This window comes from Marmota flaviventris, chromosome X, assembly GCF_047511675.1.
Source record: "Marmota flaviventris isolate mMarFla1 chromosome X, mMarFla1.hap1, whole genome shotgun sequence".
Classification (NCBI taxonomy): Eukaryota; Metazoa; Chordata; class Mammalia; order Rodentia; family Sciuridae; genus Marmota; species Marmota flaviventris.
Window position 1 is genome coordinate 41152890 of NC_092518.1, and position 52242 is coordinate 41205131.

At 47.1% G+C, this 52242-nt stretch overlaps 2 protein-coding genes across 7 annotated transcripts; one reads left to right on the forward strand and one right to left on the reverse strand.

The window, feature by feature from the left end:
- Window positions 1–20303: 20303 nt before the first annotated feature.
- LOC139703317 (protein FAM156A/FAM156B-like) lies at window positions 20304–32378 on the reverse strand. Of its 6 annotated transcripts, none has more exons than XM_071606613.1 (5): window positions 32236–32378; window positions 30552–30643; window positions 29377–29457; window positions 28979–29119; window positions 20304–21767 (listed from the first exon to the last, which is right to left on the reverse strand). In XM_071606613.1, exon 5 carries the CDS (start codon window positions 21645–21647, stop codon window positions 21003–21005), a length of 645 nt encoding a protein of 214 aa, XP_071462714.1. In that variant the 5' UTR covers window positions 21648–21767; window positions 28979–29119; window positions 29377–29457; window positions 30552–30643; window positions 32236–32378; the 3' UTR covers window positions 20304–21002. The 6 variants fall into 6 exon arrangements, with proteins under 6 accessions (XP_071462714.1, XP_071462713.1, XP_071462716.1 ...); XM_071606612.1 differs by having other exon boundaries at window positions 32173–32378; XM_071606615.1 differs by having other exon boundaries at window positions 28979–29116; window positions 30552–32378.
- LOC114083697 (uncharacterized) lies at window positions 31720–48226 on the forward strand. Its single transcript, XM_071606062.1, has 8 exons — window positions 31720–31953; window positions 32209–32696; window positions 34186–34234; window positions 36399–36599; window positions 36898–37021; window positions 39939–40023; window positions 40627–40707; window positions 47927–48226. Exons 1-4 carry the CDS (start codon window positions 31720–31722, stop codon window positions 36456–36458), a joined length of 831 nt encoding a protein of 276 aa, XP_071462163.1. The 3' UTR covers window positions 36459–36599; window positions 36898–37021; window positions 39939–40023; window positions 40627–40707; window positions 47927–48226.
- The last annotated feature ends 4016 nt before the right edge of the window (window positions 48227–52242 follow it).

A 52242-nucleotide genomic window follows, 5' to 3' on the forward strand; every position in this document is an offset into this window, starting at 1 on the left:
ATATATATATATATATATATATATATATTATATATATATAAATATATATATATATATATCATATATATATATATATACGTACGTATAATCTCTCACAGTTTCCTCATCCATTCATCTGTTGATGGGCATCTAGGTTAGTTCCATAGCCTAGCTATTGTGAATCGTGCTGCTGTAAACATGGATGTGGCTGTTTAACTCCTTCGGATATATACCAAAGAGTGGGATAACTGGGTCAAATGGTGGTTCCATTCCTAGTTTTTTGAAGAATCTCCATACTGCTTTCCAGAGTGGTTGCACTAATTTCCAGTCCCACCAACAATGTATTTTCCCCACATCCTCAACAATGTTTATTGTCACGCATATACTTGACAGTTGGTGTTCTGTTTGGAGTGAGGTGAAATCTCAGTGTAGTTTTAATTTGCATTTCTCTAATTGCTAGAGATGTTGAACATATATTTACTGACTGTGTGTATTTCTTCTTTAGTTCCTTGCCCATTTATTGATTGGGTTATTTGTCTTTTTTTGGTGTTAAGCTTTTGAGTTCATTGTATATCCTGGAAATCGACGCCTTATCTGAGGTGTGGGTGGCTAAGATATTCTCTTCACACTCTTGTTTCCTTTGCTGTGACGAAGCTTTTTAGTCTGATACCATCCCATTAATCCAATCATTGTTTTCTTAGCTGTTTCTTCTGCAGAGTGCTTGGATGAAACCCGGGGCCTCGCGCATGCTAACCAAGCACTCTACCACTGACCTACAGCGCCAGTCCTGTCTGTTGAGTTCTTAGAGCAACTGAGGATTTCAAACCACCCGGATATATTACAGGGCCCAGGCCTTCTGCCTGGAGTTTGTGGTGGGGGCTACCCAAACCAGGGCTATGCCTGGGCTCAAGGTGTGTCCAGAATCTCTGCAAACAACAAAACCCTCGTAGGAGACTTTCCTGGCATTTGCGCCGATGTGGACTTTATGGTTGGCCTTTTCCAGAGAGTCCCAGGGAAGTAATGGGCTGGTTGTGATCAAATGGAGCAGCATTCCCAGGTCTGTGGCTTAAGAGATCGTATGGGTGGCAGTGCCTACCATGAGACATGGGACACGGGTGTGGGGACACCTGTTGATTGCAGGGCTTGAGGGATAATCTGAGTGGAGGTGCTCCAGAAGTTGTGTCCTCTGGAGGCTCTGGGAATAGGCTGAGGGTTCCTACGTAGAGTTGGCCACATGAAGCATTAACATGCCATTAACACGCAGGACATAAGAATGTAACAAGTTGGATTGGTAAAAGGTCTGGGTGTAGATTTGGTCACCTGAAATCATGTGTAGAGTGACAAGTGTCCCAGGCAAAGGTCAGAAACCAAGAAGAATCGTGATTTTTCAGGTGTTCAAGAAAAAGGGACCAATAGTAGCCTGACGGGTAGGAGAAAGCTGGGGTGCAGATGTCACAGATGCTGAGAAAGCAGAGTGTACTGAAAAGAGGAACGTTGTCTGTGGCCAAGACAGAATGGGGCAGGCTGGTTTGGCAATGTGTAACTGGCTGGAGAGTTTAGCTGGAGATGTGAGGACACACTGAGGAAGACAGGGAGAAGTGACCAAAAAAGTATTTCATTGTAGTCTACACTTACAACAAGCTTGGCTTGTAAAGAGGCAAAGGCGCCGGGTACTAGAAGCTGAGGGCTGTGGGCTTTTCAGGGTGTGGTCCTTTCTGTTCCTCCAGAGCACCTGTGAAAAATAACATACCGCATGTGCCGCCAATCTGTGATCATCACGAGGACTAGTGAATGAATAGACAACAGAGACTGACGCAGTTGGGACGAGCCCCCAGGAGTGGTTCCTCGCACGCCAAGAATGGAGGCGCAGTGGTCTTAAGGTAGGAGGCTGGGGTTCAGGAAGGCTCCGTCTTCCCTCCTGCCCCCAATCTTTCTTCTGTGATGCACGGTGTTGAGGGCAGGGAGTACTACATCTTCTGTGGAAAGGTCTAATTGGATGGTGTCATGGGAGGGTCCAAGATTGAGTTAACCCAGAAGAGTGGCATCAGGGGCAAGGTTTGACCTATTTGAAAACAATACAGGTAGGAGGAATCTGGCTGGGCAGTGGGGGAGGGCACCAGGGATTGAATTTGGGGGCACTCATCCACTGAGCCACACCCCCAACCCTATTTGGTATTTTATTTAGAGACAGGGTCTCACTGAGTTGCTCAGTGCCTCACTTTTGCTGAGGTTGGCTTTGAACTTGAGATCCTCCTGTCCCATCCTCCCGAGCCACTGGGATTACAGGTGTGTGCCACCACACCTGGCCAAAGCCGTCTTTTAGAGTACCTTGGATTTGGGGCAAGAGGCGAGGGACAGGAGCACTTGGCTGGCTTGGAGATTCAGACCGAATGTCTGGGACAAAGATGCTTCTTATGTCCAGGAGGGTGGCAGCATAGGGAGCTGTGGGCAGCTTGGAGAGGTTGCCTTGTCTGTGGCAAGCCTCTGCAAACTCCGGCAGGATCATGAGCTGCCAGCTCAGAGGTGAGCAACTGACTGGGTCAGCCCAAAGGGGACAGAACTGAACTCCTTTGTGATTCTGGCCTCTGCGGTGCTAGGGTGTCAGTCTGAGTCCTCAGCTCACTAGAAGGGGTGCAGGGCCCAGTGCCAGGGTGGTAAATGGAGAGGACCAAATCCGGAGGTTCAGAGATCTTACAAGGGCCACCTGAGTCAGCCCACCATCAAATTACTGAGGTGTGTGCTCTCCAGTAGAGGAGGAGGGTCCAATCCAAGAGAGGATTTTGGCACCATTGGGACCTGAAGGCCTTTGCCAAGGAAACCCCGTCTTGCCCAACTCCTCAAACTGTGTGGTGGGTGCTGGGGTTTGGTGGAGTAGCAAGGTCCCCGAATCCGAAAGGGAACCGCCACAGGCTCACCCTGATGGGAGGAGACCAGAAGGGGCTGGACCACGACAAGGGGAGAACCAAGCCGTTTCTCCACAGGACCCCATTAGAAGTTCTCAGGATGAGCCACAAGAGCCCTGATCACCCCCTGGGGCCTGTGTCCTGGCTTGCCTTCGCCAGACTCTTGGGTCTCACAGCACTACCATCTCAGTAAGATGTGAGGTAGGCCACTGTTGTTGTAGAACCAAACAAGGCAAAAATTGAGTACCCCAATATTTTCTACATCATACAGCTCCATATAAAGTAAGGATGTTCTCTCTGATTTTCATGTAAGCTTCTACTATAGGATGGGTGTCCTGGAAAGAAAACACATCCAAAGGGCAAAGAAAGCCCACTTGCTGGAGTCGAGAGTTGAGAGATGCCCTTAAGTTAGAGAAATTCCCTGCTTCTCCCTGGGACAGAGGGCAGTGCTGGATACATGGGCGTGCAAGGTCTAGGAGAAATGAAGGATAGGTTATCTGACAAAATGATATGGTGGGCAAGAGATCCCGGGAGATATTTCTGGGTCAGTCTGGAAACTGAAATATCCACTGTTGCCTCTCAACCCTTGGGCAAAGCCCGGCATTACTGAACTTTAAAACAAACAGTAATAAGGAAAGAAGTACTCCTTTTAATAAGAAACACCGGCCTTCTGCATCTCCTCTGAAGGTCATTTTCTGGCGTGGAAGAATTTTCTGAGTCCAATCTCCAGGACACAGACCCTGGGAGGTAGGATCTGTGTTGCTAACGGACAGTGGAGCCTGGCATGTTTTGGGGAGTGCAATGACAGGCCTCCAGGAGGCCCTGATCACCTCAGGAAAGCTCACCAGATGCTCCCCTCTGTGTCTGTCTTCTGGCCCTCTCCGCTTTCCTTGCTGTTCTCTGGGTCTGACAATGGGGGTAAAATTTTCCTGGTTAAAGGAGAAGAGGCCAGGAGGCCCCATTCCCCCATTCAGGTGGAGATGGGGAGCCAGTGGAGATAGACGCTGGCTGGTCAGCTGTCCCGGTCAGCTCAACGAAATGGGTCTTGTCAAGGCAGACGCCACAAAATCACTGGTGTCCCCAGTGAATCTGTGGATTCATTTGTCCCCTATGGCTGATCTGATCTTCACCAGGAGTGTCTACCCTCTGTCCTGGACAGTAAAGGGAGACACCACCAGATTGATGTCTGGGTAAGTGTCTTCTGATGCTGTCACGGGGGTGGTCCATTTTGACTAAGTACTCAATCTGTTCCTGTGAAAATGCTCAGTCTCTCAGATTTCCACCCCACCTCCCTACTCCCTCCTTTCCAAGGTGACAAAGAGCCTGTATAGCTTTCCAGTATCTGCGCTGATGTAGGAAGTGGGCCTATGACATTCTTATGCTGCTCACCGTGTCCTCCGTCACTCCTGAGGGTCCTACTGGTGATGCTGACCTGCTGGCTCATGCCTGTGGCCAGGGTAACTTGCATTTGTATCTTTCTCCTCTTTGTCTGGACCTGGTGCTCCCTGGCTGACTAAGCCTCTGCTGGTGTTGCTGGCATTGCTGGCATCTGCAATTCCAGAGAACCCTCCGATTCTGGGTCTCATCCTCCATCCTGCCTCCCTCCAGGGTCGTCCACTTCACTGCCTCCACTACAGGGTCCCCTAGTCCCTAGATGGGTTAGGCTTCCTTCATGATAGCTCCCTGATTCTTCAGTCGGCTACTTTCCACATTCCCTTTCAGGAATGCAGCCCCACCCCCACCCGGGGTCTCACTGGCAGCACAGAGGAAACCAAGATGAGCTCTATACATGGAAGTTCCTCAACTCCAGCCATCCCTGTGCCCATGGAGGCTACTGGGTCATTCTGCAAAGTGACTCTTGCAGGTCCCAAATGCATGTGGGGTAAAGCCCTCTTAAAAAGCAAACAAACAAACAAACAAAAACACTTTTTTGTTTTTTTAGACATTGATGGACCTTTATTTTTTTCCACTTATTTATATGTGGTGCTGAGAATCGAACCCAGTGCCTCACACATGCTAGGCCAGCGCTCTACCACTGAGCCACAACCCCAGCTGAAACCCTCTTTTTCTTGGAGCCCCTGTCCTCTTCTCTAACACCCTTCCTCATCTGAGATGTCTGACTCTGCATGCCACTGCCTCTGAGGACCTTCTGCCCCATGGGACTGCAATGGAACACTTTCTTTGCCCTGTGTTCCATGTTGACGTAAGCCTGGCCCTGCCATATGTGGGTGAAAAGGGGCATCCTTGGGCATTACAGGAAAATATTTATCACCCTCCTCCATCAAGTGAACATATATAATAGATAAAGAACAGAATGGTCAAGTGTGCCAAAGATGCCTAAGACCTCAGCTGAGGCGTGCATAGAGAAGTGTCCCATGGGTTTGGCTACACGATTACTACTGGTGGCCTTGACAAGACCCATTTCGTTGAGCTGACCGGGACAGAAAAGCTCTGTCTGAGTTGAGGAGGGAATGGTCTCAGAAGTTTTGCATTAGCAGATAAAGTGCCAGTAGCTGCTGAAGGACATGTGGGTAGGACTGAGTTTTCTTTCCCCTTCCTTTGTGGCATGTTCCAGGACAGAAGGAGCACTGGATGGCTCAGGAAAGAGGTGTGATCATTTCAGGAGGCCTAGGATCCTGAACGCCAGGCGAGGCGCGGGCAAATTTGGCTTGGAAGGCCCTGAGAATTCCCACCCCAGCGCTTCTGCCTTCTCAAGGCATCTTTAGGAGAAATCATTCCAATGGAGGGAGGGTTGCTAGCATTGTGGAGGAGTATTATAGTAGTACCGGTGGAACTGGCCTGAAAGCAAGAAGCAATCCTCTCACGGTCGTGGATAGAGGTAAAGCAATATACAGAAGGTTTTAAGGTTTTTCTGATCACTGCTAAGGTGCTCAGACATAGGCACGGTCAGGCGCGCGATGCCCAGGGCATGACCGCGGGCGGGGAGACTTAGGAGAGGAAGAGGACGGAGAGGCTCCGGTGCTGGCCGGCTCAGCCTCGGGGGCGCTGAGGTCGCCAAGAAGAATCAGAGGGGCGAGGACTGAGGAAGTGTTCCGCGTGAGAAGCGTGTTCAAAGGCTAAGGTGGGTGGGACGAGAATGACCCGACCGGTGCGGGTCCGGACCGTTGGGCGGCGGGGGCGGTCAGGCAGCAGGGCCTGGACATCACCGACCCCGCCCCCCCATCTCTTGGAGAGGGAAGTCCAGGTGGATGGCTGCCGCGGCCTCAATGGGCTCCCACGCGCAGGCCCACAACCCGCCAATCCTAGGCCAGCCTCAGCTGCGTTCTTCCTGTTTTGCCGGAACTTCCTGCTGCTGTCGCTGTGGTTCCGAGGGCGGGACTAGCTACGGCCTCCTCTACCGGCATGGTTCTGTCGGCCCGCTTCGGCCGGTTCTAGCGCGTTCTATCACCCGGGCATTCATCCCTCTTGGCCCCCACAGCCTTTATCTCTAGGGCCCTGGGCAGAAAATCCGCGGGAAGAGTGGATTTTCCTCCGGCGTTGGCCGACCTCAGTTTCTGTGGCCTGTAGATGGCAGTGTTGCGCCGTCCGGCCTTTTGCGCGCTTCTCTCCCCCGCCCTGCGCGGTTGAAAAAAATGTGGCGGAGCCTTTTTCTAGGAAAGAAGCCTTTTCCTTTTCCCTACAAAGTCTGCACAGCCCTGGAGCTGGGGATTGAAATGCCGCCTTCTGGGACGGACTCCCGCTTAAACTCTAGGGCTTGTGGACAAAGCCCTCTGATTTTCAGATTGGCATTTCTGCTGTGAACCTTGTATTTCTTTTTCTGAAATAGGGGAATTCTTTTCCCCACCTATCCTGATTTTTTTTTTTTAGGGGAAAATTCATAATGTAAATAGAGAGTCTATCTAATATATATAAAACAAATCAGTAATCATAGGCTTAAATATTTATTCAATAAAAATAGAGAAAGAAAAATGCATAAATTTCCAATTCAAAAAAATCAGAGAAAGAACAATGTACATTACAAGCCAACATTAATGAGATACAAAAGTATTTATTTAAAAGAATCAACAAAACAAATGACCAGAAACTTAATTTTAAAAATAAAGCATAGGGCTGGGGATGTGGCTCAAAGGGTAGCGCGCTCGCCTGGCTTGCATGCAGCCTGGGTCTTTAAACATTATGTCTCCTTGAGGATCAAAGAACTAAATTTTAATTTTTAAGGGAATTATGAATTTCCTTTAGGTTTTCAAATGAGTTTGCTTTAAAGTTGTTTTAGTTTTTTTTTTTCCGGCTGACACAACATGTTTATTTGTATGTGGTGCTGAGGATCTAACCCAGGCTGCATGCAAGCCAGGCGAGCGCGCTACCCTTTGAGCCACATCCCCAGCCCTATGCTTTATTTTTAAAATTAAGTTTCTGGTCATTTGTTTTGTTGATTCTTTTAAATAAATACTTTTGTATCTCATTAATGTTGGCTTGTAATGTACATTGTTCTTTCTCTGATTTTTTTGAATTGGAAATTTATGCATTTTTCTTTCTCTATTTTTATTGAATAAATATTTAAGCCTATGATTACTGATTTGTTTTATATATATTAGATAGACTCTCTATTTACATTATGAATTTTCCCCTAAAAAAAAAAAAATCAGGATAGGTGGGGAAAAGAATTCCCCTATTTCAGAAAAAGAAATACAAGGTTCACAGCAGAAATGCCAATCTGAAAATCAGAGGGCTTTGTCCACAAGCCCTAGAGTTTAAGCGGGAGTCCGTCCCAGAAGGCGGCATTTCAATCCCCAGCTCCAGGGCTGTGCAGACTTTGTAGGGAAAAGGAAAAGGCTTCTTTCCTAGAAAAAGGCTCCGCCACATTTTTTTCAACCGCGCAGGGCGGGGGAGAGAAGCGCGCAAAAGGCCGGACGGCGCAACACTGCCATCTACAGGCCACAGAAACTGAGGTCGGCCAACGCCGGAGGAAAATCCACTCTTCCCGCGGATTTTCTGCCCAGGGCCCTAGAGATAAAGGCTGTGGGGGCCAAGAGGGATGAATGCCCGGGTGATAGAACGCGCTAGAACCGGCCGAAGCGGGCCGACAGAACCATGCCGGTAGAGGAGGCCGTAGCTAGTCCCGCCCTCGGAACCACAGCGACAGCAGCAGGAAGTTCCGGCAAAACAGGAAGAACGCAGCTGAGGCTGGCCTAGGATTGGCGGGTTGTGGGCCTGCGCGTGGGAGCCCATTGAGGCCGCGGCAGCCATCCACCTGGACTTCCCTCTCCAAGAGATGGGGGGGCGGGGTCGGTGATGTCCAGGCCCTGCTGCCTGACCGCCCCCGCCGCCCAACGGTCCGGACCCGCACCGGTCGGGTCATTCTCGTCCCACCCACCTTAGCCTTTGAACACGCTTCTCACGCGGAACACTTCCTCAGTCCTCGCCCCTCTGATTCTTCTTGGCGACCTCAGCGCCCCCGAGGCTGAGCCGGCCAGCACCGGAGCCTCTCCGTCCTCTTCCTCTCCTAAGTCTCCCCGCCCGCGGTCATGCCCTGGGCATCGCGCGCCTGACCGTGCCTATGTCTGAGCACCTTAGCAGTGATCAGAAAAACCTTAAAACCTTCTGTATATTGCTTTACCTCTATCCACGACCGTGAGAGGATTGCTTCTTGCTTTCAGGCCAGTTCCACCGGTACTACTATAATACTCCTCCACAATGCTAGCAACCCTCCCTCCATTGGAATGATTTCTCCTAAAGATGCCTTGAGAAGGCAGAAGCGCTGGGGTGGGAATTCTCAGGGCCTTCCAAGCCAAATTTGCCCGCGCCTCGCCTGGCGTTCAGGATCCTAGGCCTCCTGAAATGATCACACCTCTTTCCTGAGCCATCCAGTGCTCCTTCTGTCCTGGAACATGCCACAAAGGAAGGGGAAAGAAAACTCAGTCCTACCCACATGTCCTTCAGCAGCTACTGGCACTTTATCTGCTAATGCAAAACTTCTGAGACCATTCCCTCCTCAACTCAGACAGAGCTTTTCTGTCCCGGTCAGCTCAACGAAATGGGTCTTGTCAAGGCCACCAGTAGTAATCGTGTAGCCAAACCCATGGGACACTTCTCTATGCACGCCTCAGCTGAGGTCTTAGGCATCTTTGGCACACTTGACCATTCTGTTCTTTATCTATTATATATGTTCACTTGATGGAGGAGGGTGATAAATATTTTCCTGTAATGCCCAAGGATGCCCCTTTTCACCCACATATGGCAGGGCCAGGCTTACGTCAACATGGAACACAGGGCAAAGAAAGTGTTCCATTGCAGTCCCATGGGGCAGAAGGTCCTCAGAGGCAGTGGCATGCAGAGTCAGACATCTCAGATGAGGAAGGGTGTTAGAGAAGAGGACAGGGGCTCCAAGAAAAAGAGGGTTTCAGCTGGGGTTGTGGCTCAGTGGTAGAGCGCTGGCCTAGCATGTGTGAGGCACTGGGTTCGATTCTCAGCACCACATATAAATAAGTGGAAAAAATAAAGGTCCATCAATGTCTAAAAAAACAAAAAAGTGTTTTTGTTTGTTTGTTTGTTTGCTTTTTAAGAGGGCTTTACCCCACATGCATTTGGGACCTGCAAGAGTTCACTTTGCAGAATGACCCAGTAGCCTCCATGGGCACAGGGATGGCTGGAGTTGAGGAACTTCCATGTATAGAGCTCATCTTGGTTTCCTCTGTGCTGCCAGTGAGACCCCGGGGTGGGGGTGGGGCTGCATTCCCTGAAAGGGAATGTGGAAAGTAGCCGACTGAAGAATCAGGGGAGCTATCATGAAGGAAGCCTAACCCATCTAGGGACTAGGGGACCCTGTAGTGGAGGCAGTGAAGTGGACGACCCTGGAGGGAGGCAGGATGGAGGATGAGACCCAGAATCGGAGGGTTCTCTGGAATTGCAGATGCCAGCAATGCCAGCAACACCAGCAGAGGCTTAGTCAGCCAGGGAGCACCAGGTCCAGACAAAGAGGAGAAAGATACAAATGCAAGTTACCCTGGCCACAGGCATGAGCCAGCAGGTCAGCATCACCAGTAGGACCCTCAGGAGTGACGGAGGACACGGTGAGCAGCATAAGAATGTCATAGGCCCACTTCCTACATCAGCGCAGATACTGGAAAGCTATACAGGCTCTTTTGTCACCTTGGAAAGGAGGGAGTAGGGAGGTGGGGTGGAAATCTGAGAGACTGAGCATTTTCACAGGAACAGATTGAGTACTTAGTCAAATGGACCACCCCCGTGACAGCATCAGAAGACACTTACCCAGACATCAATCTGGTGGTGTCTCCCTTTACTGTCCAGGACAGAGGGTAGACACTCCTGGTGAAGATCAGATCAGCCATAGGGGACAAATGAATCCACAGATTCACTGGGGACACCAGTGATTTTGTGGCGTCTGCCTTGACAAGACCCATTTCGTTGAGCTGACCGGGACAGCTGACCAGCCAGCGTCTATCTCCACTGGCTCCCCATCTCCACCTGAATGGGGGAATGGGGCCTCCTGGCCTCTTCTCCTTTAACCCAGGAAAATTTTACCCCCATTGTCAGACCCAGAGAACAGCAAGGAAAGCGGAGAGGGCCAGAAGACAGACACAGAGGGGAGCATCTGGTGAGCTTTCCTGAGGTGATCAGGGCCTCCTGGAGGCCTGTCATTGCACTCCCCAAAACATGCCAGGCTCCACTGTCCGTTAGCAACACAGATCCTACCTCCCAGGGTCTGTGTCCTGGAGATTGGACTCAGAAAATTCTTCCACGCCAGGAAATGACCTTCAGAGGAGATGCAGAAGGCCGGTGTTTCTTATTAAAAGGAGTACTTCTTTCCTTATTACTGTTTGTTTTAAAGTTCAGTAATGCCGGGCTTTGCCCAAGGGTTGAGAGGCAACAGTGGATATTTCAGTTCCAGACTGACCCAGAAATATCTCCCGGGATCTCTTGCCCACCATATCATTTTGTCAGATAACCTATCCTTCATTTCTCCTAGACCTTGCACGCCCATGTATCCAGCACTGCCCTCTGTCCCAGGGGAGAAGCAGGGAATTTCTCTAACTTAAGGGCATCTCTCAACTCTCGACTCCAGCAAGTGGGCTTTCTTTGGCCCCTTTGGATGTGTTTTCTTTCCAGGACACCCATCCTATAGTAGAAGCTTACATGAAATCAGAGAGAACATCCTTACTTTATATGGAGCTGTATGATGTAGAAAATATTGGGGTACTCAATTTTTGCCTTGTTTGGTTCTACAACAACAGTGGCCTACCTCACATCTTACTGAGATGGTAGTGCTGTGAGACCCAAGAGTCTGGCGAAGGCAAGCCAGGACACAGGCCCCAGGGGGTGATCAGGGCTCTTGTGGCTCATCCTGAGAACTTCTAATGGGGTCCTGTGGAGAAACGGCTTGGTTCTCCCCTTGTCGTGGTCCAGCCCCTTCTGGTCTCCTCCCATCAGGGTGAGCCTGTGGCGGTTCCCTTTCGGATCGGGGACCTTGCTACTCCACCAAACCCCAGCACCCACCACACAGTTTGAGGAGTTGGGCAAGACGGGGTTTCCTTGGCAAAGGCCTTCAGGTCCCAATGGTGCCAAAATCCTCTCTTGGATTGGACCCTCCTCCTCTACTGGAGAGCACACACCTCAGTAATTTGATGGTGGGCTGACTCAGGTGGCCCTTGGTAAGATCTCTGAACCTCCGGATTTGGTCCTCTCCATTTACCACCCTGGCACTGGGCCCTGCACCCCTTCTAGTGAGCTGAGGACTCAGACTGACACCCTAGCACCGCAGAGGCCAGAATCACAAAGGAGTTCAGTTCTGTCCCCTTTGGGCTGACCCAGTCAGTTGCTCACCTCTGAGCTGGCAGCTCATGATCCTGCCGGAGTTTTGCAGAGGCTTGCCACAGACAAGGCAACCTCTCCAAGCTGCCCACAGCTCCCTATGCTGCCACCCTCCTGGACAAAGAAGCATCTTTGTCCCAGACATTCGGTCTGAATCTCCAAGCCAGCCAAGTGCTCCTGTCCCTCGCCTCTTGCCCCAAATCCAAGGTACTCTAAAAGACGGCTTTGGCCAGGTGTGGTGGCACACACCTGTAATCCCAGTGGCTCGGGAGGATGGGACAGGAGGATCTCAAGTTCAAAGCCAACCTCAGCAAAAGTGAGGCACTGAGCAACTCAGTGAGACCCTGTCTCTAAATAAAATACCAAATAGGGTTGGGGGTGTGGCTCAGTGGATGAGTGCCCCCAAATTCAATCCCTGGTGCCCTCCCCACTGCCCAGCCAGATTCCTCCTACCTGTATTGTTTTCAAATAGGTCAAACCTTGCCCCTGATGCCACTCTTCTGGGTTAACTCAATCTTGGACCCTCCCATGACACCATCCAATTAGACCTTTTCCACAGAAGATGTAGTACTCCCTGCCCTCAACACCGTGCATCACAGAAGAAAGATTGGGGGCAGGAGGGAAGACGGAGCCTTCCTGAACCCCAGCCTCTACCTTAAGACCACTGCGCCTCCATTCTTGGCGTGCGAGGAACCACTCCTGGGGCTCGTCCCAACTGCGTCAGTCTCTGTTGTCTATTCATTCACTAGTCCTCGTGATGATCACAGATTGGCGGCACATGCGGTATGTTATTTTTCACAGGTGCTCTGGAGGAACAGAAAGGACCACACCCTGAAAAGCCCACAGCCCTCAGCTTCTAGTACCCGGCGCCTTTGCCTCTTTACAAGCCAAGCTTGTTGTAAGTGTAGACTACAATGAAATACTTTTTGGTCACTTCTCCCTGTCTTCCTCAGTGTGTCCTCACATCTCCAGCTAAACTCTCCAGCCAGTTACACATTGCCAAACCAGCCTGCCCCATTCTGTCTTGGCCACAGACAACGTTCCTCTTTTCAGTACACTCTGCTTTCTCAGCATCTGTGACATCTGCACCCCAGCTTTCTCCTACCCGTCAGGCTACTATTGGTCCCTTTTTCTTGGAACACCTGAAAAATCACGATTCTTCTTGGTTTCTGACCTTTGCCTGGGACACTTGTCACTCTACACATGATTTCAGGTGACCAAATCTACACCCAGACCTTTTACCAATCCAACTTGTTACATTCTTATGTCCCTGCGTGTTAATGGCATGTTAATGGCTTCATGTGGCCAACTCTACGTAGGAACCCTCAGCCTATTCCCAGAGCCTCCAGAGGACACAACTTCTGGAGCACCTCCACTCAGATTATCCCTCAAGCCCTGCAATCAACAGGTGTCCCCACACCCGTGTCCCATGTCTCATGGTAGGCACTGCCACCCATACGATCTCTTAAGCCACAGACCTGGGAATGCTGCTCCATTTGATCACAACCAGCCCATTACTTCCCTGGGACTCTCTGGAAAAGGCCAACCATGAAGTCCACATCGGCGCAAATGCCAGGAAAGTCTCCTACGAGGGTTTTGTTGTTTGCAGAGATTCTGGACACACCTTGAGCCCAGGCATATGCCCTGGTTTGGGTAGCCCCCACCACAAACTCCAGGCAGAAGGCCTGGGCCCTGTAATATATCCGGGTGGTTGAAATCCTCAGTTGCTCTAAGAACTCAACAGACAGGACTGGCGCTGTAGGTCAGTGGTAGAGTGCTTGGTTAGCATGCGCGAGGCCCCGGGTTTCATCCAAGCACTCTGCAGAAGAAACAGCTAAGAAAACAATGATTGGATTAATGGGATGGTATCAGACTAAAAAGCTTCGTCACAGCAAAGGAAACAAGAGTGTGAAGAGAATATCTTAGCCACCCACACCTCAGATAAGGCGTCGATTTCCAGGATATACAATGAACTCAAAAAGCTTAACACCAAAAAAAGACAAATAACCCAATCAATAAATGGGCAAAGGAACTAAAAGAAGAAATACACACAGTCAGTAAATATATGTTCAACATCTCTAGCAATTAGAGAAATGCAAATTAAAACTACACTGAGATTTCACCTCACTCCAAACAGAACACCAACTGTCAAGTATATGCGTGACAATAAACATTGTTGAGGATGTGGGGAAAATACATTGTTGGTGGGACTGGAAATTAGTGCAACCACTCTGGAAAGCAGTATGGAGATTCTTCAAAAAACTAGGAATGGAACCACCATTTGACCCAGTTATCCCACTCTTTGGTATATATCCGAAGGAGTTAAACAGCCACATCCATGTTTACAGCAGCACGATTCACAATAGCTAGGCTATGGAACTAACCTAGATGCCCATCAACAGATGAATGGATGAGGAAACTGTGAGAGATTATACGTACGTATATATATATATATATATATATATATATATATATATATATAACATTATTAATATTAGATTATATATGTAATATTACCATATATATATATATATATATATATATATATATATATAACATTATATTACTCAGTCATAAAAGAAGAGTGACTTTTTATGACATTTGCCAGTAGACGGATGGATCTGGAGACTGTCATGCTAAGTGAAATAAGCCAATCCCCCAAAAAACAAAGGTTAAATGTTCTCTCTGATGTGTGGATGCCAATCTACAACAAAGGGTGGGAGGAATGGAAGAAGAGACATTCAGTGGTTTAGACAAAGGGGAATGAAGGGAAGGGAGTGGGGATGGGAATAGGAAGGACATCGGAATGAATCTGACATAACTTTCCTATGTACGTACGTGAATACCCTCAAGTGAATCTCACCATTGTGTACATCCACAAGACTGGGACCCTAATTAGAATAAGATATATCCCATGCTTGTATAAATATATATAATATCAATATAGATTCTACTGTCATGTATAACTAAAAAGGACAATTAAGAATTTTTAAAAAAAGAATCTGCAAGTAAAAAAATAAATTAAAAATTAAAGAATGGTTGGGGAGACACCTCTCCGTGTCTGTGTTTGAAATAAGGCATTGCTGCATCTGCATCTTATTGTTCATCATCAATTTTCCTGGCACTATTTGGACTGTTGCCTAAACACACGAATTAATTTGATTACAAGGTGTCATAGCGCGTCACAAATGCAACTCAACACACTTAGCAAGTATGCCTAAGAGCTGGTTCACCCGCATCAACTGACACAAATTGGAGCCATCTTCCGTTTTCAAATAACTGCTGTGCTGTATCTGATGAAGGTGCTGTACAACAGTTCACCAACTGTGAAAAGAACCCAAGCACAAGGGATCATCAGAAGAAATAAAGAATCTCATGTTTCATTAGCAAATGCAGGGTTTCTACATCAAAACTGCAACTGTAGAAATACAGAGATCTTCAAGGGTAGTGTACTGTTTGAAAACATGCATTTCCTGTGAAACATTTTCCCCATTCCTTAGCCTAAGAAATCTGTACAGCACAGCAGTGAATGATGAAAACCTGCTTTCCTTCATAAGGAGGGGCCTCTCATTTCTGATTTTGGTTTTCCTCCTATAAAGACGTGTCCTTTTCCACAGCTGCAGCCTAGGCTTTCCTCAGTGGAGCATAAGGTAACACTCATTGCGGGGGGAGGGGTGGTGCTGGTGGTGGTTCATCTCAGACTGACTAAATCAGGATCTCTGGGGACGGCGGCCCTGCATCTGTTCTTAAAATCACTCCACCAGAGATCTCATGCGCAGCTTGAGGCTGAGAATCCTAAACACACACTCCTCCTCCCCCTGTCTTGTTTTCAAATACAATCTTGAGCTTGAGGGTCTTGTTTGTTGTTCACTGATTTTTTTTTTCCCCAAAAGGTTGATTGGGTATCTTCCCTGTGGAGAGCTATGTTTGAGCCATTCATTTTATAGGCATATGTAGATAAATCTCAAGGAGTCAGGAGTGTGTTTATTCCACAAAGTCCCCTTTCCTACTTGATGGCTGAGGGGAGGAGGAGGGCCTCACAGGTGGTGAGGCCTCTGAATGCCGTTGTCTTGGAAACCGTGCTGCTGCTCACCTCCACAGGGTCCCTTGTTCAGGCAGGGGGCCCTGGAGTGAGACAACAGCCCTCCCCACTCTGATGTCTTCCTGGGAACAGAGGTTGAAGCTGAGAGCCGAGGTTGGTTACCAGGGAGACTGAAGCCGGATCCTTGAGATTCGTGAGTAAAAAATGACGTACATGGAATTTAGGACGCAGGATGGATTATGGGAACCTGCCCCCAGTTACGGAATTGTGCTCATGATTGCGCAGGCATACTGGTGCACACACACAGTCATGTTGTGCACTCACCAGCACACCTTCTACCCAGACGTGCACAGTGCCACCGTCTGGCTGGAGCATCAAGTGCACATGGGGGATGCAGGAAATGTAGGCAGGACCCAGAAGAAGGAAAGAGAGAGAGCAACAGATTCCTTACTGTTGTAGAGAAACGACTGCACACCTTTCCCCCGTAACTAACTTCCACGTGTGCATTACATTTTTAAAAACATCTTTATTGAGGCATACCATGAAATTCATGCAACTAAAGGTACAATGCAGTGACGTTCTGTACATTCATGCGGTTGTGCAACCATCACCACAACCCTGTTTCAGAATGCTTCTATCCCTTGCCCCCAAAAGATTCCCTCATACCCATGTAGCAGTCAATCTCCATGACTACCGCCAGGCCCAGGAATTCCCTATAAACTGACTCATGCAAGAAGCGGACTTCCCCTCTCCCCACTCCCCGGGTTCTGGCCATTAGGAAAATATTTTCAAGTTTCAAACAAGCCATAGCACGTATTAGTAGTTTGTCCCTGTACTTTGCTCATTAATATTCTACTATATGGATACCTGAATTCCACTTTTTCATTTATTTTATTTTATTTTTTCCACCTTTTATTTATACCTTCAACAACTGGCAGGCATTTAATTGTCTTCATCTGGGGCCATCATGAATAATACTGCTATAAGCATGGAGTACACGTTGTCTTAGCCTGTTTGCTGTTGCCAATATCCTCAACTTGGGAAGGTATAAAGGAAAGAGGTTTATTTTGGCTCATGGTTCTGAGTCGAGGTTCCCCATCTGGCCATGGCCCTCTTCCTGGCAGGGTCCCCAGGTGGAGTAGGGCATCTCGTGGCAGGGAGACATGGAGCATCAGAGAGGGTACCGTCCTAACTGGCTTTCATAGCAGACCCACTCTCCAGATCAACCCATTAACCTCTTACCCGATTCGTCCTAGACTAGTCCATTGGTGAGGGCAGAGCGCTCATCACCTCTCACAGGCCCCTCCTAAGATCTCAAAAATGGGGATTCAATTTCAACATGAATTTTGGAGGGGACAAACCACAGCACGTCTCTGAGTGGTCATGTGTTTTCCTTTCTAATGTATCCACGTTTCCACTTCTTTTTCTTACGTGACTGCGCCAGATAGAACCTGTGGAGAGAACGGTGGGAACGAGCATCCTTGCCTTGCTCTCAGTCTTACGGGAAAAGTGTTTGTTATTTCACTACAATATATAATGTCAGCTGTAGGTTTATGGTAGATGCTCTTTATAGGTTGAGAGCCTTTCCTTCTAACCATGTGGGGTTGGTTGAGAAATTCTTTTTCCATGAATGTGTCTTGGGTTTTGTCAAACGCCTTTTCTTTTCCTATCAAGATGATGATGCCGCTTCTGTCCTTTATTATATTAACATGGTGGAAGACCTTAATTGAAATTGGAATGTTAACCAATCGTGGATTCCTAGGAGAAATTTTACCTGGAAATGTTGCGTAACATTTTGTATCTGTTGCTGGATATGGTTCATGAATATTTTCTTTATTTTTGGTGCCACTGAGGATGGAACCCAGGGCCCCACACATGCTGGTCATGCGCCCTACCACTGAAGTACACTCCCGGCCCTGTAAAAATAATTTTTCTTTTTCAGTTTGCAACGGGGCCTCGCTAAGGTGCCCAGGACGGCTTCAAACTTTTGAATCCTTCGGCCTCAGTCTCCCAAATAGCTGGGATTACAGGTTTGCACCTCTACACCTGACTCGTTCATATTTTCTTCAGCCTTTTTGTGTTGATATTCATGGTGGATATCGGTCTGTCGCATTCCTGTGATGTCTCTGTCTGGCTTTAGTAGCAGAGTAAATGCTCTTCACCAAATGAGTTGGGAAATGCCCCCCAACCCCCCACCCTCTTCCACATTCTGGAAGCGTCTGCAAAGGATTGGTACTATTTCTTCTTTAAATGTTGGGTAGAATTCACCCCCAAAGTCACCTGGGCCTGACTTCTCAATTGTGGGAAGATATTTCTCATTTCCTCTCTCCGTTTCATAGGAATGCTCTAAATCTGTCCAGGTTTTCATCCTGTGCATCCATTGTAACCTTTCTCTGCCCCAGTGTTTTCTTGCCTGCTGGTACCTTTCATTCAGTGTCCGGTTTAGAATTTGACATGTCGGATGTCTGTGGACACCATGAGATTCCAGCTCCTAGCCTGTAGCTTTGGATAGTCTGATGTCTGAGACATCCCTTCCAGAACCCCTCCTACAACCCATCCATGGGTATAGAGACCTTTGTCTTGGAGGCGGGGATATGGTGCCATTCTCCACACAATCTCCTGCATACTTTGATTTGCTCTGTAGTAATGAATTCCTCCACAAGCCCTCCGTGTCTGCATGGAGGAGCCCCAACGGGGTTCCTTCTCACTCCTCTCACCCTGAACAAACCGCCCCACACAAGGGATCAATTGCCTGCTCCCTAGCCCATCCGTTGGTGCATGCTATGGTTTGAACCTTTTTGTCCCCTCTGAAACTGATGTGCAAACTTAAACCCCAATGTGGTAGTGTCGGGGTTGGGTGGGGTGGGCTGTGGCCTAACGGGAAGTATTTAGGTCCCCAGGGATCTGCCCTCATGAATGCATTAATTCTGTTAAAAGGGGGCTTGTGTGAATGGGTTTGGCTCCACTGCCATGAAAGGAACGACGTCCATCTCCGCTTGCCCTTCCACCTTCTGCCATGTGAGAAGAAGGTTCTCACCAGAAACCAGACGCAGGTACTTTGATCTTGGACTTCCAGGCATCCAGAACCATGAGAAATAACTTTCTCTTCTGTATTAATTGCCCAGTCTGTAGTATCTTGTTACAAAAGAGACTGAGACAGTGCCCAATCTTCCTCCCTGATTCAATGCTCAGTGCCTAAGGGCAAGGACCAACGGCGCCATTCTTCCTCATTTCCCCACCACAACCGTCAGCATGGCCTAGACTAGGGGGAGTTCAAGTGTGGAAATTGAACCCCGGGGGATTGGTTTAACGCTTGGTCGTCATTGGCATCACGGAGCTGGTGTGGCCGATGAACTGAGGATGGTGAGGCGAGGTCTGAGGAGCGTGACTCAGTGTGTGGGGAGTCAGACAAAGGCTTGCCTCTCTGGCCACCACTTTACAACCTCCACAGACTCTCAGCAGCAAATAAGCATCCCTGCCTTGTTGCGCTGTGCTGAGGATTCAACAACACATCTTACCAAGACTTGGTCCTTGAAGGCATAAGGTGTCAGTAAGGTGACTTTGCAATAGCCATTACAAAGGGGGAACAGGTTCAGGTTGCCAGCTAGACTCCACCTTGCCTAGGCTTGTGCGCCAGTTCTGCCTCTTGCCGCCCAGGGGACCCTGGCCAAGCTCTCTACTGTGGGGCTGACATTGTTCCTAAGTGATGGGTCTGTGGTGGGGATAAAAAGAGCTAACATATAGAAACACGCAGCATACTGTCTGACACCTGGTAAAGAACCAGCCAATGTGCATCACCCTGTCATCCCTTCTGAACACTGCAGAATCCCCGTTCTAGGATTTAGGCCTTTGAGTTTCAGGAAAGAATTCGCCCTTCTTTATTTACCCTCTTCCTTGGAACTGGGAGACGAGATCCTGATCGGGTCAGTTTAGCTCTCAAGTTCTCTGAGGGGATCCCAAGTTGAAAATCTGAGAAACTTACCTGCTCTCAAGCCACTTGTGTTGGCAGGAGACGCGCAGACTTCTGCAGCAATGTAGTGCTGGGGCCTCCCTAAAAACAGACTGACACAAAGCAGAATTTGTTTTCGGCTCAGAGGAATCACATGGTCCGTGGCTGGATACACATCACGGGCTTCTGTAGGGGAAAATAGGTAGATTTAATCACTCAGGCTTCCTGAAATCAAAAGACAACGTGTCTAAATCCAGATACAGTTTTGAAATAACTCAGTGATGCTCTGGTTCTCAGGAAGCAGGCGGAAAACTGCTGTACACTTTCACCAAACCAGTGCACCGGGTGACAAGGAATGGCCCTGGACCCCTCAGCCAGGGCATCAGCGGCAACCAGCATGGGCTCCTACTGGGATCTGGGGACCCTGCTTCCAACCTCGCTGCCTGACTGGTATGAATGCTGGTCCCACTACAGCACCTGAAACAGTGACCGGACAGGGTTCTTGAGCCCCCTTCTCCCCCATTCTGAATCTCCACAGTGCAGAGCTCCTCTTGACATGCTCTGGTCTGCTGGTCGGGGATGTCAAGGTCCAACAAGAAACAAACCACTATCGATCAACAAACCTGAATTCTAAAGTTACTTTCCTTTCATACACGTGTTTATTTGGTATTGACGATGAGGTACCCCATCAGAAAATCCTGCGCGGGGGGAATACTACTCAATGGTTAAGGAGCAGGGAAACATTTACTTACAGTTAGCTTATCATAGTCATAATAGTTTACACAGACAGTACAATAGTGAGCCACCAAGTTCCAATGCCACACCCCTTTCCCACACTTTGTTTAGCTGCAGATTCTCGAACCTGGATCTCAGTGTTGCGCACCGCCATTTCAAACAGCCCTAGCACTGCTCCCAGGAGGCAGTCGATAAAACGGCACAAAAGCACAAGGACATGAACAAGGCATTCACACTACATAGACATCTTATATCTTACTGACAACAAGGTAGGGAGCAAAGACGCAGATCCAGGCTGGGAAAGCGACAACATGCGGCATGAGAGCCATATGGGATGAGGTGAGGTCCACTGGTGTGCAGTCTCCCTTGCCCCAGGGTGCCCCACAGCGCTTCACAGATGACAGGCAGGAAGAGGAGGACCTCCCTGGGAGTGGGTCAAATCTCACGCCAATAGGAATCCATCCAGTCACAAAACTAGTCTTGGGACTCCTCCGACAACAGCTGACTGTCTGGTCCCCAGAAGGAGCCCATCCCCAGGAGCTGGCAACACAGCACTGTCTGAATCCCTTCAGGTCTCCGCCCCATGAAAGGGGGCAGGGGGCTCTCAGTTTTCTTCCAACCACTGCTTGAGCAGCCTCTGGAACATTCTCTTGCTTTCCTGCTGCTTCTCCAGTTGGCACTTCTCCTCTTGCTCCTGCTGCTGCTGCTGTGCCCCTTCTGGCAGAAGGCCAGACCGGTTGGTGCCCAGGCTGAGGGTCAAGCCGCTGAGGCCCTGCACTAGCGTTTCCCAGGAGGAAGGGTTGGGGGCCCCATTCCTCTCGCCAGAGAGCCCAGAAATACTCGGCCTGTGGCCCTGGCAGTAGCGACATTCACATCGGAACCGATTCTGAGCTCTGTCGCCTGTGGGGTAGACCCTGGTCTCCCTTTCCACTGGGTAAGGTGCCATGTGATCGCGGTGCCTGCGTCTCAGGTGACCCAGGAATGCTTTCTTCCTCTGAGGGAAGCCCAGCCGCTCCCAGCGCCGCTCCCGCAGGGTCTTCTCCTCCCTGTACTGCTGCTGGAACAGCCCCTCTGGCAGAGGGGCAGAGAGGCCAGGACCAGGACTGGGGTTCAGGCCGCTGAGGCCCATCATTAGCTGTTCCGAGGAAGAAGGCTGAGAGGCTGCCGCACCCTCCTGCGAGTTCTCCCCAGCGGTCACCTGGGAAGATCCGGAAACCAACGCTGGGTTCCATTTCTGGAGTGGATCCATGGGGGTCCAGTTAGAGCTAGAAGCTCCGCCCAGCCCGGGGGTCTAGCCGGGAAGGTGAAGCTGGAGGTTTTCGAATAGCTAAGAGGTGGCGAGGGAAGCGTGTGGCCAGAACACACCAGACTGCAACAAAGGGTGACAAGAGAAGAAAGAAAACCCGTGATTATTCATCTTACCCCACCTTTCTGTCCCTCCGCTTCCTAGGTGTAAAATGGGGCTGATGATGAGACCCACCTTCTAGGCTTCCTCCGAGGATGACATGAGATAACACATGTCCAGAGCTTAGAATGCTGATGGCATAGCATAAAGGTTTGAGAAATGGCACCACTGATTGCATCCATGAGGCATGTGATGTAACATGGAGAAACATATTGAACGAGGTTAACTCCGTGCAGATTCTTTGTAACCCAGGCTCAGGAACGATGATAAGAACAAGCAATGCCTGACTAACACGTGCTCTTCTCATAAGCATTCAAATACTTTCATCGAGTAGACTTTCAGTAAATTGTACATATTTGTACCACGGTGACAACACACCCTTGGGAATTTCTGCCTTCACGATCAGTGGCTTTACATCTAGTTAAAAAGGCTGCTCGTACTGATGGAAATCATCTCAAAAGTCCCGATACGTGTAAATAAGAATTTCTTCTACTAAAAAACCAGGAAGTAAAACCACGACAATGCAAACAACACATGTAGGGGGGTAGGGGGGACGGCGAAGGGGGGGAGAAAAAAGAATGGTGAATCTCCATTAAATGGAAAACTGGTTGTTTGAAATGATCAATTGATACATCTTTAGCAGGAAGGGCAAAAGAGGGAGGAAAGAAGGTATAAATAGCAGGGATGGCAGAAGAGATTTCACTACAGACTCGGAGAACAAAAAGAACAACATGGTCAGACTGCAGTCAGCACCATGAAAATAAATGCTACACCTTAGTTGAAATGGACCAGTTGCTGGAAAATTGTAAGCCACCAAAATTCACCCAGGATGAAGTAGCGTAGACAGTCCTCTATCGTTTACAGAAAATGAACTGGTAGAAGAAAGGAAGGAAGGAAAGGAAGGAAGGAAGGAAAGGAAGGAAGGAAGGAAAGGAAGGAAGGAAGGAAGGAAGGAAAGGAAGGAAGGAAGGAAGGCAGGCAGGCTGGCTTTGCAAAACAATCTCCAGGCCCAGAGAGTCTTCCTGGCCAATTCTAACAAACATTCAATGAAGACATCACACCAATTGTACACAATCTCTTCCAGAAATCAGAGCAGAGGGAACACTTGCAAGCGATGCCATGAAGGTAGTACTGTACTGATACCTGGAAAACTTCAGACTGGTGCTTTATCAGCAAAAGCCCAAAATTCCTCAACAAAATACACAAGAGCTCCAACCCAGCAGTATGTGAAAAGAATCACAAACCACAACCAAGTGGGTTTCATACCGGGAATGCAAAGGTGGTGCTTTCTCTCGCCCAAAATCAACATAATCCCACAGAGGTTGAGGTCAGGCAAAGAAGACAAATGACAGCATGATATGAAGGTACGAAGGAAAGCCATTTGACAAGACACAAAATCCACTGATGATATGAAATCCTCTGACACACAGGGAATGGAAGACCACTTCCTGAACCTGCTAAAGGGTATGTGCCCCCAAACCTGCAAGGTCAAGAAATGGAATGCTTTCTCTGTAAGGCTGAGAACAAGGTCAGGGTGGTGACTCTCACCACGACTGTTTGATGTCACCCTGGAAGTCCCAGACAGGGCAATGATGTCAGGAAAGGGAGCAGCACACAAATGAGAAAGGAAGAAATCAAATTGCCCCTTGGCGTAGATCTCATGACCGTGTATGCCACGTGGAACACCCCAACGTATCTCTGCTCAAACCCCTAGAACTAATAAGTGCATTTAGCAATGATGAAAGAGACAAGGTCAACACATGGAAAACCACCGTGAGCGTCACAAACTGAAACTGAAAAGCAACACGCAAGGGAATAGGTACGTACGAAACCAACGATAACAACAAAAAATTTACAGGAAGTGCCTGCGGAACACCTTAAGATCCTAATGAAAGAAATCAAAGAGGACCTAATTCGATGGAGAGAAACAATGTGTCCATGACGTGGAAGAGTCCATGTGGTAAAATAGTTAATTATCCCCAAGTTGTTCTGTAAAACTAATGCAATTCCCATCGAGATCCTGGCAGGAGTTCTGTGTACATACACAGTCTGATTCTGCGCTTCACCTGGAACGTCCAAATTTTCAAAAACAAGGATGAATTTGGGGGAGGTCTTGCCAAAGTTGCAGTAATCAAGACTGCCGTCTTGGAAAGGAGTAGACAGGTAGATTAACGGAAGAAAATACAGAGTCCGTAAACACACCCATGAAAATATGAGTTCTGATAGAAATGCGAAGGTGAATTCAAGAGAAGGGAGAATCTTTCCATTGAAAGTGTTGCATATCCGCATGCCAGGATACCAACCTCGACCCCACCATTTTTATACACGGCTAACTGAAAATGGTTCAGACATCTAAAAGTGAAAAGTCCACTGGTGAGCCTCTCAGTAGACAACACAGGAGAACATCTCTGGAGCCAGAGGACAGGAAAGAGTAAGTCTTGAACGCGACAGCAAAAGCACGATCCACGAAAGAAAGAAAACTGATTAAACAGACTCCATCAAAATGTAAAACTGAAGCCAGGAACGATGGCACACACCTGTAGTTCCAGCTACTGGGGAGGCCGAGGGAGGGAGGATCACTCGAGCTCACCAGTTTCAGACCAGCCCGGGCAATACACAGAGACCCTGTCTCTAAAACAAAGGAAGGAATAAAAATTTCAACCAGCTTTGGCTTGGAAAAAGACAGTGTGTCGAGACGATGAAAAGCAGAGCTATGCATAAGGATCACAGATCTGACAAAGTCTTATATCCAGAGCATAGAAAGAAAGCGTTTGCAAAACTTACTGCTAAGAAAACAAAAAACCCCAAAGACTTGCATGTGAGCACGTGAAACAATGTTCAACATCATTAACCATCAGGGACCTGAACATTAAACCCGTGATGACAGTATCCCCTTACACAGTACTACGATGGTTAAACGAGAAGCACTGGAAGTACCGAGGGCCGGAGGACAGACTGAACAAATGGAACCCTCACACTTTGCTGGCGAGAAGGCAAAAGACTACAACCACTCTGAATCTAGAGTGATGCTTTCTCCTAAGCTAAACTTGTGTTCCCCTGAGGACCGAGGAATCCCATGCCTGCCTCTACCCTGGACCAGGAAAAACCTGGGTTCCCACAAAAGCCAGCACACGAATGTTTGCAGCAGCTCTTTCCTCAGATGAAAGGATAAACAAACTGTGGTGTCCACACAATGACAAGCTGCTCAGCATTCAAAAGGAATAGAGTATTGCTCTGAGATTCACCAAGATGTTGCATTATGCTAAAAGAAGGAGGCCCATATTGGAAGGCCACAGGCTTCCTGGTTTCAGATCCATGACCCTCTCTAAAACACACCACTGCAGGTCAGGGGAACAGATTTGTTTTTACCAGGGATTAGGGGTGGGGAGGTGTGTCTGCAAAGGGGCAGCAACAAGGAGTGTTGTGGGGGCAAAGGGCGAGCACACGGTCCTGATCGTGGTGGTGGCTACGAGCAGCTACACATGGGATAAAGCCTGCAGAACCGTACTCAAAAGAAAACAAAAATGTTGGTCTTACTGGGTGGTAGTTGAAAAACCCAAATGGCAGACTTCGCCACAAGGACATCTCTCTATATTTTCTCAATACACATGTCCTGAAGGAGTCTAAAAACGCTTCACATGCAATGCCAGATTGAAACTTCAGGGCAGCAACCCAGGCTCTGTCCTTCTAGCCAACTTGGAAACCAAGAATCCACCGGTTTTCTTCAGAGCATACTGGCAATTGGCAATTTGTATTAACCAAGCATCAGAGCAGGAAACACAGAACAATATTAGAAATGTTTCAAATCATCTGACCTACAAACACAGACAAAGGTCCCAGAGAGAGTCTCCCTTAACACGTCAGTAAGTGAAAGCTGTTGTTTCTCAGGAGTTAGTCCAGTTACACCCTCTGGGCCATCGCCCTCCCAAATAAACGCTTATGTGTGAAACATCCGGAAACTGATCTTAGCCCCATTACCTCCCCAACTGATCTTTCACGTCACAGGGACTCCCTCAGGATCATATTTCCTCGTATGGAAAGGCGATTCTCGCAGAAAGAAAATCATTCTCACGAACACCTTTTTGTGTAGAAAAACCAAGCCTTTGGAAACATCAATTCACAACTGACCTGTGTCTTAATCACCCTTTGCTCTCCCTCTCTCCCCACACGGTTCCCGTGAACTATTTCACTGTCCTATCTCCAAACCACACCACAAGAAGGTCCTCATGATCTTCTCCAGAGCCATGAAAGGCACGGGGGCCTAGAGAAGTCCCCTATTTGGGGGGAGGGGAGCAGCCGAGTCAATCACTGTGACTTCCCATCCTTCATTATCTTATTCCTTTTCCTTTTTTCCACAGTCCCTTGTCCCAGAGGGATAAAGATCTCATATCAAATGTCTGCTGCAAGCACCATGGTTCTGGATTTACTTCATCTTCACACCCAGCTTCTGAAGAGAAGGAAAGGACCACTGGACACGAATGAACCCACCAAGTTTACTGGTCTGAGCTCAGTTCGGCAGGTGATGTCCCTCAGCAACCTCTTTGCCCACGGCTCTGGTGAATCTTACTTGTCAGTTCGGCTAGGCTACGGTGCCCAGTTGCTCAAACATTCATCTAGGTGTTGTTGTGAAGGTATTTGTGGGGGTGATGAACTTGCACAGTCACTAGACTTTAATTACAGTCCACTGCCCCCATCACGTGAGTGGCCTTCAGCCAATGAGCTGAAGGCCGCAAGAGCAGAGACTAAGGCTTCCCAAGGCAGAAGCAACTCAGCCTGAAGACCACAGACGCTCTGCCCGAGTTCTCAGTTTGCTAGCCTGCCTGCAGATTTCAGCCTCAAGACTGCAACTGTCATGTGAAAGTCCAGTGGTGTCATCTGCCCTCTGGATTTCAGACTTGCCAGTACTCAAGATCCCGGGGAGCCGACTCCTTAAAACCCATCTATCCATGTGCAGATGGTTATAGATACACACAGATGCACAGGCACATGGACGTCCTATTGGTTTGGTTTCTCCGGAGAACCTTGACTCGTGTACCCACAACATACCACATCTTCCTGAAGTCCAACTCAAGAAACATTTACCGAGCTGCCATACTATCAAGTGCCAGGTGGATGACAAGATGCTTGACAGAAAACAGCCTCTGTTGACTTAGCGTCTTCCACGTGCCAGGAAACGTGGGCTGGGAGTTCCACATCCATTATCTCATTTGGTCTCATTTTACAAATGGGGAATCACAGGCCTACGGGGAGAAAGATGTCGGTGGCAGGGCCCACACTGGAATCTGGAGTGTGAGAGAGAGCTGGGGAGTAGTCTGGAGAATGGGGAGATGAGTTTGAACAGAGCAGATGGGACCAATTCATGGAGGACTTCCAAGCCACGCAGGAGCAATAAAAAGTCACACCCTCTGGGCACTGTCCTGGGGCATCCACCAAAGCAGAAGCAGCCCCAAACTACTGAGGAAAGAGCTGGAGCTGAACTGGATGGATCCACACAATAGAAGGCAAGGTGTGTTTATGGCTCCCAGATGGGGAAACCACCATGCAATGGCCAGCATTCTGGTGAGGCCCAGAAGAATGGGGCGGAGAAAGAAAGGCTCCTGGGCTGGCCAGAGAATGCTAATGTGACACTTACATTCTTTTCTCTAGGGTTCCCAGCATGGCCTGGGCCCCGCCTTCCTCCAGTGTGTCCCACAGAGGCACTGGCAGTTTTAATCATCGGAAACTATATTGCTCCCTCAAATAAAATCCACAACAGTCACTGTATCAGGCAGTCAGCTTTAGACAATGAGTGAAGAGGAATGAGACCTAAGCAGAGAGGTAATTTGCCAACTCACAAAACAGAGTGAAGAGGAAGGGTGGGCCCAGGCCAGGTATAATCTGTGACCCACCAGTTTGCCACCCAGGATCATCTGTTGGAGCTCTCCTTTTCGGCCATATCAGTTCTAGGACTGACATCCATACATGCCAATGTCCAAGGACAGGAAGGCACTTTCTACTCTCTGTATCTCTGCTGTAGCAAGGGAGCAGACCAGAAGCCCCCACAGACATTCCCTCTGGGTTAGTTCCCCATTCCTCAGTCAGTGGGGAGCCAGTGGAATGGATGACCATGGCAGTCTTGGATGAGAGATTTTGGAGGGGAGTGGTGCCTTGGAGGACTTTCACCTCTTATCCACCCTTGGGGATTCAGCTTAGAAAGAACTTCCTCCAGGAGGCCTTCTCTGGCCTCTTCCCCAAGCCCTAGATGAGCTCACACAGCACCCTGAATTTCCCCTCTCCCAGCCCCAGCCCCACTCAGTTGGCATCAGATGGTTCTGCCTGTCTCACTCACTAGCCCAGAAGCCAACAGTGGCCAGCGACTTGGCAGAATTTGCCCATCACAGAGCCCCGACCCCAGTGGACGTTCACGAACAGCCTGCAAATGAAGTAAGAAGAATTTGGGGTCCTCCACAAATGTCTCACTCTGTAAGTAAAACCCTATACAATCCGTACTGTCCCGTGTTGCAAGGAAGCAAATTCCTGCACCACAAAGTTGGGTAATAGCCCTAAGACCACACATCTAAGACAGGGGCAGAATTCCATGCCATGTCTGTCTGACTCCAGGTGCGTGTTTCTCTTGGGGGCAGGGCACTGCCTCTGTGGATTATCAACTGGCATGGAAGCCCGAGTTACAAAGTAATCCTGCGGGGGGAAGAGGCCAGCCAGGAAAGTCCTGGAGGCTGGCCCACGTGTCCAGAGCTGGTCCAGGGATCAGGCAACTGTCACAGCCAATGTTTACCTTCCCTTACTGGTACCAGGCTCTGTTCTCGGTGCCTGGAATGCTGTCCTCAACAAAGCCTGCTCAAACCTCCTGCCCTCATCAGCTTGCATTCTAGCCCGGGTGAGCAGAAGGTAAATAGCCGAACAAGTAAATGCATACAGTGTGGGGGTGATGAGCACTGGGAAGAGAGCTGTGCTGATTTTGACGATCGAGACAAGGACACACGATACTTTTTCCAACTCTGCCTAATGTGATGACATATCCTTATAAAATGAGTTCATTTCAGTTCGGAAGAACTGAGTTCACATACTACTATCAACTACATAATACTATGATGGTTTTCCAGAAATGGCAAGACTCTACCAAAAATGGCTGAGATCCGTGCAAGGTCACTATCTGCTGAAAAGCGTATGCCCACCTTATACAACGCCAGGGAAAAAGGAGTCTGAGTTCCAGACAATGCAGTGCCACGCTGCTGTTCTGTATCTTTGTCACCTGCACGGATTAGCTGTATTCTCCTCTATCAGGAAGAGAGGGGATAGTCTTGTCAGCGGCTCTGCTGCAAAAGAACATGGACATTAGCCAACACTCAGTGATGCCCGCTTTCCAGCATGAAAGAAGAACATGAAGACCAATGAAACGTGGTCCTGGCATGGCATTTGGGATCTTCCTGTAGGTGGGCCCAGAAGACACAGACAGGGAACCACAGTGGGAGTTCAAAGGGGTGGGGGCAGGGAAAGGGTGAAGAGGAGGAGAGGCTGAAGCAGCAGGAGGAAGACAAGGGAAAAGTCTCCTCTTGCAAAGTGAAGAGCTCACCTGGTCACCCGGGTCACTGATCACTAGGTTCACATCGTCAATGCTGCTGATGCCATCGCGAGTGAGATCTATGCCTCTCACCTACAAGACAACAAAACCTGAATGGTGAGGTGTATTCACCTAACACTTCTTTACTGATGGCACACTCTGTTCAGCGGTCCCCTCAGTGAGGTACCCAAAGCAGCCATACCCAGAGAACAGAGCTCAGCCCCAGTAAGGAACATTCTAAGGTATAATATAAAGCAGAAGGGAAAAAAAAAAAAAAAAAAAAAAACCCTAGGTGCTACATTGTTACTAGAAACCTAAGAAGAGATTAGGGATAGAAGACACAATGCTTCTCACCCCATCTCCTCAGAATAAGCAGAAATTCAAGCACAGGACCTGCCACGCCAGCTCATTCACTATATATATATATATATATATATATATATATATTTTTTTTTTTTTTTTTCCCCGCCCGAGTAACAGCTGGTCTGACAGTTCCTATTCCCAACGAAGGGGAATACATGGCTATTGTGCTCATAGTATATGGCTCTGGACTCTCTACTGTGTGGGGATAAAAGCCATAAACACTCTCTGCATGGACGGAAAATGAAGTTGATATACTTTCTGCATCCACTCCTGCACACTCTATCCTCCTTGCAGGATAAAAGTCCTCAGCAGGCTCCCAGTCTTTGGGGGCAGGGAGCCAAACTGAAGATGATGAAGAGGACCTGAGCTGGGGGAGCTGAAAACTCAGAGAAGGCCCTGAGGCCCAGGTGGTCAGGAAGGGCTTCTCCATGGGCGTGGTGCCCTAGGGAAAACGTAGGTTACCTATCCCTTACCTGACATACTCAGGGACAGAAGTATTTCAGAGTGTTTCGGGTTTTGCAAAATTTTCATATACCTAATGAGATTCTCTGGGAGGGGGAGACCCACTGAATTCATTTACGAGTCATACACACCTTGTACACAATACCCTAAAGATAGTTTCATATGATATCTTTAATTAAGGCGCCTGTGTGTATGTGTGCATACCCACTGGGGAGTGAACCCAGGGCTTCAGGCATGCTAAGTACACCCTCTATCACTGAGCTACCCCACCCCCAGCCACTCTCAGAAATTTTGGGGTTTGGGAGCAGTTCGGATTGTGGAGTGTCAGAAGACGGAGACTCAATCTGTATTATCGCCCTTACTTGCAGATGAGGTACGTGAGGATCAGAAATGTTCAGCCACTCACTCAAGGTCACGGAGCTAGGTTGTGATGCTGGCCATTTCTCCGCTAGGTCTGTTAAAATACAAATATCTCTGTACCTTTCATCACACCAATCTCTCCTCTCACTACTGTCGCCTGTTTCAGTTTCCATCCGCTATCTTATACTTACCCGTGGCTCTCCTTACCTTTAAATTCTCATAATCTGATAAATATCAAATACAGATGGGGGGTTAGCACGGGATCATTACTCTAAGAACATAAATTTTCCTTGCAACGCACCAGAACCGAACATTTATCTTTAGTTTTTCTTCCACCCACACGCCGGGTCAACAAAATGGATCTGGGGCTTAGTTTTAACTCAGCTAGTCACACAGTCCCAAGTCTGATTTCTAATGTAATGGACATCTGACTGCAAAGAGCATGACCAGCGCCTCCCTATGAAAATCATTCCCGGAGCATTTTCTCAAATGCCAGTGATGGTCCAGGCTAAGAGACACTTTGACAGGGAGCTGTTGGGATTCTGCTCCTGAAAACAGAGAACTGCTTCCTCTCTGGCCTTTCTCCCTGTTGCTGGTACCCCAAGAGGCTCAGCCAAGCAAGGCCACTCACTGGCCCTTCTTGGATAAAACTAACACTACCCTGACGCACGCAGGTCAACACACAAATGCAACACACCCCATAGGACCCTGTGAATCTAGGGAAACCGCAAGGGAAGTGCCAGTGGAAATCTGTCAGCCTATCATGACACCAAATTTCTGATCCCACCCAGGTCAACTGCCCAGGATCGGCTGCACTGCAGCCAACGGGACGACCAAAGATGCCCTCCCTCTCTGAACATCACACACTGCAGCTCGCATAGTGATTTGATGGAAAAGGTCCAAACACTTGCATGCGAATGCAGGAATCACAGAGCCTACTAAGAGCCTGCCTGCTTCTAAGTCACATCCTGAGCCCTCTGGCTCTCACGCATCCTGGGAAGACTTTCTCTGACGTTTCCATTTGGGAAATGTCGCCTTCCTTGAAATCACTTCAGAGATTTTTGTCTCCTATGGTGGGGTGGGAGATGAGGCGGAGTGGGAGGCGATACCGAGGAAACAGGTTATTTCTGAACCTGTTGAACACGGATTCGAGCACCCAGCTGCTTAAGGATGCCCACAGGAAGTTTCAGTCCTATTTCTCGGCTTCAAAACGCCGGGCCCCAGCTAGAGAAAGAGAAATACGCCACACGCAGACTGCCCACCCGCCATTCTGATAAGGACGAGATGGGGCGTCTGAGAAAAACAACGGTCCCCTCGGAAAGCGCCCTTCACGGCTGGCCAAAGGAGGACTCTGGTCCCAGGACCCACAGGCGCACCTGGCCTGGTCCAGGAGGTTCTCTCCGAGTCTCTCCCCCACCCCCTTCTCTTCTCCTTCTCTCACCCAGCCGGTGCCAGGGAGACTCTGTCTCTCCCCCTCGGCCTCCCTCTCTCTCCGTCTCTCGGGGTCTCCGGCTCCCTCTGCGTCTGTCTCTCTCCCAGCCCCCTCGCCTCCCAGTCTCTCTCAGTCTCTCCCTGTCTCTCTGTGGCTCCCACGCTCTCCGTCTCTCCGAGCCTCTCTCCCACCCGCTTCTCTCTATCTCTGTCGCTCGGGCTCCTTAGGTCTCGGTGTCACTCGGGCTGTCTCACGCGCGGTCTTTCTCCGGAGCGGGTCCGGGCGTCTGCTCGCCTGCGCGCCGCCAGCTCTCCTCAGCCCTGGTAACGCACCGCGGCGCTTGGAAGGAAAGGGTTAAGATCACCGAGAGGAGCCGCCCTCCGGAGGCTAGAGAGGCCGCGCCAGGGAAGGCGGGGTCTGTGGGCCTGGCGTGCGTCAGAGGGCAGGGACGCCTGGGAGGAGGAGAACGGGGACCTGGGTTCGCTGTGGCAGCTGCAGTGCGAGTCGGGAAGGGGACGGCCCCGGGTTGCTCCGCGGAGCGGCAGGGTAGGGGGTCGCGGCCCGCGCGTTCCCTCTCGGCCCCGCGGAGCGGCGGCGTCGAGGCCGACCGCCGTCCGGGCAGCGCACCGCCGCGGGCCCTCGCGACCTCGAGAGCGCGGGTCCGGGACTTGGCGATGCTCGCCGAGGCCGTGGGAAGAGATTCCGGGCAGCGGAGGTGACGTCACAGGCGGGGCTCGTGGGAACCGGCGAGGGGGTCACGGGAGGCCACCTGCTCGGGGACGGGCTGGCTCGTTCTGGTCTGGAGCGCGCGAGACCGGATACCCGCTCTGTGATTTGGGTTTTTTTCACTAGCTGTTTTTGCAAGGGCGGAAGGAGCCCACCGAGAAGGAACGCGCGTGCGCACGCACACACGCAAAGACATGGAACCCATTCGGGCTGCTGCAGTAGGCAGAGGGCCCTGGATGTGGATACCAGTGTCGCGGCGGGGTGGCTCTTGCCTTTGCGTTTCGCGAGGAATAGACAGGCTATAGTGGGGGAGATTTAACGGGGGCGGAGGTTATTGATATGATCAGAGGTGCTCTCTGTAAACTGAATGGGGAGTGATTATCGCTGCCCAGCTAGTCGAGGAGAAGAAACTTCCAAATCTAAGCGCATCATCCTTGAGACAGACAGTGGACCAGGAGTCAGGAGGGCCTGTCATACCCGAGTGGTGTGGGACTGGTGGCCGGGTGGACAGAGTGCAGGCCTCATATCTTTAGTCGCATGGGGAAGGGTGGTCCTTTGTGGTCAGCGTTTCCCAGAGCAGGAAATCATGCTGGAATTTCTTCGCCATGACTTGCATCAGGAGTCAGGAGATGTTCAACAAGGTCAAACTAAGCAGGGCATCTTTCATGCCTTTCCAAGCAGATCCATATGTATGGAAAGAGATGATCATTTTGCCCTGGAAGTTACTAACCCATGAACAGCATTTTATACTTTCCAGATGGTCGCATACTCATGGTGTAGGTGAAGGCAGAAATCAGTAATTGTCCCAGATTGTGATCATCATCCTCATTTTATAGATGAGGTGTCTTTTTGTGTTCCAGTGCTGGATATGGAACCCAGGGACTTGCGCCACCTAGGAATGCCCTCTGCCACTGAACTTTGTCCCCAGCCCCAAATGAGGGCTGGAGCTCAGGTGACAGAGGTTTTGCCCAGCAGGTTGGCGACCCTAGGTTGGATCCCCAGCACCAAATAAAAATGTTTGTAAAGTGAGGTAACGGCCACAGAGAGGTTTCATAACCAGCCCAGAGTTACACAGGGAATAACTGGGGTATCACTGATGCAAATCCAAGTGTCTGTGGCTTCAGTACCCCATTCCAGATCCAGATATCTGAATCAGTCCTCCCTCCTAAACTGTAGACCTCTTGAGCCAACTAACCACCCACCAGTCACATTTTTGCACTCAGTGAACTCTGGGGCAGTGGACGTGACCTCCAAGAGAAAAGAGTGGTAGGGAAAGTGGATCCCAAAGCCGGTGCCCTACCGGCTGGAGAGAGAGAGGGCCTATTATCAGGAGCTTGAAGGATGAGAGGAGGAGAGGTTAAGTCTTCCATAGGAGACAGACAATTATGCTCCACGCAGGTGGTGGTCAGCTCGGATTATATTCAATTTATTTACTTTTCCTTTCTCCCCCCCTCCCTTCCTTCCTGCCTATCTTTCAGCATTTGCAAAACATGCTCTGTGGTGAGCACACCCGAAGCCTATATGTGGGTAAGTAGAGAGATTCCCATTTTTGCATGGTGACTACCTGACCATAACCACCACGATGCTTCCGGATAAAAAGAGAACATTCCCCTACACTAAACAGATGAAACTAATTAAGTCATGTTTTCTAATTCTTATTTATTATTCTCCAATCACAGAAATGGCATGCTAGGCACTGAGAGGTTAGGTCAGCTCCCCAGAGTCACCGTTGTGGTTGACTCCCACAACAGTTAATGATCAGCATGTCCCAGACTGAAACTGTCCACGCCCACCCTCTGCACACCTTTTTCTCCAAGACACCACCTTTTGGTTTTGGTGTTTGTTTGTTTTGTTTTACATTTTATTTAGAGACAGGGCATCAGTGAGTTGCTTAAGGCCTGGTTGAGTTGCTGAGGCTGGCTTTTAACTCATGATCCTCCTGCCTCAGCCTCACCAGCTGCTGGGATTACAGGTGTTTGCCATCACGCCTAGCTGCAGTTTCTGTTTTACCTAGGGAGTAGATGGCTGGAAAAGCTTACTGACTTGGCACTTGATGAAGATTCCTTATAGATTTCCCAGATCGACTGACTAATTGGAATAGGTCTGAGAGCTGGGCTTCCGGGGCAAGTTTTACTGAGAAATACAATACACAATGGTAAGTGTGGAAGGCCACAGTTTAATTTGATCGACCTCAGTAATCACTTCACTGTGTATGTAGTGCAAAACATCATGTCGTATGCCTTAATTATATGATAAAAATGAGCTTAAAGAATAGTGACACCTACGTAAATAGTAATAAAGGCATATGTGTAAAAGATTTCAAGGAAGAGAATAGCATACATTCACAAAGATCTCCCCTTCATTCATATGGACCCAATGTTGCATTTGCCTTTGGAATTTGCAGTTGTGGCTATAATTTTTGTACCATGATGAGATGCAGGCTGGAGGTCTCCCTTGCAGTGGAGAGTTAAGTAGCAGAAACAAGGAAAGAATCTGTCACTTTATAGCCTCCTTGACCAAGGAAATTAAGTAAACAAGATTTGATCTGCCCTTGATAACGACTGTTTTGGTGTAATGATGGTCCACGGCAGGTTCCGTCTTAGATACAGTCTGAGCTTTCTATAGTGACAAAGCATTCTAACTGAGACAGAGGAATGAGTCTGACATAACTTTCCTATGTGTATATATGTGAATACACCACAGTGAATCTCAACATTGGTGTCCATCCACAAGACTGGGATTTTAATTAGAATAAGATATATACCATGCTTGTTTAAACATCTCAAAATGGAGTCTGCTGTCTTGTATAACTAAAAAGAACAAAAAGAAAGTATACTAGCCGAGCTGTCCTCCCTTTGCCAGGGTGTGGGTCAGCAGGAGGCCAAGGTCATCAGTCTTTGACTCGGGACCCTCCAAGGGACTCTGCAGTGCTTGCATGCAACTCGTCATTTATCTTTTACTAAGGATGCCATCCGCTTCCCACATGAGATTCTGTGTCTGTTTTACACCATCCACTAGAGAAGTCAGGTCCACAGCTGGTTCTATCTGCAACATAGTACACCGCGAGCATGAATTTTGTTCACCGAAGCCCAGTGTGATTCCTCTTAACTTAGCACACCTAAGCGTGAAATGAAGTGTGTGCTGTGGACAGGGGAACAATAAATAAGAAAAGGTGGAAATGGCACCAGTCCCACCACCACCATTCCCAACCTCATCCTGCCTGGAGTGTAAGCTAGAATCCCAGGGGCCCTAGCATTTGGTTCTGCATAGCAAAGGGAGACGAACAGTAAGAAGTTGGGTTGCTGATGCAGAAGAGCCTGGGTCTGGGATTCACATCCCAGTTCTGTCCAATTTTATAGCCAGGCCTCTTTCCAGGTACAGCAAAACCGTCTGGGTTTCAGAGCTGCCTGCCGAGATGCAGATACCGTGCTGTGATTGGATGGTCCTTGTTGTTCCAACACCACGTGCATCTGAGAAACAGGGGCCCCCATCAGGTGAAGCCACCCTGAGGGTTCTAGGACACTCGGTGTCTGCCCTCCCAGGAGCCGCTGTGACCCGACAGCCCTGGAGTCTCTTTGGTGGGAAAGGTTGGCTTCAGCTTACAGTGGCACAGGGCTTTCTCTTCCAGCAGGAAATCTTCAGTTCCACCCTCAAATTATGTCTCACTCTGTTTAATCTCATTCCCTGACAGATAATAGGAATTCAGAGGCAAACAGTGCCAGAAGAAATGTTTGTAATGGCTTCAACATAGCCCTGGAGTCAACCAGACACCGAAGCATAGTGATGTGGGGCCCACCGGACTGAGGATGGAAGTCTAGCTCTGTTCTTCAGCTCTCCCCATTCTATGATGTGGATAATCAGAGTACCTATCTGCTACGCCGACCCCTCCCTGGTGAGTGTGGCCCGAGCAAACCCTCCCAGACACCCTGTAGGTGAGTGTGAGTTGCCCTTCTGTATGTTCGTGGGGTGCTGTGGCTTAAACTCTGGCATCGTTCTTCTCCCACCACACCAGAGTGGGGGGGGGGGGGTCCTCAGCCTGCAAAGGTACTGCCTATGTCATCCCTGCATGCTCCTTCCCATCTCCTTGCCCAGCAAGTGCTTAGAACTTGCTTATTTAGTGATTGAAGAACTTTGAGCAAAGTTACTTGGACAGAAACGGATAGCTGTTATAGTTACAGTTATTTCTGCAGCAGAAACGACAATGAACAAAGGGTTCCCCTGTGCTTGGATTGTCTTCCACCAGGGTGGAAAGGAAGATCGTGGTTTCATCCCATGTCTAATTCTGGAAATCTGAGGAAAGAGGTTCCAAATATTGTGAGTATATGTTGAGCAGTCTCTTGGTCCATCAGGCTCCAGTCTAGCCTCCCAGTAGTATTGCTCTGGTCCGTCACCAGAGTTTCTCAAGTGTCCGGTGCACATAGTAGACCCCTGTTCAGCAGGAGGACTACTGAGTGAATTTGGGCCTGGTATTTGAGTATGTGGTACTGTGGCTAGAGCACAGATGTCCCTTGAGACAAGGCTGTGGACAGTATGAAGATGCCAGTGAGGTCCCCATGGGCTCTCTCAGCCTTACCTGGTTGTGGTCCTAGCTTTTTGCCCAAACTCTCCTGTTTGCTGATTTCTCTTGCCCCACCTCTCTCCTTTCCCCACACCTTGCCTTGCCTGGGTATCTGTGACCCTCTGTTGTCCTTACTGTCCGGCTGATAGAGCCGAAGCTTCTTCATCCCACAGCAGCCTGGCCCTCTGACCCTCACACTTTCAGCCTTCTGCTCAGCTCTTCCCCACTCCAGGCTGCTCTGGTGTCCTCGCAGTGTGTCTGCACTGTTTCGGCAAGCTCTGCCTCAGACACTCTTCCCAGCTGTTCTCTCTGTGTGGAAAAGCCTGACCCGTGGAAAACCCTGACCCCAGGTGTCTGCTTGACTGAATCTTCTTCCTCTTCTCATCTGTGTCAAAATGTCTCCTTCTCCATGGGGACTCTAGTTACTCTGTTTGATACTCGCACCTGCAGCTCACTTGTCCATTTCAATATTTCTGATTCAGTAGCATTTCTTCCCCTCCCTACCCTGTCTCTGAAAAATCATTTGTTAACTTATTAAAGGCCATGCTCTGTGTTTAGAGACTTTAAAAAAAAAAACAAAACAAAACAATCCAGGCCTTCTCGTCTTTCGTAAATCAGAAACAGAGCTGATTTCATGCTCATCCGGCCCAGAAGGCAGTTCCTTTTCTCAGGGTTTGCCTGTTAATAGAAACCTAAAGGACCGGTAGGTAACCTGAGAGAGTTCAGGTGCCACCTTGGAGGCACTATCTTTTGTCCTTCCAGAGTGGTTTTGAAGGGTCGGTTTGGTCCCTTTGTCATAACCCTGGTCAGAGTCAACCCAGCTGACCTTTAACAGCACTGAAAAGTACCAAAGAAGCCACTAGGGTAGCTAGAGATTGATGAGTCTTACCTTAATATCACAAGGTTTTTAGTACTTACTGATGGGAGCAGATTTTGCTACCTTGTAGCAAATTTTACCTCTCCTTCACCTTAGCTATTGTGAAAAGAAATACCATTCTTCTGTGATTTTCAGTTAGTTCCTTCAGTTGTTAATTTTTTAGATGACACTGAGTGGGCATTTCCACTATCGCACAATATGTTCTTTGCAAATAGCTCTTTAAATTCTTCAGCTAAAATCATCTTTTAAATCATAATCTTAGAAACCAGGTAGTAGCTTTCTCACCTCTTCAGTTTCCCTAAGGCATCGGTATTATGCTGTCACATATGCATTTGTGTGTGTACCATGTATATCTTTATCTCATGTCCTGTAGCTGGCCTTCATGGCATGCCAGCTAAGAAAAATGCTGTCACCCACGGTGATGGGTGTTTTCAGGCTTGGGTCGTAGGTGAGCTTCTGTTGACAGTCTTAGTGAAACACAAAACTCTTCATTTGTTTCCTTCAGCTTTCCTCCCAGTTATACCTTTACACTTTGATTAGAATATGATGACTTGGAGATTTTGAACAGCAAGCTTCTGGGTGGGAATCAGGCCTTTTAAGTCATGTGTTAGTTGTGCAGAGAGAGAGAAGGATTATGGGACAACAGCAGGGAAGGAGGGTAAGAGAAATGTGAAGTTCACTGGGAGCACTAGAAGACAGCAAGCCTTCCAAAGGTGTTACCAGTGTCTCGTGACAGCCTAGGCCATGACCATGGTGAAGGCAGACACTGACAGCAGCACCATAGCTATGGGAATACCACGGCTCCCATTCACCTCGACATCTCTTCAGTCCATTCTGCACTATAACCTGTGCTGCACTTACAGTGACAGAGCATAGGCTGCATTATGAAAGAGGTCTAGAGTAGGTTCTTTAAGCCTTCAACACTTACGAAGAGTATGTTATTGCCCTCCTGGAGGTACCCATCCAGGGCCACGGTCCCATTCTCTTTGCTGCGGCTGATGTAGACGTCCCTATCATTGGAGACAAATGTGAAGCAGGAACTCTACCTCTGAGTCACATCCCCAGGTCCCTGGGCAGGGATTTCTGTCAATTCTGTAACCAGATGAACCCTAGCTCTGCAAGCTGCCCTGGCTCAGAGAAGACCATCCACAGGGTTTGTCGCTGGAAGGGTGGTGTGTCCTTTCCCACTGGACTGAGACCCTGTTGGGTCCTAGTTTCCCCCATCTGGTAGTGGCCTCAGTGTGCTCAGGCCAGGTCGCTGTGTGGCAGCAGCTGCATCAGTCTGAGGCACAATTATTGCCGAACAGTTCTGTCATCTGAGTCTCAAGGCTGCCCGGTTTCGTTTCAAACCCCACACACTGACTTTCCAGAAATTTTAATTTAGTCAGCATTTTGGCCCTAGTTTGGAGCCTCAAGTCATTCCTTGAAGTGGTAAGTTGAAAACAAACCGCGTCACGTTAGGAAACACTCAGGAGAGCAGTGTGATTAATGTGGTTGGGTGACTATGAGATGCTTTGAACTGTGTGTGTGAACTTGTTTCCCTCATCCCTTTTTCTCATTTTTCAACCTTTTTTTTTGTGTTTCAAGAGTAAGCAGAAGATTTCTACCTCCCCCAGTGCTCCGATGACTTGCCCCCAAAGGATCTCACTGTTAAATAATAGTGAGCCCATTCCCATGCCTGTTACAGAGGGAGGCTCAACACACATCCATGAAGTTCCCATTGGCCTTATGGAATTGGAGAATAAGAGAAGTTAGAAGCATCATGGAGTGTGACTCCCTTTTCCCTGACCCTGCAGGTGAGAAGGCTTCCCCAGACTTCACCCCTCCAGAGACTGGCAGCTGGGCTCCACAGCGAATAGTGCTCTGAGGCCAAGGTGCAAGGTGAGTCCCCCAAAGCTCACTTGTCATTAAGAAGGAAGTTTCCCCAGCATGTGATAGACAAGGTGCTCTTGTCTGTGATCCTGGAGGCACTGTCCTCCATACTCTGCAGGTTTGGGAACACATGCGGTAGAAGCAAGGGGTTGCTTGTCCTCCAACAGAGGGTGTTTTGGAAAATGGCTAAAGCTTCCTGCTCTGGTACAATTGGCTTGAAACACTAATCCTGGCATTTGAAGAGAACATCCCATTCTCCACTTGCCTTGTTATCCCATTGTGCGCAACGTGGAAATGGCTTGGGTCGTTATCAGGAACCTGTCATGTCACCATGTTCCAAGTTACCAGAGAAGGAACCAAGAGTTCTGTCTCTGAACCTCTCTCTCATGTAGCAGTGTATAACGTGTGGTTAGTCAGAAGTTAATACGATGAAACCATGGGTATCTTAGAGATGGAGGTGATCTTATGGGATAGTTCACTATCATCGGCCCAACCCACATTTCTGGTAAATGATCTGCGCACTTTCATCCTGCATTTCCTGCTGGACAGTAGGGCCCATCCTCTTTCCCTGGCCAGAGATGGCCTTTCACGGCGTCCCTTTCTTTTCCCCAGCCCCAACTTCTGATTTCAGATGTGTCCAATGGGAGGAAGGGTCCGAAGGGGTCTGGATACAGTGCCGTCAGTGCTTCTCAGGTAAAAGTCCCGTAGAGGTTCAAAGGTGCTCCCAAGAGCTAGTGTCTTCTCTTACCCAGCAGTGTCCTGGGATCCAGGCCCTTAATTGTGTGGGTGATGAGCTGCAGCGGTGCCTCTGCCTTGGTTACTTTCTGGGTGTCGTGAGGCCTAGAAGGAAGCAGACCATAATATCCCAGGACAAGATGGGTATGTCCCGTTCGTACTTGGGTGGGGGGCCCGTTTTCCCTTGTCACTGAGATTTCCTCAGCTGTGGCTGAAGGAGGTGCCTTGTCTTTCTAAAGAGCAGCAGGATTCTCAATCCAGGGCAGGGTCTGAAGGAAGCTGACTAAACTGAACATTTAGATAAGGAATGTGGGCTTTGGGGAGCTGAAGTGAACGAAGTCTCAGGATAACCTCTCACTGTTTCTGGACAGTTGTGAAAATGAAACATCAGGAGGAGGTCAAAACCCTCCTGTCTGAACTTGGGAATGTGACAATGTCTCTCTTCCCAGAGTGGAACCTGCTCATAGCTCAGGTGTTTGAGACCCTGGAATACAGAACAAAAGGCAGACCATGCTTGTCTCTGTGACACAGATCTTCCCTCAGCTCAGAACCATCACACCTTGGACATGAACTTCCAGCTACTTCAGGGACCTCACCCTATAAGTCACCAAACCCCAAGTATCCCAGTGCCACGCAGAACCCAGAACGCAATCCAGGAAAGCACAACTCACAGACCTCAAATCTTTGGACACACAATACCTCACACTTGACTGAACCTAGATTGCTCAGCTCAATGAATGAGGCCAGGGACTCAGAAGAGCCCTGAGATGTCCAGTTCTGAAATATAGACTCAACTGCATGCCAACAACTTCATAACTCACGACTTAAAAACCCAAATAGCTCCCAGACCTCCCACCCTGGACGTACAAATCCACAAAAGCTTGGATCCCTACCCTGGTATGCAGGCACATGCACATCTGAGAGGACTGGTACTGAAAACACAGAGACCTCATGCATGAGGGTATGTGTAACCAACATCTCAGAGAAGTCAGAGCCTGGTGCACAAAGCCCAAAGTTTGCAAACCAGGAAATGGTCAACCCCTCAAAATTGCAGCAACCTCAGTCCCTGGGATACAGACTTATGATTGGGTCACAGAGGTCACATTCAGGATCCAGAATCAAAAAAGATCAGACACCCTTGTTTTGGATAACATCTATGATCTCATGAGCATAGGGTGAGGAATGTCGGGTTGCATCACATTTTGCACATCGCTACTCTGCAGAGCTCAAACCCTAATTCTGGACATGCAGAACAAAAACTGCAGAGAATGTATATGGTAGACACAGCACCTAAAACAGATCACACACCTCACACACCAGCACACACATTTATAAAAAACCCTGAGATCCTTCACTCTGGACACAAGCCCCTCAGGGCTCAACAGATCTCACATCCTGCACAGACATCCTGAAACGACTCAGACAACTGACAACCTATAATGGGCCAGGGACCTCCCAGTCTGGACGCGGACCTTGAAACAACTCAGAGATGTGTTAGATGGCCTTAGAAACCTACAAGTTCACCCCTTCTAGGATCCATGCCAGATAGGGCCACAGCCAGGTTTCTCCCAGTCTCCTGAGTGAGACACAGGGGTGGAATGAAAGAGAAAGGAGGGCCAGGCATGGTGGTGCATGCCTGTAATCCCAGCAGTTTGGGAGGCAGAGACAGGCGTTTTGTGAGTCCAAAGCCAGCCTCAGCAATTTTCAAGACACTATGCAACTCAGTTCAGCCCTCACTGTAAATAAAATACAAAAATTGGGCTGAGGCTGTGGATTAGTGGTTGAGTGCCCCTGAGTTGAATCCCTACTACCGAGAGAGAAATAGAGAAGAATGAGAATGAACCCCTACATCTGGGCCCTGGTCCAAGCACCTGAGTATCCTTTTCCAGGGAATGAAGACCCAGGTTCTGCCCTCAGAGGCTGCTTCTGGGCAGTGATTCACATGTACCGAGGCCTGATGCACCCTGGAGTCCTGTGCCTGCCAGATTGGGGATATGTTCTAGGTTAAGATGTCTTGTGCCATCCTGGAAATGAACCCTCATTGCCCTCAGGCTTGAGATGCCCTTATGCCACAGAATCACTCTTTGGGTAAGGAGAGGCTGAGTGTGTCCCTGTGAACCAACCACAATGGTCTTCTAGTGGTCATAGCAGAGCTGAAGCTTCAGGGAACCCGCCTCCAGCTCAACAATGGACCTCCTGCCCAGCATCCTGTTCACTCTGAATGGTGCCCTTCTGACTCTTGAGCATGTGGATCCAGGAGCCCCCTGATTTCCTCTTCCCTCCTCAACCCTGAACAGATGGCCCTCTGCAGATCTTTTGAGCATGAATGACTCAAGATTAAAAGGGGAGATGGTGAAAGTGTTTGCCGCAGAGTGCCAGGGCTATATGACACAGACCGTACAACCCCGCCCCCTCATCAACCCCTCACTCCCAGTCCTTTCTGTCCTCCTCTGAGTATGCTTGTCCCCTCCTCCCAATTCATAAATCAGGTATAAAGGGAATGGGGTGTGAGGGTCTCTGTACTTACACATAGCTTGGTGTAAGTTGACAGAGCAGATATATTCCCGCACATAGACCATGAGAGCAACCCTGGTGTAGGACTGTTTATTCATGGGCAGTCACAGCTGGGAGGCTGTGCTGTTTTGGGACTGAGGCTGATGTGGCCTTGCTAGTGGGCCTCATCTTCTTTGGAGACACACACTGGCTCATATCTGATCCCCTGGTGGATCTCCACTCCCTGAGGACTCAGTCTCATACCTGCAGTGTTTCTGGAGATGTTTGAACAAAGTCAGGGCTTAATTGATGCCTGGTGATAAATTTGTTCCCTTAAGAATCCACCTAAGCCCTAATTACCAAGATGCTCTCAACATCTCTGCTGCCTAATGCCTAAAAACACATCATTTAAGCATTTACTTCTTTTTATGGATCAGGTTGCCGTCTCCCTGGAGGAATCAGGACTGGTTCTGGAGGAACCCAATCCTCTTTGAACTGCACCCATGGGTATTCTGGGGAACATATTTCTGACTGTGAATGGTTTTCTTGGTGTGTCTGTAAACTGATATTGGGCTTTCAGATCAATATAATGGGATCCAATCAGCATTTATCAATGAGCCAGTGATCTTACTGACCTGGTAATACCTTAAGCCTTTTGTACAGGTGAGTCGACTGAGGTTCCAGGGCAGGATCCTGAACTCTCCCAATCCACCTCCACTTTGCTATTTGAAGCCCCACCTTTGGGGCTGTATGTTTCCAAACTAGGACAATACCCCTGACACCCAGACCATGCATGTTCTCTAACCTGGAAGGTCCTGAATGGGCAATCACATTAACCACATAGATTTTAGTGTCATCCTTAATTTCTGCCCTGCTGCTCCACCCTGGGACCATTCACTTATCTCTTCGCCCTTATTCCTGGCTGCACTAGGGCTAGATCTGTAGAGCCAAGTAGCTGGGCCCATAAATGGAATGATGGTGACCTGAGAGGCTGCAGAGGCCTCACCCTGACTGGATGTGTGGAGGTTCCTGCTTGGTGGGGAGCCCAATACACATGACACAGAATGGTTTATTTTAAAATACAAGGCTCCCTTCCCCAGTGGTGTTTCCCAAAGTGTACTGCTTCATCTGGGCCACTAAAGTGGTACATTTCAGTGCAGGGAGGTTTCACCCACCCTCTTCATCCAGCCTGTTCCTTCTCAGTGTCCCCAGTATCTGTGATTCTCCCAGAAGGGGCAGTTTCAACCTATTTCTTTTAAAAATTGTTTTTATTGATGCATTATCATTATACATAATAGTGGGGTTTCTTTGACCTAGTCATACGTGCGTGGAATATAAGTTGCTCCATTTCAGTCCCTGGTACTAATTTTAGGCTGTTTCTAATGAGTCTTTTCATCTCTATCCCTCACCCCACCCCCGACAGTACATCCAATGGGTGTTGCCTTTGTGACCCTGACACTGCTCAGTGGACGATTCCATTCCCATCTCACTTCTCCTAATATTGTCTAATGGGCCACACCAGTTGCATATTCCTGTTCTTGTAGAGTGCCTAGTGTAGAGTCCAGCCTCCTAGCTGGAGCCCCTGCCCCGGGAGTGGTACTTAGGATGTCAAGAATGGGACATTCCTTCCCCTCCCCACTGACAGAACTGTGAATCAACAAGACAACTGCAGGTCTCTGTGTCTGCATCGATCATTAAATTCTACCACCTCCCCCTCAGTAGAGGGAGACTGTTGTTCACTATATTCTTTGCTTTCTCCCCGGCGCCTAGAACAGTGTCAGGCACAGAATAGGCCCTCCATTGATGTTGGTAAGGAAAGCATCCTTTGACCTGGCAATTCCATGGCCAACGGTATGTCCTGGGAATGCATAGTTTGTCCTGATCACAGTGCCTTTCTCCATGGCATGGTATTAATGGAGAGTAGCAAGAAGGAGATGCTCATACCTACCCAGTGAGTGTGTTTTCATGCACGTGCAAATGTGTGTGTGTTTGTTAACGTGTATATGTGCACACTTGGGGGCATGTGTGTGTGCATGCATGTATGTACACAGATCTCACATGCATGGACTAGAAAACTTACAATTAGTGTCAATTATACTCCCCAAGGAGATCTTATGACTCGTTGCAATCCCTATCAAAATTCTAATTACTTATCTCCCTAAATTAACAAAATGGTGCTATAATTCTAATGAAATGAAAGTCTCCTGCAAAGAGAATGTAGAGAAAAAGGAACACTTTTACACTGTTGGTGGGATTGTAAATTAGTGCAACTACTATGGAAATCACAGTGGTGGGCCCTGAAAAGACTAGGCATGGAAATCCCGTATGACCCAAGTATATCCCTCCTTGGTATTTTTCCTGAATTAAAATCATACTACAGTGGTATGTGCATACCCATGTTTATAGCAGCACAACTCACAATAACCAAACTATTGAACTAGCCTAGTTGTCCAATGGTTGAATGGGTAAAGAAAATGTGGTATGTGTACTCAATGGAGTTAATTATTAAGCCATAAAGAAAAGTGAAAGTATGTCATTTGCAGGAAAATGGATGGAACTAGAGACATTATGTTTAGCAAAGTAAGTCAAACTCCAACCATAAAAAGAGCTATGTTTTCTCTTATATGCGGAAGCTAGAGAGGAAAAAGGAAAAGAAAGGTGGAAATGAAAGTTTGGTCTGTACAGGAAAGGCACCAAGGAGTGGGAGGTGGGGATGGAAGGAGGGAGTGCTTGGGGAGTGATATTGGCCAAAGTATATTGTTGTGTGCATGTACAAGTATGTACCATCAAATACCACCGTTATGTACAATTGTAAAGCCCTAATAAAAATGTAGGGGAAAAAGGCTTCCACAATAGCCAAAACAGTCTTGAAACACAACAAAGTTGCAAGATTCACCCTCCCTGATTTGAAAACCTACTATAGATTTACTGCAATCAAGACAGTGTGGTACTGACATAATTTTAGATAGTGGCATAAAATGGAGTTTTCTGAAAGCCGTATTTCTGTGGTCAACTTATTGTTGTCAAGGATACAAAGCCTGTTACCTAGTGAAAAAGTCTTTTCAGTGGATTGTCCTGGCATAACCTGGATGTCCATACACAAAGGAATGAATTTAGACCTGTATGTCACACTGTCTACAATTAAAATGAATTACAGACCTAAATGTAAGACTTTAAAATTATCGGAAGAAAACAGAGACATAAGTCTTCAAAAACCTTGGTTTGGGCAACAATTTACTAGATGTGACATGGATGCACAAACAACCCAAGGCAAAATAGATAATGTGGCATCACCAAAATTTGAACTTTTATACTTCAAAGAATACCATCAAGAAAGTGAAACGTCAACCCAAAATATAAGAAAAAAGTTTTGCAAATCATATGTGATAAAGAACTTCTACCTATAAAACACACTCACTCACCTCTCAACTCAATAGAAAAGAAAACCCAATTAGAAGATGGGCAAGGAATCTAAATACAGTTTGTCCAGAGAAGATATCCAAATGGCTGATAAGCACATGAAAAGGAGCTCCATATCATTAGCTTCAGGGAAATGTATCTATGAGTCAGTCATGTTGAGATAGCACTTTATACCTGCTAGGATGTTTTCCAAAAAACATGTTGGTTAAGTATGTGAAGAAAGTGAAACCCTCATAAGATGCTGGTTGGAATGTAAAATGATGCAGTCACTTTGGAAACAGTTCCACAAAATTAAATACAGAGCATCATGTGGCCCGGAATTCCACTTCTTGGTACATATCCCCCCAAAATGAAAACTTATGTCCACACAAAAACTTGTGTATGCATGTGAATTGGGTAGACAACCTCAGGTCTCTCTATATCTATCAGTACTAAATTAAATGACCTCCCCCTCAGTAGAATTGTATATTGTTGGCTCTATTTCTTTCTCTTTCCCTATCACCTAGAATAGTGTGAGGCACAAAGTAGGCCCTCCATTGATATTAGTTAGAATTCCTATGTCCAAAAATGTGTATTAGGGAAGCAATTGAAAATATGTACAATGGTATGAAGAGGACATTACTTGTGGGGATAATAAGCTTAAATAGTTAATGATTGTAGTCAAGTTAAGTGAGAGATGAAATGTTCATATTGTGTGATGTAACATCCTCTGTACTTGAACCACATAAAAGAACTGGTTTATCCTGGCCATAATGCTTTTTTTCATGTCATGCTTTTAATGGGGATTGGTCATTAGGAGATGTGCGCGCGCGCGCACACACACACACACACACACACACACACACACGGGATGCTTACAAATGCAGAAAGCAAGGCCAACAAAATACCTAAAGTGATTTCAGCAGTCTCCTCTGATGATTATACTGAGAGAGGCAAGATACGGACTGTTTATTTCATTTTTTGATGTAGTAGATTGTATTTGCCAAAAATCATCAAAATATACAAGTTTACATGTAGTTTTCCTTTTTTAACCTTTAATGTTATAAAGTTATAACTCAAGTACTGTAGTATTCAAAAGGTTGTGAACCATCACAGTAACCATTTCTAGAATGCTATATTCTGAATGATTGATTGTCTGCACCTAAATTCATATTGAAGTTTGTTCTTAAATGAGGCAGTATTGGGTGTGGTGGGTCCCTTAAGAGTTATTTAGGTGATGGGGCTGTGTTCTCATGAATAGACTAATTTTTTTTTTTAATTTTAGGAATGGATTTGCTATAGAAGAAGTTGTGTGCTTTCATCTCTGCTACCTCACCAGAAATCAAGAAGATGCTGGCACGATGCTACTAGACCTCTGAGCCATGAACCAAAGTAAACCTTTTTGTTTGTTTACATTATAGTCTTAGATATTTTGCAATAAGGAATGGATTAAAACATAGGACCCACCCCATACTGTTAACGTCTCTTCCCCCTTCTCTATTCCCTTGTCATTCATGTAATTATCTTCTTTTATTTACGGATTTGTGGATTCTATACATTTTATGTAAATAGAATCGTATACTGGTTCCTTTTGTTTCTGGCTTCTTTCAGATAGTATAATGATTTTCAGTTTTCATCCGTCTTGAAGTATATATCAGTACTTTTATGGCTGAAAAATATTTCATTATGTGGATATACTACCACATTTGGTTTATATATTCATTAGTTGATGGACATTTGGGGCTGCTGATAGTCTTTGGCTATTATGAATAATGCTGCTTTGTACATGTATGTACAAGTTTCTGTAAACGCATATTTTCATTTCTCTTTGGTATGTACCCAGGAGTGAAATCACTTGATCATGTTTAACTTTTTGAGGAAAAGCCAAACTGTTTTCTGTAACAGCTGTACCATTTTGCATTCCCACCAGTTTCTCCACATCTTTCTCAACATGTATTACATGTCATTTTTTAAAAATGGCTTTTAATATATTGGAGAATGTATTGCCTAATCCAAAGTCACAATAACTTATTCCTATGCTCTCTTATAGGAGTTTTATAGTTTTAGCTCTTATCCTGGGATTTTGATTCATTTTTGCTGATTTTTGTATACAGTAGGATGTCAGAGTTGAAATTCATTCTTTTGTATGTGGATATCCAATTGTCCCAGCAACATTTCCTGATAATACTCTTTTCCCACTCAATTATCTTGGCATCCTTGTCAAAAATTAAGTCACTGTGTATGTGTGGGTTTATCTCTGGATTCTTTTTTAAAAAATATTTATTTTTTAGTTATAGGTGGACACAATATCTTATTTTACTTTATGTGGTGCCGAGAATCGAACCCAGTGCCTCACACATGCTAGGCGAGTGCTCTACCTGTGAACCACAACCCCAGCCCTCTCTGGATTCTTAATTCTGTTCCATTGATCAATAGGTCTATCTTTATGCCAGTGCCACACTGTCTTGATTACTGGAGCTTAGTAATAATTTCTGAAGTTCAAAAGTATAAGTCCTTCAACCTGGTTTTCTGTTTCAAGATTACTTAACCTGCGTTGGGTTGCTGGAATTTCCATATTCATTTTAGAATCAGCCTGTCAATTTCTGCAAAAACTGTAGTTGGAATTTTGATACAGATTACACTGAATATGTATATCAACTTTGGAAATATTGTCATTTTATTATTCAGTTTTCCAATCCATGAACTCAGATGTCTTTCCATTTATTTAAGTCATCTTTAATGTCTTTCAGCAGTGCTTTGTAATTTTCAGTGTACAACTTTTACACCTCCTTGGTTAAATTAATTCCTATGTATTTTATTCTTATGATTCTGCTGTAGCTGAAATTGTTTTCTTAATTATTTGTTTGCATTGCTCATTGCTAGTATATAAAAATACAATTGATTTTTGTATATTGGTCTTCCATCTTGTGGCCTGAATCTGAAGTCCTGTATTATACTAAAAATAAAATATAGGAATAATACAACTGAAGTCCAGCTCAACTAATGAAAATATTGATTCAGATACCAACACTCATGATGCCCTGACAGAAAAATACAATAAAGAAGGCATACTACAGAAGAACAAATTTAAGGTCATCAGATTTTTCATCAGAATCTATGTAACCCAGAATTTTGTTTTTTGCCAGGGATTGAACCTAGGGCCTCATTGTGTGCCCTACCACTGAACTGTATCCCCAGCCCTGTAATTTTTAAAATGAAGGTTAAAAAAAAGGTTTTAAAACATCATTGCTACCACATATGCCCTACAAGGGATTGTAGGGCATATTTTGCGGGGAGGCCAGGGATTGAACTCAGGGACACTCAACCACTGAGCCATATCCCCAGCCTTATTTTGTGTTTTATTTAGAGACAGGATCTCACTGAGTTGCTTAGTGCCTCTCCATTGCTGAGGCTGGCTTTGAACTTCAGATCCTCCAGAACTTCAGATCATCCAGCCTCATGACCCACTGGGATTATAGGCCTGTGCCATTGTACCTGGCTAAAACTGCTTCTTTTAAAGTTATAGTACATACAATTTCCTTTTGAAGGATCAACCTCTTTTACCTTTTATTGACCTGCTTGGGACTTTATATGAGGTTTTATAAACTCAAATAATTCTAGATAAGTATTTAATATTTTTTAAATAATATTGCTATAATTAGGAGATCTTTGATCAGAAGGAAATTTGGATCCACACAAAAAACTGAATAGTGATAGAAAGAGCAAAATTGTGAAAAAAAAATATATTTTTTTTCTTTTTTGCACGGGGGATTAAACCCAGGACTGCTTAACTACTGAGCCACATCCCCAGCCATATATATATATATTTCTTTTTTTTTTTTGGAGACAGGGTCTCATTAAGTTGCTTAGGGCCTCATTAAGTTTCTGAGGCTGGCTTTGAACTTGTGACTCTTCTGCCTCAGCCTCCGCAATCACTGGGATCACAGGTGTGTACCACTGCAGCCAGCCAATTTTTTTTCTCTTAGAGAATCTCTGTAAAAGAAAATTGTCAAAAAAGTAGCAGTGTACTGTGGGGTTTTGACATGTACAAATATAGTGCAAGATAATAGCACAAAGGAAGGGGGAAAGGAAATGAAAGTAGTTGTAAGATTCTTAGAGCATACATGAAGTCGAATTTTACTTGAAGTCATACTGTGATAAAGGAACAATATATATTGTAAACTATATACCAATAGTACACATAATAGTTTTAAAATGTTCAACTGATCCAATAAAAATAAAGAGGAAAGTCTGAATAAAAGACATAATAAATAGAAAAATATGGCCAGATGGTAGATTTAAATGTAAAACTCTTTACACACTAAATGTGCATTTCTTCTACTGTCAGTTAAAATATCTAAAATGTTAGTTGGAATAAAAATAGCAAGACTTAACTATATACCATCCAAAAGAATCCTGCTTTAAATATTAATAAGTTTAAATTATTGGAAATTATATACCCAGAAGATATGAATCAAATGAAAGCCAAAAGGCTAAATTAATATCCAAACATACTTCAGAATGACTATTACAAGGGGTAAAGGTGAATGTTACATAATGATAGGCATATTCATTGAAAGGACATAAAAATGATGAATGGGTATGCATCTTTAAAATGCAAGAGCTGAAGCCAGATGTGATAGTGCATGCCTGAAATCCTAGGTATTCAAGAGCTGGAGGTTGGAGGATTGCATGTTCAAGGCCAGCCTAGACAACTCAGTGAAAACCTGTCTCAAAAAAGGGTTGGTTATGTAGCTCAGTGGTTCGATCCCCAGTACCAGAAAAAAAAAAATGCAATAAGTAAAAACTGATAGAATGGGCAAGGAGAAATAGACAAATCCAAGTTATATTTGAAGACCTCAACATTCCTGTGTCAGCAATCAATAGTAGAAGTGAACCAAAAAAAAATCAAGAATACATAAAAGATTTCACTGACAAACTTGACCTAATTGATATTTATAGACCCACAACAGCAGAATACACAAACTTCAGATGTGCATATTCACCAGTAAAATATTCGCCAGTAGACCATGTTCTGGGCCATAAAGTAAATCTCAACAGCTTCAAAAGGACTGAATTCATAGAAGTATTCTCTCTGACCAAAAATAATTAAAATAGAAATTAGAGCAAGAGGGCTGGGGATATTACTCAGTAGAGTGCTTGCCTAGCATGCACAAATCCCTGGGATTAATCCCTAGCACCACCAAAAAAAAAAAAGAGCAAGATATCTGAAAAATCACAAAATAATTTGATATTAAATGACATTTCTACATAATGGTGAAATCAAAGAAGAAATCACAGAGAATTAGAAAGTAAAAACATCAAATTTCTGAAGCAAAAGAAGTGCATAGAGGAAAATTTGTATCATTAAATCTTTATATTAGAAAAGAAGAATGGTAGCTGGATAAGATGGCACATAAATATAATCTCAGCTACTCAGTAGGTTGAGGCAGGAAGATCACAAGTTCAGTGCCAGGCTGGGCAACTTGGCAAGACCCTGTCTCAAAAAAGGGTGGGGGGCCAGGCGCAGATTACACCAGTAATCCCAGGGGCTCAGGAGGCTGAGGCAGGAGGATCTTAACTTCAAAGCCAGCCTCAACA

Bases quoted from the DNA above. Each gene is read 5' to 3' on its own strand.
- LOC139703317 (XM_071606613.1), bottom strand. From the start codon at position 21,647: ATGGATCCACTCCAGAAATGGAACCCAGCGTTGGTTTCCGGATCTTCC.
- LOC114083697 (XM_071606062.1), top strand. From the start codon at position 31,720: ATGCCCACAGGAAGTTTCAGTCCTATTTCTCGGCTTCAAAACGCCGGG. The intron at 31,954-32,208 runs GTCTCTCCCCCA...CGGGCTCCTTAG, and splicing joins GTCCAGGAGGTTCTCTCCGA to GTCTCGGTGTCACTCGGGCT. The intron at 32,697-34,185 runs GTGACGTCACAG...CCTATCTTTCAG, and splicing joins AGAGATTCCGGGCAGCGGAG to CATTTGCAAAACATGCTCTG.